The 72,089-nt window shown below is 41.3% G+C and overlaps 1 protein-coding gene across 1 annotated transcript; it reads right to left on the reverse strand.

The window, feature by feature from the left end:
- Nucleotides 1–24,632: 24,632 nt before the first annotated feature.
- Gem (GTP binding protein overexpressed in skeletal muscle) lies at nucleotides 24,633–38,060 on the reverse strand. Its single transcript, XM_076836121.2, has 5 exons — nucleotides 37,944–38,060; nucleotides 36,248–36,587; nucleotides 29,725–29,801; nucleotides 28,776–28,980; nucleotides 24,633–25,901 (listed from the first exon to the last, which is right to left on the reverse strand). The coding sequence occupies exons 2-5, from the start codon at nucleotides 36,576–36,578 to the stop codon at nucleotides 25,624–25,626; spliced, it is 891 nt and encodes a 296-aa protein (XP_076692236.1). The 5' UTR covers nucleotides 36,579–36,587; nucleotides 37,944–38,060; the 3' UTR covers nucleotides 24,633–25,623.
- Between the last annotated feature and the right edge of the window lie 34,029 nt (nucleotides 38,061–72,089).

Below are 72,089 nucleotides of genomic sequence, written 5' to 3' on the forward strand. Positions count from 1 at the left end.
AGATTAGGCACGCACTGGTGACTCCCCAAGCTGGGAGGTACATGAGGATCCATTTGATTTTTCTCTCCACTTTTATTTGTGTTTTAGATTTTCTATTTTTTTTAAAAAAATGATATAAAAAATACAAATTACACACACATCCCGATTGGGTGAGTGGTGATTCTTTCTCTCCTTAATTGAGGCATTGACTTCTGTAGATAGTAATGAACATGTTCTAATCGGAAAAGCCGCCCTGAAGAGAGACCATGACCTCCTGTGCTGAACTTCCTATTTCTCATTCTGGATCTGGCCTTACAGAAAAGTTGAATGGAGACTTCTGAGCTGGAAGATAAGACTTCAGAGTTAGAAGGTAAATTTGAGTGTTAAAGTACTAGAATACAATTATTGAAGCATGAGACTGTTCAATGTTAGTCTCTAATAATGTCAACCCCTCATCTGTGCTGGGATCTGCCCAGGTGGGTGCAGTGTGAAACACCCAGGGAGATGGCATGGTAGCCAGAGCTGGTGGGGGAACAGGGCAAATTGTCCATTTAAGACTGAAACTCAGGGATCTGCAGGAGGCGTGGGGATGGCAGGAGTTTTTTTTTTTTCCAGCATGATTTGAGGTTGTAGAGAATTTTGTCTGAACCTCCAACAGTCAGGGAAATCTGAGATGAGAGCAACTATATGATCATTTGTGAATTATCATCCCAGGCCATGAATTAAGCATTTTATTTTTCTTTAATATTTTTTCGTTGTTGATGGACCTTTATTTCATTTATTTTGTATGTGGTGCTGAGAATCGAACCCAGTGCCTCACGCATGATACTCAAGTGCATTACCACTGAGCCACAACCCCAGTCCCAAAGTAAGCATTTTATAATAATTATCTCATTGAATCTTTACACCCCACCCCCATGTGATGTGTGAATTAGCACCAATTTGACAAATAATAAGGGCATTCAGAGAAGTTGAGTAACTTGCTCAGGATAACACAGATGGTAGGTAACCTTGTTAATCCTCTAAATAGGAGAGTCTGCCTGGAAAACTCTCTCCACTCTCGGAGTTTGGTAAGCAACAGGACAGCACCTTAAAGACACTCCTGGTTGGTGTCACTACAGGGGTCATACACAGAGAATTTCCTGGGTAAAGATTCCATACCTTGAAATAAAGGCAACAGCATCATCTGGGAAAGCCAGTGGGTTCAGTTATCTATTTAGGCTGCAAATCCAGACAAGAGCCCTCAGAGCCTGGCAGATGCTAGTGGACAGTGAGAAAGAAGAAGGTGTATTTCAGTTCCCTTGTCCTGTCTCCTTATATCACTTTTAAATAGATCATAACAATATCTTAAACAAATGCAGCCCTTTCTCCCCTGTGGCAAGTCATACAATAAAAGCTAATTCCATTTAGCACCCTATTGATTAGAAAGTAGCTATGCAGTCCAATGGGAATTGATGACCAGGAACACAACCCGGAGGCAGCAAGCTTTCCTAAGGAGGTTTATGATGCATCATCAAAACACAATCATATTGCCCAGAGACAGGGTACTACATGTAACTTATTGAGTTAAATTTATCTGATGACTGTTCAGCCACATGTGGTTATGTGAAGGCTGGAGAACCAGAATACCTGATCACCCCGAGCCTCACATTCCTAGCCACACTGTCTTTTTCTGCCATGGATCTAGATAAATACGACCCCCAGTGTCATACCTACTTACTCCATCACTTGAAGATTGTGGTGAGGTTAGACTCAGAACTGAACTGGGAAGAGTATCCTAGAAAATGACCTGGGGATAGCCCTTTCATAATACTGAGTCATTTCTAGGGAGAAATTTAGCACTATAACTTGGCAGCCTGTGGGAATGCCCCAGTGCATTTGGGTGAGTCTCCCAGCATCTATTACTTTATTTAAGAAATAATATATGGGGACTGGGGTTGAGGATTAGTGGTAGAGCACTTGCCTAGCATGTGTGAGACAGTGAGTTCCATCCTCAGCACCATATAAAAATAAATAAATAAAGGTACTGTGTCCATCTGCAACTAAAATATATATATTTAAAAAACAAAGAGGGCTGGGGCTGTGGCTCAGTGGTAGCGCTCTCACTTAGCACAGGTAAGGCTCTGGGTTCAGTCCTCAGAGCACATAAATAAATAAATAAATAAATAAATAAAAAATAAAGGCATTGTCTCCATCTGCAACTCAAAATATTTTTTTAAAAGAAGAAATAATGTATATTTAGGCTCTGTATGCCCAGGAACTGGCAAGGGCTTTAAGTGGCAGCCATTGTTACTATGATCATATTATAATTATTGAATCATGATGCTGCCCTGTAGAAACTGTATTTAGAACTACGTTTGGTGGCTTGTGTTGTCTTTGTCATCAAAAGAGGAGTGGGTCTGTGTCTTTGGTCTTCATTTGAGTCAAGATTCACTTCAACATAGTGCAATCTAATTATTAGCATACTATTCCCCCATTTCGTTCTTCCAATTTATCCCAAATAAGCAAATGAATGAAAAGCAGGCCTGAGACTAAAAAGCTATTTCTGGAAAAAGGGGTGGGAGCCTGAGTGTCCAGTCAAATCCCTCAGCCTCAAGAAGGCCGCTGAGGATGCTGATGCTCACGCAAATCGGTTCATCTCTGTGTGACTTGAGATTCTCCAGGGAAACAGAACTAATAGGATATGGATCTATATAGAAAAAGATTTAGTTTAAGGAATCGGTAGATGTGATTATGGAGGCCAACAAGTTCAAAATCTGCAGGGTGGAGATATGTCACCTGTCAAGTCTGAAGGCCATCTGCTAAGAACTCCCTCCTGCCTGGGTGAGGTCCACCTTGTGCTGATTCAGGCTTTTGGCTAATGGGATGAGGCCTGGGAAGGACAGTCTGCTCTACCACTGATTTAAATGTTAATTTCTTCCCAAAACATCCTCCAGGAAATATCCAGAATGACATGTGACCATCTATCTGGATATCATGGCCCAGCCACGTCAAAGCAAAATTAACTATCACAATCTCTGTCTCCCTGACATGCACTTGAGTGAAGTTTGTCACCATGAGGGGAAGAAAGCATCAAGGCATCACACCAAGACCATCACAGGACCCTCCACAGACACTGCCTATGACCAAGGCCAGCAACCTCAAACACCACTGCATCAATTCCCTGGGAAGATTTTCTCTCTTCTTCTTCTTTAATGATAAAAATAATCCATTGGTTCTGAACACAGACATTATTCATATGTGATACTTCCTAAACCTCTCAAATAAAAGTGTGGAATCCCCATCTCATAGATGAAGAAACTCTTTTTGGTTAAGTGACACCCCAACATCCATTCAGAAGAATCTACATTTGAACATAGATCCTCAAACAGCCCTGCTCTCTTTCTTCATAGGCCCCACAGAGAAGGGAAGCAAGAAGATCAGAAAATGTGTGTAAGAAAAGGAGCCATTAGCAGGACACAGTGGCGCACACCTGTAATTCCACCAACTCAGGAGGCTGAGGCAGGAGGATCCCAAGTTCAAGACCAGCTCAGCAACTTAGTGAGACCCTGTCTCAAAAAATAAATAAATAAAAATAAAAAGGAAAACAAACTTATGTTAGCTTGGTAGAAAAACACCCCTATACAAAAAAGAAAGAGATAGGAGGAGGAGGAGGAGGAGGAAGAGAAGCCCTGGGGAGCATCTGATCTTCCACAGTGTTGGTGGTTTCTCCTCTGGTGAAAACTGTGGGAAGAAGCATTCTCAGATGCTCATCCAAGCCTGGGGACTGCAATCTGGAACCTCCCCCTCCAAAGAGATTTGGGGATGCTTTTCATAGCAAGACACACCACAGGTGCCAACCTGCCACACTCTCTTAACCATCATCATTTGTCAGGGAAGCTCACTGAGGCCCTGGCAAGGCAATCACACAGGCCATCTGTGGGCTCTTGGCTTTGCCAACACCAAGCTTGGGCTAGTGATTGCTGGTACTTGGTAGTACAGGTTTTCCAAAGAGCAGCGGACACACGCTAGCTTATGGCGCAGCTGCTCTTGGGTCTCTGGCTGACTCCTGACAGCATCCTAGGTGACCCACTCCAGGGCTCCCCTAGGGAGACCTGGGCTCAGGTTCAGAACTGTCCTTGCTCATGGCTGGCTCTTCAGAGGGTAGAAACATCAAGGAGATGATTCCTATGAAGCCCTTGTGCTGTTTGTCTTTAAAGTTCGTGTGGGATTGGGGGAGGAAAAGAGGTCTGTGTCCTTTCTTCTCCCTGTGTGCCCACCTCCCATCAGCTTTATACCTGGGAAGGTGAAGAGAGTCCTCTTCCTGCTTTTGTTCCCTTTCTGACCTGCAGGAGGACCAGGGGCCCTGGGAGGAGGGGTGGATCTGAGCACGTAGTAGAGCTCTGAGATGCAGACATGAGGAAAATCTCACCCCCGGGACCAGCCAGTCTTGCAATGACCATCTTCTGTGACAGCAGCACAAGAGGCCCTTCCTTCCCTCCCTAGAGTCTCTTGCTGCAAAGAATTAGCCAGTGCACATTTACCAAAGCTCTGAAAATCATAGCGAAGCTATAAAGCAAAGCCAGATCAGTCCCTCTCTGCCAAGACGTTCAAGTCCCCAAATTACAGTTGCCAAGAAGTAATCCCAGGCACTTCAATGATCAGAAACCAGGAAAGTAGCTGCTTTATTTCCCAAACCCTATTACCAGCAATAAAACAATAACCATGCAAGGATTCATGTCAAAAGTATCCTGCACCAGGAAAAAAAATAACAATGTATTATTAATACAATGTATTCACTCATTCCAGTCAAGGTGTGGACTATGAGTCTACTATCTTCTAGATAAGAAGACGCAGACCCATGGAGCTTAAGTAAACTGTACAAAAGAACTCAACTAGTTAAGTGGTACCACCAGGAAGTCTGACTCTCAAGTCTAAAAACATATATATATATATATATATATATATATATACACACACACACACACACATATATATATATAAAATATATTACTCTATTACACAAATATATATAATCAAATGTGTATTTGTGCTTATGAAACATTATTATTACAATTTGTCAGTTTTATTCTATCTTATTTGCATAATAGTATCACATACATTTGTTTATAATAATGTCCATACTAAAATTTTATGTTTTCTTAATATCTTAGAATTTAGATTGTTTTCCCACCAAATAAGATATTATCCCTGCCTTTTCTCCATAATGTTCCAATTATGTGACCTTTACTAGACTAGTCAATTTTTTTTATTTTAAAGATAGAAAGATAATTTTTTAATATTTATTTTTCAGTTTTCGGTGGACACAACATGTTTATTTTATTTGTATGTGGTGCTGAGGATCGAACCCAGTGCCCTGCGAATGCCAGGCGAGCGCACTACCGCTTGAGCCACATCCCCAGCCCTAGACTAGTCAATTTTAACCCAAGGAGGTTATTTCAAGTGTGAGGTCACACACTAGACTCTCAAACCAATGCTTTTAGTTCACATTCAGTTTTAGCTTCTTTGAAGAATGTTTCCATTTTATCAGAAATTAAAACCTTAAATTAAGCACTAGTTTTCTTGTACCAGTGCATGAAATGAAAGAAAACTGGAGTAAGGATTGAGTTTTCTGGTTTTCACTTTTGGGGAAAGGTTTGTTTTTCTTTTTTTCTTTTCTTTCTTTCTTTCTTTTTTTTTTTTTTAAACTCAGGACCTTCCTACAATCATACCACAGAGATAATCTCAATCCACATTTGTGGTAGGTGAGCAGCCTGTTCCAAGGAGAATGGAAATTTTGTAGGATTTTTTAAAGTGTCCATCCAGTGCCTGAGACAGTCCTTATAGTATTGCAGGTAGCACGGGGACCTGACACTTCATGTACTTGTTGTGACAGCATAACACTGCTAAGTCTCATTCTCTCAGCTACGAGGTGGAGCCCATCTGGCTTGCCTTTTGGCATCTCAAGACATCATTCAAATGGCAGAGATAAAACCCACAAGCTGGGCATGGTGGTGTAATCAAGCAGTTCTGGAGGCTGAGGCAGGAGGATTGCAACTTTGGCTCCAGCCTCAGCAACTTAGTGAGGTCCTAAGCAACTTAGTAAGACCTGTCTCAAAATTAAAAATGAAAATAAAAAGGACTGGCTCTGTGGTTAAGTGAATCTGGGTTCAATTCCTGGTACCTAAAAAAAAAAAAAAAAAAAAAAAAAAAGAAGCCCTCACACAAAGCCTGACCCAAAGGACACAAATGACAGTTATAATTCCCATGATTCCCTAATTGGAGCTCTACCAGTTCCACAGCTTGGGGTGTGTTTATTCTTCTAGATTCTCATTCCTTGTGTGTGCGTCAGATGTCAAAGGGAACTGCTGACTCTGACTCTGGGTGACTCCAGGTTGTCCTCTGTTGCCCTCTCAGTGCCCCCTGGGCTGCTCCTCAAACTGGCACAGGGTGCAGCCAGCAGACTGGGGCATCTTCACAAACAGCTCTCTCCAGGACATCTGACCCGAGCTGGATGTGCCAGCTACTCAAGTAATTGCACAAACTTGAGGCTGCCTTCGTTAAAATAAACGCTGGACTGAAGAAAACTCAACTTGGAAGAAACAGAGGAGATCCAAGTTTGCCAGAGAGTTTTCTTAATGCTCTGAATAATCTAGAGTTGGCAGAGCTAAGCAAGCAATGGAAGTGTCTTGCCTATACATTCTCCCAACACTAGCATGCTCCAGCCCAGATGATGGCAACCGCCTCACTCCTCGCCTTTGTTTTGAGAACTGGACCACAGCAGAAGCAAGGTGAAGGTGAGCTTAGTAAGCAATGGGATGTGGAATTCACTACACTCCAGCCACAACTGATGGACCACTTACTGTGACTCTAAGGACAGCCATGTATACATTTAATCTCACAACCATCCTATGGTGTAGAGAGTGATTTACAAAGTAGGAATTTTAATCATTCTCCTTTTACAGAGTGGGAAACTGAGACACAGAGAGGTGATGTGGCCTGTCTGCAGCACCCTTCTTCCCCACTGCATTATATTGCCCATGATGGCAAAAGTAGCAACGATGGCAACTCTTGTACCTGAAATGCACAAACATTGTATCAACGTAAGAGGAAGGAGGAAGCTGATCATTTCAAGAAAAAGAGTACAGCTTCCAGAGGTTCATGTTTTAGAGAAGTAACATTCATCTCAGAGATACAGGGTGCTTTTATTTATTCCAGTTGTTTTCAACCCCAGCTACATACAAGAACCACCTGTGGTCTTTTTAAAAATACCACTACCCAGGGACTGTGACTCAGTGGTTAAGCACTGCTGGGTTCAATCCCTGGTTTTTTTTTAAAAAAAAAAAAAAAAAAAAAAAAGCCACTATCCAAAACCTACCCCGACCTGGGCATCAGTAATTTTTTAAAATTTTGCAAGCAACTCTGAGACCCAGGCAGGTTCAGAAACCGTAGTTTACTTTGATCAAACACATTTAGAAGATTAAAAAATAGAATTAGCACATGATCCAGCAATCCTGCTACTGTGCATACATCCAAAGGAAATCGGTATGTTGAAAGAACATCTGCACACCATGTTTATTACAGCGCTCTTCACAATAGCCAAGAAATGGAACAACCTAAGTGTCCCTCAATTGATTAGTTGACAAAGTATGATGGAGTCCTATTCAGTCTTAAAAAAATGAAATTCTGTCATTTGTGACAACATGGATAGAACTAGAGATCATTACATTAACTAAAATAAGCCAGGCATAGAAAGACAAGTGTGGAATGATCTCACTCATGTGAAAATTTTAAAAAGTTGATCTCCCAGAAGTTGAGAGTAATTACCACAGGTTGGGGCAAGGAGGGAAGAGGTTCTTCAGTAGCTACAAAGTTCAGTTAGAAAGCGGAACAAGTTCCAGTGTGCTATTGCACAGTTAGGTGACCATAGATAGCAAATGTGTGCGGTACCTCTCAGAAAGCTGGAAGAAGAGTTTGAATGTTTCACTACAAAGAAGTGGTCAATGTTTAAGGAGGAAGATACTTATAAACTGCTTACACAAGATACACAAGTATCAAAAATTACATGGTACCCCATTAATATGAATGATTTTTGTGGTTTTAGGTATCAGCCAAAAAATAAACTAAGTTTTAAAAAATAAAAAAATAATGACCAAAAAAGGACCATTTTTAGTGGTAAACATATCTGGAAGCAGAAACAGATATCATTGAATAAAATTATTCAGTATAATAAAGTTACAAGAATTTAAAGGCTTCTGGCCTGGGGTTGTAGCTCAGTGGTTGAGCACTTGCCTTGCATGTGTGAGGAACTGGGTACAATCCTCAGCACCACATAAAAAACAAATAAGTAAATAAAACAAAAATATTGTGTCCATCTACAATTTTAAAAATATTTTAAAAAAAATAATTTAGAGGCTTCTTCAAATAGGCAGAAAAGTTTGGGTTCATCGAACAGGGAGAAGAGAATTTTGGAAGATTTCTAGACCCAGAAGGAGATACTGAAGCTCCAACAATAGCTAGACCCTGAGGGGAAGGTGTCGGGGAGACTGCAAACATAGATACAATACTTCACTGCCTGTATCCATACCTTTGCTTCAGACTGAGGCTTTGCAACTTCTCACACTCATCCTGGAGTCTGTCTCCTCTACCCTTGAACGTGCACTGATCAGGTGACTCACTTTGACCAAGCGCAGGTGGTGGAGTGCCAATTCCAACCCAGGCCTCAGGGACCTTGCACACCCCACTCCCTCACTTGTCAGACATCCTGCGTGTCTCTGCAGCAAGTTAGCAGACCACACAGACCAGATCCCAAGTGTTCCAGTCAGGACCCCAGACCTGTGAGAGTCCCAGCAAGATCAGCACATTGGCCCACAATTCACACGAATGCCCACGTGAGCAGGCAGCTGAAACCAGAGGAGCCACCCACCCGTTGGCTCTAAGTTGCTAACAGAATTCTAACCATGAAGGTGGAGGATGATTCATGGTGTGGAGTGAGCTGGCATAAGAAGCCTAATGCTGTTTTAGATTGTCTTGGGTCTGTGCTCTGAACCTCCTCCAACCACACCCAACTAGAGCCCAACCTTCAGGGAACACACAACCTCCGGTTACTGGTGAAGAAAGCAGAGAAGAGTGGGAGTAAAGAAATAGGAAGGCACAAGGCCCTGGGTCCAATGCCCATGCACCACAAAAAAAGAAAGAAATAGAGGCCATTCAACAGGTACAGAGGAGGATTGAGGACTGCAGAATCAGTCCTCAATCAGGAATCAGTGAAGCCATCTGGAAGAACACAGAATCCCCCAGAGAATTTGGGGAGCTGGTATGTGTGGAATAGGCACTGGAGAGGTCTGTGGGATCTGAGGCTCAGAAATGTACCTGGAGTAGCCCCTCGAGTATGCTGGTGTTATTCCACCCACCCCCACAGGCAGATAGTTATTAGCCTCGTCTTATAAATGAGAAACAAAAGGATCAACCTGCCTCCTCAAGATGACTCAACAGGTGGAACCAGGTGTGTCTGACTGAGGCTCTCTGCATTTAATTAGGTGGTCAGAGTTCTGAACATTTATTCCCCAAACACCCAGGCCTCCCCTGCACCCTGGCCCTATCGGAGACCTGAGTCAAGCGACTCCAAACCTCTGATCCCAACCAGCCCTCTGAAACTTTTCATTCCAACCAACAATCCCAGCGGCCTCCCAGGTCCCTCTCTGTGCTGTTTTCACAAGAGCCAGGCCTTCCGGGTTCCTGTGACCACCCTGTCTAGCCCCCACCTGGCACTTCTGGTCCTCAGATCAGGAGTTGAGAACCAGCGGGAACTCGGGAACACTCTAGATCACCCCAGCAATCAAATTCCTTCTCCCCAGGGCTTGTGCTTGGCCCCAGAGCCAGAGGAGCCTCACACAGAGCTGCTGACCTTCCGTGTCGGTCAGGAGGGAGACCAAGGCCAACACCAGAAACCGAGAAAAGCCCACCCACAGCTCCGCCTCCTGCCCCTCTCTTCTGCCAACCAGGGTCAGAATTGTCTGTGTGTGCTGAGAATCTCCCTCATCGAATATTATGTCTCTTGAGGAGAAATTAAAAAAAAAAAAAAAAACTGCCACCTGGTTTCTCTTTCAAATTCCAAGAGAACAGACTTGATTTTTGCTCCCCAGATCTCCAGGGGGTGGGAAAGAGGACAATTAAGTTCATTAGCCCTCCATCTGCTCGGTTTTTGTCAGCCGTGTTTTGCACAGCTTGGAAATCCCTCTCCAGTGTTTGGGAGCCTGAGAGAAGAGGAGCTGTGGGCTAAATAAACTCCCTGCAGCCCTGAGAGTCTCATCCTACGGCAAGAACAGGGCCCTTCCCCAGAGACACCAGGCAGGTCAGGTGAAAATTAATTGAATGTGAAGCCTTCTCCCCAGGCTGGCTGCAAGCCCCGTGTGGAGCCTCTCGTGTGTGAGGAGCTTTATGATAATTCATCTTGTATTTTGTGAGAGGGCAGCTATAGGGACACCTTGATCCTGGTCCCTGGGTTTCAGGGCCTGAGTGTGTCCCTCCCGTGGTGACTCACAGAGGCAGGCCCTGTGCCCATCTCTGTGGAAGCCGTGACCTCGTCAGTTAGCAGCTGTCACCGGGGGTGCCTCCACCGCCATCAAAGCCACCTCCAGGACTTGGATCATTCCCCCCACAGCTTACAGATTCATCTCCAGGCAGCTCTGTATACTCCACCCATAACTGTTCCCGAGCTGCTGGGCTACCTTAAAAGGTCCCCTCTGAGTCTCCACACATCCCACACACTTCCTGATGCTAACAAATGAGTGTAGGCTTATCAGGTCTGTGTGCAAGGTCATTAAAAACCAGGGCCTGCAGGGTCAGCTTTCAGCAGGCAATTAGGACCCCAATTACCAGCCACTGACTACTATGAGGGACCTCTGAGCTTCCTGCAGCCAGGGAACTGTCAACCTTCCTTTGAAACCTACAAGTCTGGAAAATTTCAGGGGTGTGGGTGCAGGGGAAGGGGACAGTGTGACATAGCAGAGAGAGACCTGGTTGGGGACTCAGACACCCTTTAGCTGACAGTAGGGAGCACAGGACCCCAGGGAAGCAGGCACAGAGGCAGTGGTAGGTCTCACCCTTAGCAGTGGCTTTCCCAACCAGCTCATATATCGTTCTCAACAACAGGGCTGCTCCTGCCTCTAAGGTAGCTTTTATTGGGTTTGTGGGATCCGGAATATCCTTTGGGCTTTGAAGTCCATAATAGTTACCCATGAGGGCTTTACCCCCCAGGGTCTTCAACCCAGGACAGGCCAGCTCCCTGGACTCCTCTGGACTGCTCCCCTTCCTTGTCCTCCCCATCACCTCTCTCAGTGATTCTGGAAAGCATTGTAACATAGCAGCCCCACTCAGACCTGGGATCAAATGCTGTTGACAAGCTGGGTGACTCTGGGCAAAGTCCTCAACCTCTCTGAGCCTGTCTTTCCTCTGTAAAATACCAATATTGTAGTACCTAATGAGGTTGCTGGGAGATCTCCTAGAGATAGTGCATATGGTGGGACCCAAAGTAAGTGCTTGGCAAATGATAGCTATTATTTCACAGGGTGGAAAAATCTGGGAGGAGGGGCAAAGTCATAGACAGCAAGCGACAGAGCAGAGAACAGAGGACTGAGAGGCAAAGGGTCTGGATAGACTCCAGTGCAGCCACTTAATGGCCGTGTGTCCTTAGACGGGTCACTTGACCTCCAGCCAGTGGGAAGAACAGCACATCTCTCTCGCGATGGTTGTGCCAGGGCATGTGGGAGCACACCCATCACGGGCTGCCACCAGTCGGGCATGATGTCATAGACTCACAGCACATAAGAGCAGCAAGAGCCCTGGAAACCATCTTTACAAGGGCATACAGCAGTCTGATTTAATGTCATGTCCCTCTAGCGCAGAGCCCGGAGCATAACCAAAGTCCATAAATGTTTGGGTTTGAATTAATTGATTTGGCCTCACTCTCTTGGCTTTAGAGAGGAAAACCACCGTGAAGCACAGAGACCACCAGGCATCTGTGGAGGAGCCCAGGCTGATGCCCAGACCCCCGGTTCCCACCTTCTGGTTCACATTCTAGAAAATACCACCCTCGGGGCCAGAACCCTCCCACTGTCCATTTCCATTGACCCAGCTCCTCCCACCCAGGACTTCAGCCCCCAGACCCCACTGTCTGGGAAGCAAGGGGTCAGAGGATTTAGGAAGCTGCTTCCAAACCCTGAGAGGCTCCCAGCAAGGTCTCCTCATGGCTGCTAGAAACCCATCTCCAGAGGGTAAAGGGCACTAACTATTAGTTAAGCCCAGAGTCTTCCCTTACAGCTGATAGGGAAGGCACCGTCCTGGTGGTTGGCCATTTGTTCCTCGCACACACACACCAGAACTTATGAAATGGTAGAACTACCAATGTCTGCCTGCAATTGGAAGAAGCTGAAAGGGGAGGTGCTGGCAACAGCCAATAAAAAGTCACCAACTCTGATAGAGCACTAATCTCTAGGGTATGTAAAGAACTCAAAAAGCTAAACACCAAAAAAAAAAAAAAAAAAAAAACAAAAAACCAACCCAATCAATAAATGGGCCAAGAACCTGAAGAGAAACTTCTCATAAGAAGAATCAATCAACATATATGATTGCTCATATATGAGAAACATATGTGATTCTCTGATTGCTCATGATCTCTAGCAATCAGAGAAATGCAAATCAAAACTACTCTAAGATACCATCTCACTCCAGTCAGAATGGCAGCTATGAAGACAATAATAAATGTTGGTGAGGATGTGGGGAAAAAGATATACTCATACATTGCTGGTGGGACTGCAAATTGATTCAGCCAACATGGAAAGCAGTATGGAGATTCCTTGGAAAACTGGGAATGGAACCACCATTTGACCCAGCTATCCCTCTCCTCAGTCTATACTCAAAGGACTTAAAAACAGCATACTACAGGGACACAGCCACATCAATGTTTATAGCAGCACAATGTGATAGCAGCACAATTCACAATAGCTAAACTGTGGAACCAACCTAGATGCCCTTCAATAGATGAATGGATTAAAAAATGTTGCATATATATACAATATTACTCAGCAACAAAAGAGAATAAAATCATGGCACTTGCGCATAAATGGATGGAGTTAGAGAAGATAATGTTAAGTGAAGTTAGCCAATCCCAAAAAACCAAATGCCGAATGTTTTCTCTGATATAAGGAGATTGACTCATAGTGGGGTAGGGAAGGGAAGCATGGGAGAAATAGATGAACTCTAGATAGGGCAGAGGGGTGGGAGGGGTGGGAGGGGAAGGGAGAGGGCATGGGGTAATTAATGATGGTGGAATGTGATGGACATTATTATCCAAAGTTACATGTATGAAGACACGAATTGGTGTGAATATACTTTGTATACAACCAGAGATATGAAAAACTGTTCTTTATGTGTAATATGAATTGTAATGCCTTCCACTGTCACATATAAATAAAAAAATTAATTAAAAACAAAAAAAGAATGATGAGGGGAGACATATGAGGACAATCAGAGGCCACACCTGAGACCACCCCTCCCACCTGACAGGATACTCAGGACTAATTAAGAGAAATGGGAAGGCAGCTGGAAATCACAGGTGGCAGCAGGGATATTGTGAACCTATTCATACCATCTACCCAGGATGGAATAGGAAACATGTTTTACATGTATTTTAATAACACACATATAACTCCAACTTCCTGAAGATCACTTATAACTAGTCTAAGAACTTTATAATTAGTCTCCAAAATTGTCACAATCTCTAGAATCCTAATACTAACATATTCTTACATGCTATGTTATTGGAATAACGAGTCAAATGTGCTGAGACACAAAAGCACATAAATAAAAGATATCATTAACTGAAAAAAAAAAAGTCACCAACTCTGAAAGTTGGGGACAATCCACAAGTCAGGAACATAGAAACACACAGTTGTGACCAGCAGCACAGGTCCCAGCTCTTTATCCCAGTCACTCAGAGCCTTCAGCCTGTCAAACACTCAAGACCTTAGAAACCAGGAACCTGGCCACAACCACCAGGCCCTCTCTTCTGAGTTTACCAGCACCTCCAAAACACATCTGTACGGGGTCAAATTTAGTGTCTCGGGATATGGATACTAAGCCATGTTGGCTGGATGCTATTGCTGTTTTAGAAGAAGTCTGTCGTCCATTTTCAGAAGGGAGACTAGCTTTTGCATTTTGAAAGGGAGGGCTCTTCCATCTCACGAACCTTATCAGGCGTTTATCCCAAAGGGTTAGGCCAGTGCTCATGGAAGTGTGGTTAGGAGACCTGCTCTACCAGAATCTCCCAGGGAGTTTGTGCAAGTACCTAATTCCTGTTATTAGCATGTGATAGTGTTTCCTAAAACATGTTATGTGGAACAGTCAACCTGTGAGACCCTCCTAAAGTTTTCTTGTATAAATAGGTATGGAAAGAGGTACATACTCTACTTCTCCCAACCTGAGACTTACGAAGCCACATCAACCACTCTTGAGAAAGTTTGATGTGGTAAAATATAGTGGGCATTTATGGTTCTGCCCGCCTGCGCTTCTTTTGCAAAGGCACATAGGTTTCCTTCTGGGAAACAACATCCTCCCATTCACCCTGACCCTACATTTTATGTGGTCCTGTTTCTTGAGACCATTTAGTATTGCTTCACATGCACGCACATACACACACACACATACACACACACACACACTCCCACTTACAGGCCCCTAGCTATATATGGTATCCAGCACAGAACTACACATATGCAAAAGATTATTAGAGCTGAGCCTCTCAAATCACAACACCCCTAGAAATTGCCCTTGAGTTTCTGTTTCTAAGATTTCTAAATTTTCCCAAGATCTTGTATATCCAGAAATCTGACCATTCTGCCTTTCTCTTAATTCCTATGAACTATTTAAAAATTTTCCAATATTCTCCCTTTTTCCTTAAGTTAACTTATCTTGGTTTCTGTTGCCTGTAACCAATGAACTCTAATTGATGCGAGAAACCTATTTCCATGTGATATATATATATATATACACAATGAAGTTTTATTCAGCAATAAGGAAAAATGAAATTATGGCATTTGCAGGAAAATGGATGGAACTAGATACCATCATGTTAAGTGAATTAAGTCAAACTCAAAAGGTTAAGGGATGTTTTCTCTCACATGTAGAAGCTAGAGAGGAAAAAGGAAAAGGAAAGTTCAAGCTGGATCTCCTAAAAATCAAAGGAAGGGGAAGAAAAAAAATCAAAGGAAGATCAGGAGAGGAAAGGGACCAAGTAATAGGAGGGAGGAAGTGGTGGGAAGTGGTATTAGCCAAATTATATTGTTCTGTGATGTGCATGTATGAATATGTAACAACAAATCCCATCAACGTACAATTGTAATGCGCCAATTAAAAAAAAAAAAGAAATATATTTCCCATATGAGAAAAAATAAAGATGGACTGTTACCAAATACCATTTATAAAAATTAACTCAAAATGGGTCAAGGACATAAATGTAAGACCTAAGACCATAAAACTCTAAGAAGACAGAGAGCAAAAGCTTCATGTCATTGGATTTGGCAATGATTCCTTGGATATGACACGAGAGAGACAGACAACAAAAGAAAAAGATAAGTTGGACTCCATCAAAATTAAACACTTTTGTGCCTCAAAGGACACTATCAGCAGAGTAAAAAGGCAACCCACAGAATGAGAGAAAATATTTGAAATTTATATGTCTAAGAAGGGATTAATATTTAGAACATATAAAGAACCACAACAACTAAACAAACCAAAAAAAATTTTAATGGGCAAAGGACTTGAATAGATATTTCTCCAGAGACAATACACAAAAGACCAACAGGAACACAAAACAATGTCCAACATCACTAATCACTAGGGAAAGGCAAATCAAGGTCACAATGAAGTACCTCAAATATTGTTGAAGCACTTGAAATGAAAACAAGCCCTTATACCAAGTGTGAATTGTTATTATACAAAAAAGAAAGGAAGGAAGGAAGAAAGAAAGAAAATAGGAAGTATCGGTGAGGATAGGGAGAAAATGGAACTCTTGTAATATAAAATGAAGCAGCCATTGTGAAAAACAGTATGGCAGTTTCTCAAAAAAATTAAAAGGAATTAAATCATATGATCCATCATTTCCACTTTGGGGTATATGCCCCAAAGACTTGAAATTAGGGACTTGAACATGGGGTATTTCTACACCCATGTTCATAGCAGCATTATACACAAGAGCCAAAAGTTGGAAGCAACCCAAGTATCCATTGCCAGTGAATGGATAAACAGAATATGGAAAAGACGGACAATGGAATATTATTCAGGAAAGAAATTCTGACATGTTTTCTAATTTGAAGAAACATTATGCTCTGTGAAAGAGCTAATTACAAAAGGACAAATACCATATGATTCCACATGTATGAAGAACCTGCAGTAGTCAATTCACAGAGATAGGAAGTAGAATGGTGATAGCCAGGAGCTAAAGAGAGAGGGGAGTAGGGTGTTACCCTTTAAGGGGTACAGAATTCAGTTTCAGTTGATGAAAATTTTCTGGATACAGATGGTGGTTATGGTTGCACAACAGTGTGAATACACTTCATGCCAAAGAACTGTACACTTAAAAACGATTAAAATAGTAAAATATATGTTAGGTATATTTTGCCACAATATAAATAAAAAGCCAATTTCGCTTCCTTTAACCTGAACATATTTGACCAGGGAAGATTATACTGTTGACATTCAGGTTGCTTAGCCTCCTCAGACCTGCTTAAAGGCTTTTTGAAATTCTCAGCCTGTTCTCAGCTGCTAAGAGGGAACTCCTTTAGCTAGGGAAACTGTTCCCCTGTAAAACCCCTAAGAGGCGGATGGCTTTTTAAATTCATTTACTCAATTTCTTCATTCAGATGAAAAAAAAAAATGGAGCCTTAGAAAGAGGAGTTACTTGCCCTAATTACTCAGCTGGGAACCTGCAGACCCAGGATTCAAAGCCTGAAAACTGGATTCCTGGGCCACCCCCTTCTCAGTCACTTCATGTCGTCTCTTCAGCCACCTTCTCACATAGCTGCACACTGGCATCTTTCTTCTCAGGCACAAATCAGGTGGATTCTTTGGGTCTACTTTTCTCTTTGTTGCCATATTTACAATCATAACCAGAAGCACTTTGAGACCCTAGATGCCCATTTATCTTTTGGATGCAGCATCGTTCTGCTTAATAGCAGGAGAACGAACCACTTTGCCCTTGAACTGAGTTTTAATCAGTCAAATGTCCTCATCATCAGCTTCCAAGATATCCGTTCTCATTGCCCAGTCTGTACGGAGACATAATAAAGGAAGTTAAATTAAGAGTTCCTTTGCTTCACTCCCAGAAGAGGTGATGTTGGCTTCTGCCCAGTTGCTAATGTTTTTGAACTGGCTTTATATATTCCAAGGGAAAATGCTTAAGTCCAACCTGAGAGCAAAGTAGATGAATATCAATCTCTGTCTACACCACGGAGTGAGTGGAGGTTGGACATTGAGAGACCCACCTACAGCCCAAAGTCTTTTCCCCATGCCAGTCAGACACACGCCTCTAATTCTCCCTCAAATATTGTTGAAGCACTTGAAATGAAAACAAGCCCTTATACCAACTCATATGTGCGCAGCATTGTAATGACCCTGTAGCGATTTAAATACCCTTTAGATTACAGATCACTTTTACTTAGCCCAGTATTTCATCTTTAAAACCCTGAGGTTGGGATCATTATTCTTATTTTATATATGAGGGTTTTAAAAATTCACTCATAATTAGCAAAAGCCAAGACTAGTATCTAAAGCTTTCCACTCCAAGACTGGTGTTCTGTTCTCTGCATGTAAGCTCTTAGCTTTTATCAACATCTCAGACACCCTTCTTTCACCTGGCAGGAGCCTAAAGCCTGGGACAAGTGAGTTTGGACAGGTGTGCCAAGAATAAAGAAGTTTGGAGAAGAGCCTACAGCTCAATAAGGAAGGTCCAAGCAAAAACGAGCAAAGAGCTCCTCTGTGCCTGCCATGGTACGGACCCAGGTGACATGCAGCATGCTCTGGTGGGAAGAGCAATGAGCTGGGACCTAGAGCCCTAGGTTCCAGGCCAACTGGGCTACCAAGTCTCCTGCAGCAAATCACATTCCATTTTGGGTTTCAATATTTCTGTATGTAAAAAAGGAGTAGGAGGACTTGGTATCTGAGGTCCTCTTCAGCTCTCAACTTGAGTCATCTTTGAGTTGGTCTACATGTGCTTCCAGGAGACAAAGAAAGTGAAGTAAACATTAGTCATCTCCATCCTCTATCCACGTTGTCATCTTGGCAGTGACTCAGATAATGCACACATGGCAATTAAAATGTGCCCTTCCCACAGAGCTGGGCGGAGGTGTCTGAGGTACCCACCTGCCTCCTTGGGCTGCATATTCATAGCTGTAGTAATTCTTGTCCAAAAGACATCTGGAGGCCTTGACTTCTTTTATTTTTATTTTTCCACTCCAACTCAGAACTACTTTTGCCCAATCATTCCTCAAATAATCCAAGCTCCTCGCAAGCTGTTTCCAAATATTGAAACACATTATGGCCGGCCACCAGCTCCATCTTATAATCAAATAGATGAATCACAAGGCAATTTCCTTCGTATTTTTTTTTTAATAGGATTTCCACTCCTACCTCATTGCCTTGTCTGGCCTGATGTTTACAGAACAAGAAATGACTACTTTCAAATATATCTCATCATGGTTTTTTGTCAAATAAAAGCTGGCTGACTGCTTGAGGCGCACCCCTCAGAACTCCTCATGTGGTGGGCCTGTTTTAGGATATACATTCAGGTGCCCTTCCTTTGCATCTGTGGGTCTCCCCTCCCCAGAAGGGAACTTTTGCCAGCATTCACAGGAGAGCTAGATTTCCCCGACAGGTGTTTATTTTAAAACATCTGCCTGCTACATCTGCAGCTTTTAAATCAGACTGGTTTAAATGTGTAAGTATATATTTGTGTATATTCACATACATATATATGGGGATGTGTCTATACGTGTGTGTGTAAAATTCAAAATACGTTTTAAGAAAGTGCCCCCCAAAACTGTTTCAGTTACCCACAGGGCAGCCACATTTCTCCAAATCAAAGGACTGCCTTCAGGCCTCTGGGTGAGACTAGCAAGAGTATTTCTCAACTCGCCTGCATTTTGATTTTTCTTAAAGTCTGACATTAAAAAGGAATCTTCTCCACTTTAAATCAAGAGCTCGAACACTTCAGTGCAATAGAAGATGCAGGGACACTCTTGTCCTTGTTTTTTTGACTACAGTCCCAGCGAACCTAAATAACAATGACTCGTCTTAAGCTTCAGAAAGGGCACACACCTCTTGAATGCTCACTGTCCTTGGCAGATACTGAAATAATTAAGATGTTGACAGCATCCCCAGTTTGGGAACATAAAAATTGAGATGTGGAAGGAGATGAGAGTCTAGTTGATATGCGAAGTTATTCTAACTGCTATATTCAGATTTAACTGGGAGCTCTCTTTCCTACTATAACTCTGTTCTCCAGCACATATGGGTGCGGTGGGGGGATCACCTGTGTGGTGAGAACTTACGTCCTTGATTTGCATATATTTGTTTGTAGCCACATGACAAGAAAAGCAGGTATCTGGTTTTTACTTCCTCATTCTGCTGTGGATTAGACTGGACCAATAATTGCTGGCTTAGGGGGTCTTGCAGCTCGGTGGCTGTTTTCTAGGCAGTTTCAACCCTGGAATCCTCTTCCTTACTCCAAGGAAAGCTATACCTGGCGCGCATGCGCTCTGGTCCCACTTGGACTTTTTTCCACGCTGCCAAGTTCTGACCTACTCTGGCCACTGCAGTCCTCAGGCTTCGGTGCTTTGTGGGCCCTTCTCCTGCAAAACCTTCAGTCCCAACAGATAGGTGCACTCTCCAGGCCCAAGAAACACACCTCAGGCATGTTCTGAAGTGAGGCCTCTCCCACGACAGACCTCCCTTCCTCTGCCTGAAACACCTCCCTCCACCCTCTAGCGCAGGGGCAAAGGGGGTATTCTGATCAGTCTTCCCCGGTGGGGCTCCTGCCTTCTGGCTTCAGCCAGCCTCAGCACTCCTGGGTGATGTCCTAAGCAGCACCATCTTCATGGGTCACACCCTTTTTTGAAATATGAAGCACCTGTATTGCCTGGCGAGCCAAGTCCAAACTTCTCTGCTGGAACTCAGCCTCATCCTATGATGGCTCTCCAACTTATCATTCCAGCTAACTCACTCTCCGCCTCTAAAGTAGGCGGCAAGTTAATAAGTTAACAAGTTAAGTGCCTCACAGTTAGTCCTCATGATATTCTTGTGAGACAGCTACTATTTTTTCTTGGTTTTCAGATGAAGAAATTGAGACTAATCCAGGCTATTAACTTATCCTACATAACCCAGTGTGTTCAGGTTCCTCGGGCTGCTGACATTCCCATAAACCTGGTGGCTTGAATGGACAGAAATTGACTCTTGAAGTTCTGGAGGCTGGAAACCCCCACATCCTGGTGTCTGCAGGGCCGTGCTCCCTACGGAAGTCTCTAGAGGAGAACCCTTCCTTGGCTCTTCCAGCTCTGGTGGTTCCATGTGTTCGCTGCCGGTAACTGCACCACCCTCATCTTGACGTGGTCCGTTCATCTCCTGGGCACTCCACACATTGGATTTGGGACCCACCCTAAAACCAAGCTGGCTTCCTTTTGAGATCCTTAACTATTTACATCTGTTCACAGACCCTGCTTCCCAATTAGGTCACATGTTGAGGTTCAGGTGGAACTTGGACTTGGGGGCGACTCTATTCCACCCACTCTACTCTTGTAAGAAATCGACACTGGGTTTATCTGACTCCCGGCCTCAACATTTAACTCTGTGCTTCATGCCTGCCAGAAGGCTCTTGGCCAAATTGAATTTCTCTCACTTTTCTAAACAGATATCTCCCTTCCCTGCCGCTCTGTCTTTGCTCCTGCTATTTTCTTTATAGAGACCAATCTTTCCTTTTTTCTTTCCTTCCACCAACCTTACTCCTAGAAACCTTCAAAATGAAACTCAAAGCCATTTCCCCCAAGAAAATGCCCAGGACTGCATGGTCCAGCCAGGAAACTCTTCCTCCCACCTGCACGCCCACTGCCTTACCTCACATCTCTGATGGCCATTATTGTCTTTGACCTCACATTCTAGATTTTTGGGCAGTTGTTTTCACTGGCCACCAGCCCTGCTTCCTGCCAATGTTAACCATAGTTAAGTTTCTTAAAGGCAAAGATGCCTTTTCTTCTGTGTATTCTGCATAGCACCTTGCATAAGCAGCTTCTTAAATCTGGCCAAGTGAATTCTTAATCACCTCTTTCCCTGCATTAATACCTTGTGTATTAGTAAGCAAAAATGTGGAATGTATAAAATCCAGCTATTGCAGTCAGAGAAATGCAAATCAAAACCACCCTAAGATACCATCTCACTCCAGTAAGATTGGCAGCCATTAGGAAGTCAAACAGCAACAAGTGCTGGCGAGGATGTGGGGAAAAGGGTACTCTTGTACATTGCTGGTGGGACTGCAAATTGGTGCGGCCAATTTGGAAAGCAGTATGGAGATTTCTTGGAAAGCTCGGAATGGAACCACCATTTGATCCAGCTATTCCACTACTCGGTCTATTCCCTAAAGACCTAAAAAGAGCACACTATAGGGACACTGCTACATCCATGTTTATAGCAGCACAATTCACAATAGCAAGACTGTGGAACCAACCTAGATGCCCTTCAATAGATGAATGGATAAAAAAAATGTGGCATTTATACACAATGGAGTATTACTCTGCATTAAGAAATGACAAAATCATAGAATTTGGAGGGAAATGGATGGCATTAGAGCAGATTATGCTAAGTGAAGCTAGCCAATCCCTTAAAAACAAATGCCAAATGTCTTCTTTGATATAAGGAGAGTAACTAAGAACAGAGTAGGGAAGAAGAGCATGAGAAGAAGATTAACATTAAACAGGGATGAGAGGTGGGAGGGAAAGGGAGAGAGAAGGGAAATTGCATGTAAATGGAAGGAGACCCTCAGGGGTATACAAAATTACATACAAGAGGAAGTGAGGGGAAAGGAGGGAAAATATAAGGGGGAGAAATGAATTACAGTAGAGGGGGTAGAGAGAGAAGAGGGGAGGGGAGGGGGGAGGGGGGATAGTAGAGGATAGGAAAGGCAGCAGAATACAACAGACTCCAGAATGGCAATATCTAAATCAATGGTTGTGTAACTGAAGTGATTCTGCAATCTGTATATGGGGTAAAAATGGGAGCTCATATCCCACTTGAATCAAAGTGTGAAATATGATATATCAAGAACTATGTAATGTTTTGAACAACCTACAATAAAAATTAATTAAAAAAAAAATCCAGCTATTTCCAGTGCTCCTACCTTGCCCAAATGGAATTTTTTTTAAAGGCCAATTTACTTTTCCATATCTAATTCAATCATTTTAATAACTTTTTTCTTCATTCAAATTTTATCTAATAGGAACAAATCCAGGCCCTTCCAAGTATAATAATCCCACAAGTCTTTTCATTTTCTTCCTATTTCCAATGCCACCTTCATTGGCTTTTGGGGACAGTCAGATTTACTGCCCTCAAGGTTTCTGAGGACAAGAACAACATCTTAGTCATCATGACATTTCTAGCACCCATCAGCGTCTGAATATCCAATAAAGTCTGAAGAAAGCATGAGTGAGCGAAGGTGTGGACGCTGCATTAGAATAGAAGTCTCGGTTCTCCCTGGAAGAGAACATTTGCTTTTGTAGGTCAGAGGTCATCCTTGCCCCACGCCCATGAGGCAGGCAATGCTGCCATCCTGACACATTACAGATAGGAAACAGAGGCTAGAGTAGGGAACTTCACTTGGCCACACTTCCAATAAACATTGAAACCCAGGTCCATCTGGCTGCGGAGTTGTAGCTCTTAACTAAAAAGCTCCTCAGATTGCTGTGCTGCCTGCATTGTCCCACCCTGGCTCAAGCTGGGGAGCCCTAGTGGGTCAATCCTGCCTAGGAGGCCTGGGATCTGTTGGCCATTTGGCTGGGGAGGTCTGAAAAAGATCTGAGGAAGGTTGATATGCAGGGTGTGTATATGTGTATGCATGTGTGCTGTATATTTGCTGTGTACATCTGTGGTATGTGTATGCTGCATGTGTGCTATGTGTGTTTGCTACATATATGTGGTGCATATGTGCTGTAGTGTGATACATGGAGACAAGAGGACTGAGTTATAGGAAACAGTTTTGGAGACTAGAATAGGCAAATAACCAAGAGTCACATTTGACTCCAATCCTGGCCCAGACTCAACATCTCCATAAATTTAGACCAGTCACTATCCCCCTGAACTAGTTCGCTAAGAAATGAGGTTCTGTCACCCTCAAGGAACCACTAGAAGGATCTGTAAAATTCAAAAGAAAGTTATGAAAGTCTCAATACATGCAGGGGGATCAAAAGGAAAAGAACTTGTGGTCACTGATTTGAAGGAGTTCCCACTTGAATTGAAAGAATCAGACACATGAAACTAGCTCTCATTTATGCAGGGTGAAAGATATGCACGATGAACCATGAGTTTAGCATTTCTTGAGCTTTTTACCGCACAACAGATTAAAAGATGCTAATTCACAACAAGCTTACAAGTAGGTGTCATTAGCAAGCCCATTTTGCAGATGAGAAAACTGATAGCTAAATACTATTCAAAGTTACACTCATGTTAAATGACACAGTCCAGATTCACACTTGGCCCATGTAACCCAAATTTTCTCTTTTATTACCTCTCTGTAGTGTTTCCTTTAGCAACTCAACAAGCAAAGTGCAGAGAGATGGAACCTCTGCCCTTAGCTTGAGAAAGAAGCAGTCAACCAAAGAGCAAACCTTTTTAGAACTGTGTCCCTTCAGACAATGTGAAAGTTCCCATGATTGTCACCATCTGTGCATCTGACTACAAACTCATAAAGATAGGGAGGTAGGAGAGTAAAAGAGAATGTACAGGGGACAAAGAAGATGTGGTAGGGGGACACCAGGAAGTTCCCTTCCAACATAAGGGTTGCACACACCCTCAGAAAAATGCCACACGATTAACGTCAACCATATTAACGTCAGAGGGAAGACTCTGGTTCCAGCTTTGCCTGACTGATCAACAGCTGAAAATCACTAGTTTCCCCTCCCCTAATATTTTTTAACTTTTCTTAATGCTTCAGTAAAGCTGAAAACTATGATCCCACAGGGAACTGAGTAAAGGCCATCTGTTCAGTCAGGAATTTGCCAGACCAAAATAAAAGATCAATCGGCTTTGACAATATCTTAGCATTTAGAGGACCCCATATACTTACCCACTGAATCATCCAAAACTAAATTGAAATAATTGTGAATCACAATTCCAAAGGAGAGATGTCTTTTTAAAACAGATATTTACTGGGCTACTGCTAATGAGAAAATGAAACAACAGAATGGTTTATTTTTTTTTCCTCTCTGGAATATGCTTTTTTTAAAAACCATATAAAAATAATCATGATCATCTTGTTAGGGAAGAAAACAGAATGTCTTTGTTTTCAAAGATTTTATTTCTTTTATTATAAGACATATAAGGTAAAAACTTGTATATTTTGAAAAAGATAGAAAATGGTAATAAAATGGACATTTTTCTTATTAAGAAATATGTTCATAAATATGCTTTATCAAATGTTAAAATGATTATTTTGCAAAATAATAATAAATAGAGCAGAGCTGTAGCATACAAGGGCTAACTCAAAATACTGGAAGTTTTTATATATTTTATAAAAATTTAGCCTTTGATTCTGTTTAAAAATTTGGCATTTTATACTCCAGGTTATCAATAATTCAGATTTTAAAAATAGTTTTATGTTAGCTCCATGATTTCAAAAACAATGAAACACAAAAGGTGATTTCACTAAGTATAATTTGTTGAAAATAACCTTCCCCTAAATAAAAAATTGTAAGACACATAAGATACATGTTTTGAACCTATAAATGGTACACACATTAGTTCCCAATACCACAAATCTCTGTAAGCATTACACAAAAATTTTTAGCTTAAGCTTTAGTTTCCAGCAAGATCCATCATTTCTTTTCACAGTTTGATGGAGCATTGATAGTCATGACCATGATGAGCCCAGTTCTTACAATTCTAGCTCCATGGAGATAAGGTACATGGACAGTTCTCCTCCTTTGAATACATCCTTTCAGTGTTCTCATGTTTGTTTATCACCCAATGGCCTCGAATTCACAAGAACACTGGGCAAAATTTTAGTGATGAAAAGCTCTTGTTCTAGGCATTCTTTTGTAAGCTTTGATTCTCTACTATCCAAAGGAGCAAAAAAAAAAAAAAAAACTCACGTGAACACCAAACATGTCCCATAATGAGCATTAAGTGTCCACTTAGCAAAGTCAGCCTTTTTCCATAAATAAATACTAATTGTTTACAAAGATCTTTCATTTCCCATGCATTTTGTTGCCCATGAGGCTAACATATTCATTCCCAGCTGCACTGAGGGAAGCCCCATCTAACAATACTTAAGTATTCAATCTAATATAGATTATTGGTCCCAGTGGCCTTTGACGATGTCCATCAGGAGGACATCTGGGTGATGCTTGGTGTCTAGAGCACAGAGAGGTCGTGGCAGGATTTGGACTTGAGCTTGAAGGCCATGTTCTTGTTGTTTTTGGCCACGATCTTGCCCCAGAAGCGCCGAGCTTTCCTGGGGATGCTCTCTCTCCGTTTCTGGTAAGCCAGCCGCCGCTCATTTTTCTCCTTGCTGTCCCGACGTAGGCGGACCTGCCGCACGATGCCCTCAAACAGCTCCTTCACGTTGTGCTGGACAGCCGCTGAGGTCTCAATGAACTTGCAGTCGAACACCACAGCACATGCTCTCCCTTCTGGTAAGGAAAGGCAGAGGACAGTGTCAGGGGGCTGTAGAGTGTGATCGCACCCAGCATGCAGCCAAGCTGGATGATTCCCCCAAAACTGTCCTCAGGGTAACTCTAGGTCAGTGCTATAAGCAATGAATACAGGAGGCCACTATGACACTTGCCCTCCCAGGGCACAAATAGAAGGACAGAGTCCCACAAGAGGATCCCCGAAAGCAGGGGAGATTATCTTCAGATCTGTTCACCAGGAATTGACTGTGTGAAGGTCCAACTGCATCAAATATAGCATACTAATTAGAACATAAAGCCATAGCCTGAATTTATTATGGACTCGCTACATGTCAAGAAGTAGGCTAAGTTCTTTATAAACACTTTTTCAATGATCATAACAATCTTGGAAAATACATTATTATCCCCCATCAGGCTGGTGAAGAAATTGGGGGCAGGGCTCTTTTTAAAACTTGTCAGAGTTCACACTGCCTGCAAGTTGTCAGAGTTCACACTGCCTGCAAGTGGCTGTGAATCCAGGTCAACTTAAATCTCTAATCCACACGCTTTCTCTTGACTCAGTTTCCTGAACTGAGAATTAGAATGCTACCATTTGACTTTCCCCTCTTTTTTAATTTTTATTTATTGTAATTTGTTATAGATGACAGCAGAATGCATTGCAATTCATATTACACAAATAGAGCACAATTTTTCCATATCTCTGGTTGTACACCAAGTAGAGTCACACCATTCATGTCTTCATACATGTACTTAGGGTAATGATATCCATCTCACTGCACTGTCTTTCCTACCCCCATGCCTCCTCCCTTCCTCTATCTTCCCTTTGCCCTATCTAGAATTCATCTAATCCTCCCATACTCCACCCCTCCAACCACATTATGAATCAGCATCCTTAAATCAGAGAAAACATTCAGCATTTGGTTTTTTGGGATTGGCTAACTTCACTTAGCATTATATTCTCCAACTCCATCCATTTTCCTGCAAATGCCATGATTTTATTCTCTTTTAATGCTGAATAATATTCTATTGTGTATATATACCTAAATTGAGAATTAGGATTTTACCACTTGACTTTCTTCTCTTAAAAAAAAAAAAAGCTGCAGGGGTTTTTTTAAAATATATTTTTTTTAGTTGTCAATGGACCTTTATTTTATCTATTTATATGCGGTGCTGAGAATCAAACCCAGTGCCTCACACATGCTAGGTAAGCACTCTACCACTGAGCCACAATCCCAGCCCTATGATATTTTTTTTTTAAATGAGGTTTTTCATTTACATCAAACTATTCAAGCTTCTTTGGAACAAACTCAGTTTCAAATATTTCATTATTTTCAATGATCACATGTCCCAATTCCAGTTTGAAAAGTAATGATTTTTGTGGACAATCATGTCATAGAACTAAGACATTCCCAACAAGTTGAGTACACGGTCTTGACTGGGTTGGGTTTCTCTTCTCCAGAGCAGGGTCTAGCAATGCTGCATTTTACTTTTACATGGTACAAGGGACAATCTGTATTAGGTCAATATCTCAAGAGTCCTATAAGCACTTGGGTGTCCACTCAACAAAGAGGAAGTATCCTCAAACATATGTGTGAAAAACTATGCAAAACCATCAGATTAATGCCTTAGCTGAAATTTAGAAGCAGGGGATAGGGTGAGGAAGTTATTTCTAGGGCTTGGAGGGACCAGTAACAGCCAGAATAGACAGAATAGAATTCTTTTTCTCAATGAAACTCTTTCCCACAATTGCCCTAAATCAGAGTTCCCCATCCTTCTTGCATAAAGATGTTCTTTCCCCCCGGTGGGCACAGTGGCATATGCCTGTAATCCCAGTGGCTCGGGAAACTGAGGCAGGAGATTCCCAAATTCAAAGCCAGCCTCAGCAATGGTGAGGTGCTAAGCAACTCAGTGAGACTCTGTCTCTAATAAATACAAAATTGGGCTGGGGATGTGGCTCAGTGGTTGACTGCTCCTAACAGTACCATCACCCCCCCCCCAAAAAAAGATGTTTTTTTTCCCTTCCTTGAACCCTGGGAGGACAAAGAGAAAAGTTTGGAGACTGCCAATAAATCCCTGAGGATGGCATTTCAAATTACCAGAAGGTGTACATTATTCAGCAATTCCTTTTATAATTTTAGAGCTACAGATGTGATAAGAGGAGGTTAATTTTATAACCTAGGGCATTTCCATTTTGTATATGTGTGTGTCATGTGTTTCATTAAATCCTAGCTTGAAAGCCTCAGTTCATGTCTCTGTTGAGGTGAAGTATTCAGTCCATTGCAAGGAGGGTTCTCCCCCATGTAAAATAAGAGAATTTTCTTGTTGATGTTTCTAAGTTCTATAATGCTCCCATTTTCAGCTAGTTTAAAAATAAAAGACATCCTAATAGGGCCAACCAGGTATTTTATCAGAGTAAGAAAAAGAAGTTTCTAGAGTGGCTTAGGAGGATTATCATAATGCATTCATGGAAAACCACCAACATAACCCAGGTGACATTCAAGTTTACTGTTAAAAGTAATATGTAGTTGTCTTGTACAGAGGTCAAACTCATCTGAATAAGAAGAAAAATGCTCTAAAAAATATAGAAGGAATGAAAAGAAAGAAAAAATAAAAAGTCCCTGAGCATGATCTCTTCCCTAAAGGAATTCCAGGAAACCTCTTGGGGTGAGGAGATTGGACTCCTGCAGGAAAACCAGATGGACAAGGTAGAGCAACCAGCAGGAGATAACTGTTGGGGACTGGAGCAGTCTTGGGAAGTACAGGAGTATTTTTATGGAGCATTTTAATGAGTCCCTGGTGCCAGCCTCATGAAAGAGGAAGGGAAGAGCATGTGGGCAGGGGCTGTTTCCAAGGCACTGGTACCACGCCTCTTACCTGATACAGACACCTCCCGGCACCGGACTAGGTCACTTTTGTTGCCAACTAAAATGATAGGAATGTCCTCTGTCTGCCGGGCCCTGCGGAGCTGTATTCGCAACTCAGATGCCTTCTCAAAACTCGCTCGATCGGTGATGGAGTAGACTATCAGGTAGGCATCCCCGACTTGCATGCAGTGGTCTTGGAGCCATTCATTCTCCCCCTAAAGAAATGAAAAGATCTTCTATGAGCTCAGGGTGGCCTGGGAAAGAAAGTGTCATTTTGCAAAGAAATGATATGTGTATCCTAAAGTAACTTTGCTGATAACAGAGGGAAGAAAACTGCTTCAAACTCCTCAAAATCCTTTGAACTTCCATGCCTGTAAGATGTTGGGGCTGTGAAGATTGCTAGCCTATATGATATTTGTGCCCAAAAGTGTTTACTCTCCTATATCTTTTACAGCTTGAGTTGATAAATTACATAACTGCTCTGCCATACGGTATTTCTAACTTCCCCCCAAATTCCTTTTCCTTTTCTAAGGAATAAAATTAAGAAACCTTTGGTAAGGAGGGTTCTCAGTAAACAGAAGGTCTCGCATATATGCTTCGAAGCACAAAACCTTTGAAAAATAAATGTTGAAGACTAGTGTTGAGAATGTCAACTTCATACAAGATGGTTTTATGTGGTTGGAAAGTAACTCTATGCTTGTTTGAACTTTCCCTAAAACAAATACACTTTTTGTGTTTTTTAAATAGAACTAAGGGTGGAACACTGCCACTTGCTTGTTATTCAGAGCTCATCTGTGAATGACCTGTTCCTTAGATCAGTTCTGTTCTTCAGAAGTAAATGCTTTTAATCAAGGAAATGAGCCCACCTCATCTGTGTAGAACAAGGTCACCCTCACACCAAATAGCCTGTTCAAGGGCAAGCCCAAGAATTCTCTGAGAGCTTGAACAGGTTGGCATACCTTATTTTCCCACATGTCCAGCAGTATAATTGTGGCACTTTCCCCATCAACAATCAGGGTGCGCTCATATGTATCTTCTAGAAAAAAAAGAAGATTGATATTAAATTGATGTTAAAGTCAGATAAATATGCAACACTTTGACACAAGGGGGCCATGCATAAAGTTATGCTAAAAAACACACTAAATATGCCACTAACTAGGTAGATACACAAATATTTGCAAAGACAAATTGCTTTTTGTCATCTTCAACAATATACGGTGGCTATTCCTCTAGTATTTAGTAAGCAGATCGCCTGTATCTTTTATTAAAACACCTTCATTTTCATTGTTCCTCAAACTCTGTATAGGAAAACCACTTATGAAAATAAACTCACATAAGAGCCTTTGATTCAGGTTTAATGGATGAGGCTGTGAAAAAGTATTAACTGTAAGCCCCATTTTCATAAGCCTTACATGGAAATCCACTGTACCTACCAGTGGATGGTTCCAGAACATTCACTGGCAATTTCATGAGTTTGAGCTCAGAGATATTTCTCCTCCTTGGAGAAGTGGGAGAAAAAAATCTTGAGACTATCCTGTTTGGCCTATAGTTTTTTTTGTTTGGTTGGTTGGGGGTTTTTTTTAATATTTTTTTTTACTTTTTCGGTAGACACAACATCTTTGTTTGTATGTGGTGCTGAGGATCCAACCCGGGCCGCACGCATGCCAGGCGAGCGCGCTACCACTTGAGCCACATCCTCAGCCCCTTTAGTTTTTTTATTCCTTAAAATAATAACAAGGGCTGGGGCTGGGGCTCAGCGGTAGCACACTTGCCTGGCATGTGTGAGGCACTGGGTTTGAGTCTCAGCACCACATATAAATAAATAAAATAATGGTCCATCAACAATTAAAAAAAATTAAGAAAAAAAATTAATTAAAAATAATAACAACAACAACAACAAGAGTAACTCAGTTCTCTAGGACTAGATGAGCTTATTTTCCATCTTGAGTACAGCAGAAGTGTAGCCTCCAGTTCTACTTGGTAATGGAAACTTTCCTCCCTGCACTTGAGCCCAGATTGAGTATAGGTGAAAGGTGAACACAGTACAACGGGCCAAAGTAGCTCCAGTCTGGAAAAATCCATTGGGGTGGCACCATGGGGTGTACTTAGATTTTTGCAAGAAGGATTCCCCATCAACCCAGTTGATCCCATCCTACTCTGTTTTCACAATGCAGTTTTCTGTTTTAAATTTCATCATTTGAAAACTATGACTTTTCTAATTATTTACCATTACTCTCATTCATCCTTTTCCTAGAATCTCTTCCCTCAGATACCAACAAGGCTTGTCCCTTACCTTAACCTTCTGGGGAGGTATCCCTAACCATCCATTTGAAATCTCTCTTTACCTCTCACTAAAATTCCCTACTCTATCTCCTGCTTTGTTTCTTATTTGCATTATTACATGCAACACCCCGTATCTTTCTTAAATTTTAGCATTTGTTGCCTCCAACTCCCCAGAATGTTAGGGCAGAGATTTGCATCTGTGACGTTTACTCTGCCCCAAGAACCCAGGACAGTGCCTGGCACATTGCAGGTGCTCAGTAAAAATGTGTCCAATGAATGAATGAATGATATACACAGCATTGTGGTTATGAGCACAAGCCAACCTGAATCAGAATCCGGTTCATCCCCAATTAAGTATGTGGCTCTGGGCCACTTACATAAATCCTCTGAGGCTGGGTTTTCTTCATTTACAAAATGAGATTGATAACCATATCTACCCCTTACGACTGTATGACAGTCACATATATTAAGCCTGAACACAAAGTAGAAACTTAATAAGTGTTAGCTCTTATCATCACTTTCTCACATGCAAGAAGCTGGTTTCTGCCACAACCAGAATTTTCTACTAACAGATAAATCCTAGCCTAAGAGTGCTGTGGTCGGGGATCCAGGGAGGCTCTTGTTTTATAACAGAGGTTTGTTGGTTTAGTGTTTCTTTACCTAAGAACTGGAACCAGGAAAGGGAAAGGAAAGAAAACTCAAGGGAAGTTAACCAGGGATGGCTCTGTCCATTTCCCACGAGTGTCATTAGCAGGAGTAACTGTTTCCCACCGGGGGTTTACAAATCTGTTGTGCCCTCCTGTTTGCTGCATCCATCCTGTGCAGCAATGCGGTCTGGCTTACTAGAGGGCAGGGCCTCATGACCCCAGGGCGCAGATGCCTACAAGCCAAAGGAAACTATAGCACCTGCCCAGCTCAGATGAATGGGAGGGGAGATCTGACTGTCCCCTACTACCACAGGTTTTTTTTCTTTTCTCTAAATACCCTCCCTGCACTCAGAAAACTCCCAGGAAGGCACTTTCTCTGCCTTCAGTCACCACCAAAAGCAGGTACAGGGAGATTTGCCTGACTGTCCAAGTCGTTATAGAAACATACCATGTTCCAATAGCTGAAGGCCAAAGCAAACTCCACATTTCTCTTGGACTGAGAGATGTCAGAACATGTCTACAGAAATAGTGGGCTAAGAATTACAGCTGTGAAAGTGGAAACGAGATATTTTCCTGTTCTGGAAGTTTCCTGACAGGATCATTATATCTGGCCTGACCTCTGCCTAAAAATCACAGTGTTGGAGACCCAAGAGCCTAAAACAGTACATCCCCTCCTTCCAGTTTGGGTTTATATCCCTCTGGCCGGGTGCACTGGGGACTCTCCTGACGCTCAAAGAGTCCTGCTCAATAGCTTTCCACTAACTAAGTGCCTATAACCAAAGCTCTAGGTTTCTCTTTCTCCCTTAGTCCTCAACCAATCTTTTAACCTCTCTAAGTGCTGATTGAACAAACTGAATAAAAGAACAGGAAATTCTAGAAGAGCTCTTGGAAATGTGCAAGGGGTTATAGAAAGGGTCGGGCCTTTCAGCCTGTGGGGCTTGTCCGGGATGTCCTCATTTCTTTCATGCTCTGTGTGAATGCTGGGGGTGTCCTGGCACAGTGCATAGCAGGAGAAGTCATCCTAGTGGAGCCCAGGAGATTCTAGAGGGGGCCACTGTGCTCAGTGGCCATTTTCCCTGGACCAGTACACCTCAGCTTATCTCTTCCAATCTGCTCCCACTGACAAAACTCTCTCCCTGACCAAATTTGCATCATGAACCCTCTTCTTGGCTGGAGTTTCCATATCTGTCCTTGTAGAGTCCAGTTTTAATCAGAATCCTGCTGAGTCAGATTAGTGATACTTCCCCAGCCTCAATATCTGATCAAATTCCTCATTTCCCCCACCTCTGATGTCTAAGTCATTGGCCTGGCTCCAGTAAGAATTCCCCTCATTTCGATATTTCTTCTTAGTGATTTTCCATCCACAGACCCTCCCAACCTGCTCCTTTGTTATAAATCCCCACTTGTTCTTATTATATTTAAATTTGAGTCCAATCTCTCTCCCTTACTGCTATTGTCCTGAATAGTCTCCCCATTGTGTACATTTTTATTTTACATCCTTTTTTTTTCCCCCGAGGTCTCTCCTGCCCAAGACTGGCTGGAGGCCTGCAAGTAGAACCTGCAGAGCTGTTGTCTCACACTCCAGAAGAGGCTCCTATAGCCTCCCAAAGTTTCTGAGGCTCCAGCATCTCTCCCACCCAAAAACTTTCAACTACATTCAGCTTTCAGAGACCAAGAGGTACCAAGGAAGATACACTTGCTCTAATGCATGGTCCTCTCCTCTATTGGCTCATGTCTCCTCTGCACACCTGAAAGGGCCCCAGGCAAGAATGACAAGAGGATAGGTAGATAGGGAATAAGAACTTAGAAATGATGAAACCAAAGTTCAGGAGAATAAGCACACAGAAAGGAAACAGCAGATCCAGAACCTATGGTAAGTACATTTATTCCACATTTCCTATATGCCAGCACTACACTACCTGTTTACACTACCTGCTTAATGTCTGCTCTTTTAATTCGTATAATGCCCTTTGAAGTACTATCCCAATGATACTTATAAGGAGGTTTCGGGAGGTTAAGGCGTTTGTCCAAGAGCACCCAGCTAAGTCTGTGTCACGTGGGGTCTAAGCCCACTCATCAGACTCCACGCCCAGTGCTCTTTCCTGCACTCCCCTGCGGGTACAGTGCCTTCACACCTAGCACAGCGCTTCCAAATCCTAGGGGTCTTTAAGGTGCAGCTCAGACAGCACCTCTTCCCTGAAGCCTCTTCTGATTTTCATAGTCTTTTCTCTGAATTCCACTTTCTCACAACCTGTTCTCCTTGCAATTTTTCCACAACACTTATCACATCCTAGTTTCATTTACGGTTGATGTATGTCTGACCTCCATGGCACACTGTGTGACCCTCTATGGAGGGAGCCCCCAGGACATTTGCATGTCCCCAGAGTGATTCAAGTTCTATAGTATATGTTCAGTAACTGTTTATAAATGAATGAATGGCATTAAATTTACACAGAGAGTCATAACATTATCACAATATAACTGTAACAGCATCCATCTTTATTGGGAAAAATAAGGATGAGAAAATTGTATATACTTTTTCTTATGGTTAATGCTGTGGGGGAAAAGACAAAAACAATGTAGGAGTGTGCCTTGAAAAACCTCCCTCATGGGAAACACAAAGCCAACTAGTGATTCCAACCAGGCTTATATATAAGGAATATAATCCTAGATGGTATAAATTAAGTTACTCGAATAGGATATGTAAGATAGGAAGCACTTGTCAAAGATTCTCAGTTTAAGGATGTAAGAAAAAGATTCTCTCTCTCCTTATCTCCCTCTTATCTAATAAAGAGGTTTCCCAAATGCAGAAGGCTGCCTCCCAAATTCCAGGTATGAATCATTCTTCTCAATACTTTATGCTTACTCTCCTCTGGATATACACCACCCCATTCTAATGAACAAACATTTTTGAAAGTATATCATTCACTCCTTCAATCCCTCCCTATTAAAAACAAACAAACCCTGTCAGTCGATGAGAGAGTTGTCAATCCTTAATTCTTTCAATCCTCAAAACACACTATTGCTACTTCTTAAATAACCTAATAATTTTACATTAATTTCACCCCATTCTAAATTATGGCCACTGACACAGAGCTCCTGAGTGAGAAGGTACAGTGTGGTTTGCCCATCTTGGGGTACCCCAGGGCTGTCTTCTAGACACAGATACCCACCAGCCTTCGCAAGGAAAAGAGAATCAGCAATATAGCACCAGTCCTGCGACTCTGGGATAGGCAAAGCCCAAAGTAAGAGAGAAATTGATATTACATCAGTGAGTCATCATTTATAGCCCAGTTCCTGAGCTGCCTCTTGAAGCAGTGAACTCCCTGACACTGACACAGTCCAGAAGAATAAAACCTTTAGACAGAATGGGCTGATGTCTTGAGGAGTAGGACTCATATGCATCAGATGGGGAGGAAATGTGAGTCACCACTAAGCCATCTTCCTACCCCAGAAGTCTGTGATTCAGTTGTGTGTTACAGCTGGAAATATGGACAAACCATGTGACTTGGGTACACTGGACAGTTCTTCCTTCATTTCTAATAGTAGTAAATAGGGACACACAGCTACCCCAGTTACATGTGCTAAGATCAGCGCTGGAGTTGGAGGACACTGTATGGATACCACTGGCTGTTAGGATCCTCATATTCCATCGCAGAATATAAGGCTCTCCTTTTCCTGTTATTAAGGAATACATGCATTTATGAGATAATATTGTCACAAAACAATTTTAGAAATAGGGCTTCAACAAGTAAATATTTGAAATTATATTGTACAGGGAAAATTATCTTGGAAAAACTATAAGACTCCATACAAAGTATTCATCATCATTGTCATTATTTCAAATTTTTTTTAAAAAATATTGTATTATTTCAAATACAGATTTTGAACTATTTTACACCAGTAAGTCTTTAATATTGGTGGAAACAGGCTGGTAAATATACTCAGTTTTTTTTTTTTGTTGTTGTTGTTGTTGTTGTTATTGTTTTAATCAGTTTTGTTGTAGGTATAACCATGGGAAAAGGCTATACCTGTACTGAGCTCTTGGAATCTGATCCAGGACAGAGTCAGCAAGAGCAAGAAGTGGGATCCTGAACTCTGGCTCTGTCCTCTTTAATCAGCCTCCCTCAGACCCTTCCGATTAGGAATCTCAGAAACTCCCTTATGGCTCAGGTTCAACAGACTTTGGTCTTATCTATAAGCATTGTCATTTTCTTGTCATGAGGGCCTGTGCCAGGGCCCTTCTGGGGACTCAGCTTCCCATCCAGTGCCAAGAAGGCATAACTTCAGCTCCCAAGTCTGCAGATAAATGACCCTCTGGCTCTCTCTCTCTTTTTTTTTTTTTTTTAGAATTTTTTTAATATTTATTTTTTTCAGTATTTGGCAGACACAACATCTTTGTTTGTATGTGGTGCTGAGGATCGAACCCGGGCCGCACACATGCCAGGCGAGCACGCTACCGCTTGAGCCACATCCCCAGCCCACCCTCTGGCTCTCTTTCTGCCTGGACCACAGCTAAGAGACAGAAGCCCACCAAGCCTGTGACACCTACCTCCCAGCACCTCGCAGTCACTGTCCAGGCTGTCGTGCACGCCTGCAAAGATGTTGGCCAGGGTGGACTTGCCTACCCCCTGCTCCCCTATGAGCACCACGCGGTAGTAGGTATTCCCTGACTCAGAGGAGATGACAGAGTCTGTAGAGTCAGAGGACCAGCTCCGCCGGCAGTGGTCCTCAGGGTTGGCAGAGTGGTAGTTGCGATGGTTGTATGAGTGGGGCTCTTTCTGGACCATCAGATGCCTGCCATCGGCTGGGATGCTCCAGCGCTGCTGCTGTGGCTGCATGCCCACAGTGCCCTGGCGCATGGTGACATTATTCAGAGTCATCGTGGGGTCCTAGGGAGCAAAACAGCCAAGATGCCAAGATGAGTGAAAGTTCAGGGGACCTAAACACATGGTCAGTCATTAGTGATATTCTATGAAATGGGTACGAAATCAAGTATCATTAAGGAACATCAAAGAAACAGCCTCCAAACCCCAACAAGCCAGGCTTTCAAATAAGGAGATACACACACACACACACACACACACACACACACACACAATTAGTAACCATGTCCTCAGGCAGACTGTCAATTGCACAGGAAAAAAAAAAAAGTACCATTAACATCGCCCACTGCCCATAAGCTTCTTCCATCCTCAAAGAAGACTTGGGGTCTCCTCTCTAAGCTGGCCCAGAGGCAGTTGGAAGGAAACCACAGCCTCCAGAGATGGCTTGAAGAGCAACAAGTCAGGGCTGCTGGGGACCAGCTGGCCAGGTTAGTCGCTCTTTTCTAAACATGGCTCTTAATTGCACCAGCGTCCTGCAGGCTTGTGTGCCTCAGTGGGAAACACGTGGTAATGACATCACTCCCCCTGGCTGGACTGGACAGGCACTTATGGGAACTTCCATGTTTAGTAAAGTTGCCCTGATGCTCTCCAGCTGCCTGAAGAGACCGTTATTTGAGGAGTGGGGGCAATTTCTGTTTGGGGTTTATGCCTCAGTTCTGCCTTCTTGCCCACAGACACCACTTTTAAAGCATTCCAGCCCCAAGTCTAGTCATTCCAGCAGGTCACATTCAGATTTGCAAAGTGCTTCACCCCCATCAAACCACATCCACTCCAAGATTTATTTAATTCCATTTCAGATTTCCACCTTCTTGAAACAAATCAGAAGGCCAAAGACTTTTCTAAACCACATTCACCAACTTCCTACAACTTTCCCTTTGCAAGACCAGGCACGGAGGGCTGTTCTCCCAGACTGCTTGAGATCACGTAGAAGCATTCACATTTGAATCAGCAAGATCCACGGGAGAGTGACGGATGCACAAACCTCACACCCCACACGCCGCACCTCGATCCTTATCCACGCATCAGGACCACCGATCGAGGGGGGGAGTTTTTGACACCTTAAGGGCAGCCCCTTAGTGGGTCGACTTGCATTCAAACAAGGAAAGTGTCATTGAGGGTTACCCGATGATCACACAATCTGCAGGAAGAGGTGACCCTCCTCCTGAACTGAACTAAGGAACCCGCTAATGAGAAATGCATCCTTTGCATCCGAAGTTCTTTCCCCTATCAGAAAACCACAGCGCAGACAGCAAGTTCCAGGGGTTCCCTTAAACTTAGAAAGTTCTACGGGCTGGGAACGCCCACTCCCTGTCCTCCCGCTCCCCGCGCCGCTGGAAGAAGCGCCTCGGGACTCCCCCTTACTTGGCTCCGCGGGGCCGGCAGGGTGGGCGTCCGTGAGTGGGTCCGCGCTGGGATGCCGGGGCCGCTGAGCACGGGGAGACTCCGCTGTGCCCGCCGTCCGAGCCTGCAGCCCGCAGCCGCCGCGGCCCCGCGATTTATACGAGCCCCGCCGACCCGCGACGGGGCTTTTCCGTGACGTCAGCGCTCCCGCCGGGAGGGGGCGGCTCTGCAGCAAACTCGGAGTTGCAGCCACTTGGCTAAATCAGTTACTCGCAGTCATGTGACCCCCACCTCCCCTTTAGAAAAAAAAAAAATTATAATGACAGTTCAATCCTGGGTTTGCTTTATTTTGTTTTATTTTATTTTTACTAGGTGGAAAAATACACTTAGCGCTACTTAATCGCCCTTCCCAGCAGAGCACTTGCCAGCTGTCGGGATAAAGGGATGGAGGAAGAGACACATTTGAGTAGCGAGCCCAGCTTTGCCAAGAAAACAAGAATCAGCCGGTGTGCGCGGGGGACTTCAGCCTCCGGGATGGGGCTGCAGCCACCTCGAATGGTCTTTTGCACCACGGCCAACAGCCTCTTCCTCCCTCCTGTAACCTTCTCCCTGGATTGTGGGGAGCCCCACACTGCTTTGTTTTTCCTTTTCTGGCTGGGACCCAGAGAGAGGTGAGGAAAGGGGAGGAGACCTTGTAAAGGGAACGTTTGGAAAATAACTGAATTAGGGACCCAAGCAGATAGCGCTATATATTGCTGGCCCTCCTGCTCTGGGCCAGAATGCTGAGGTTCCTCAACAGGGGAATTTAATCACATCCCAATCAGCACCCTCTCCGAACCAGGCTCTCTGGTATTGCTGGGTCTGAGGCTTGGAGCCAATACTTCCCAGCCATGGGGAGGAGCTCAAGCCCAGGAGGGACTCCTGTGAATAAAGGGCAAAGGATAATAACAACTACTACTGCCATTTACTAAGTACTTCCAAGGACCTATATTTGGTACTGTTTGGCCTCCAGGGACCTTTACTCCTTACTACAATTCTGCAATGTGACTAGATTGCTGTATCCACCGTATGAAGGAGGAAAGCGAGGCTCTGCAAGAGAAATTTTCCAAGATCAGAGAGCTCCTCTAAATGGCAGGGTCAGCACTCAAAACTTGGTATGCCTGACTTGCACTGCACCACCAAGGAAGGGTTTCTGTGACCTCTTCCCCAGGACATAGGAATTTCCCAGATCCTTTCCAACATATCCATCCCTTTTTCAGCCAGCTTCATCTCTGCGTTGGCAGGTGGCTCCAGGAGCAGCCAAAGGCACCAGTGCCTATTAAAGAGGCTAGACTCTGCTGTGTTAGTCAATTCCTATCCTGCGGACATTTATCGGCTTTGGGGATTATCTAAGTGACCAGCTGCTAAGACCTGCCAGTCCCCAAACTGGCAAAGTTGGAATTTGCACAGTAATGAAGACTTAGAGCTCCATAGTCTCAGGGGTCTAGCCCCAATCTCCTGCTTATTCTCTACATAAGGAAGCTCTGGTTTGGAAGACTGATAATCATTCAGTTAGAATATGGTAGAGTCAGAACTAGAATCTGGGTATCATAATTTTCTGAACTTGACCCTTCACTTCTGTCAAATTTTTCTCTGGGCTTAGCCAAAAGAGAATAGCTACAGCTGGGCGGAGGGTGGGGGGAAGAGGGGAAGGAGACAAAAGAGAGACAGACAGAAACAGAGAGATCATTCCCAAGGGTATATCATTAAAATACATACAATTTGTGCACTATCTGCATTTCAGAATTATCCATGCTTTTTCCTTGCTAAACCTCTTGCTCTGTAAGCTGGTCTCAACAGAAATATTGGGGGGGGGGGTAAAAACTAAGAATTAATCAGAGTTTATATCATATAGTCTCTCAATTCTTAGCACACTGATAAGAGCCTCACAGTAATAAGAATCTATGAAGCAGGGCACAGTGGAGCATGCCTGTAATTCCAGCAGCTCAGGAGGCTGAGGCAGGAGGATCATAAGTTCAAAGCCAGACTCAGCAAAAGTGAGAGGATACAAATCTCCATCATGTTGGATAAGGTCCCAATTTCCTCAATAAGACTCCTATAGTGCAAGAATTAAAATCAAAATCAATAAATGGGATGGACTTGAACTAAAAAGCTTCTTCTCAGCAAAAGAAAGAATCAGTGAGGTGAATAGAGAGCCTACATCTTGGGAGCAAATAAAAAAAAAACATGCACATCAGACAGAGCATTAATCTCTAGGATATATAAAGAACTCAAAAATCTTAACACCAAAAAACAAATAACCCAATAAATAAATGGGCCAAGGACCTGAACAGACACTTCTCCAAAGATGATATACATCAACCAACAAATATATGAAAAAAATGTTCAACATCCCTAGCAACTGGAGAAATGAAAATCAAAATTACTCTAAGATTTCATCTCACTCCAGCCAGAATGGCAGCTATTAAGAATACAAACAACGGGGCTGAGGTTGTGCTCAGTGGGAGAGTGTTTGCCTGGCATGTGTGAGGCCCTGGGTTCAATTCTCAGCACCACATACAAATAAATAAATTAAATAAAGGTCCATCAATGACTAAAAACATTTTAAAAAAGAATTAAAAGAATACAAACAACAATAAGTGTTGGCGAGGATATGGGGGAAAAGGTACACTCATACACGGCTAGTAGGACTGCAAATTGGTGCAGGCAATCTGGAAAGAAGTATGGAGAATCCTTGGAAAACTGGGAATAGAACCACCATTTAACCCAGCTATCCCACTCCTCCTCAGTCTATACCCAAAGGACTTAAAAACAGCATACTACAGAACACAGCCACAACAATGTTTATAGCAGCACAATTCACAATAGATAAACTGTGGAAGCAACCTAGATGCCCATCAGTAGATGAATGTATAAAGAAAATGTGGTATATATACACAATGGAATATTACTCAGCAATAAAAGAGAATAAAATCATGGCATTTGCAGGTAAATGGATGGAGCTGGAGAATGCTAAGTGAAGTTAGCCAGTCCCAAAAAACTAAATGCAGAATGTTTTCTCTGATTTAAGGATACTGATTCATAATATGATTGGGGGGTGGGGTATGGGAGGATTAGATGAACTCTAGATAGGGCAAAGAAGAGGGAGGAAAGGAAGGGGGCATGGGGTGGGAAAGATGGTAGAATGAAATGGACATCATTACCTAAGTACATGTATGAAGACATGAATGGTGTGACTCTACTTTGTGTACAACCAGAGATATGAAAAACTGTGCTTTATATGTATAATATAAATTATAATGCATTCTACTGTCATATATAACAAATTAAAATTTAAAAAACAGTGAGGGGCTAAGCAATTTAGTGAGACTCTGTCTCTAAATAAAATACAAAATAGGGTTGGGTATGTGGCTCAGTGGTTGAGAGCCCCTGTGTCCAATCCCAGGTACCACCCCCCCACACACAAACAAAAGTATCTATGGAGCTTGGGCAGTGTGGAACCCGCCATGTAGGTGTGGTGGGCCTGAGGCAATGTGAACCAAGGCACGATGACTTGTCACCCTTTAGCAGGCACCCTTCAGCGGCCAGACCACAATAGGAACACCTGCTATAGAAGACCACTGCATGCAGTGCTACAACCCAAAACCTGCAAGCATAGGCCATCCCATGACCTCACCTCATGCTTCCTGACCTATAGTGACAAAATGGAAGTGGGGCAGATCTGAATGGAAGTTGGGACTCAAGAGGTGACCCACAGCATTAATACTTTTTCAAACTCTAATTAGTATAAATTTGGAACAATTGCAGTGATCCACATGCTATATAAACCCTTAGACTAGCACTCCCATGGAGAAAACATGCTATTGGGCCCTTCTTGCACCGTAAAAGTTCTGTTCCTATTTCTATTCTTTAGTAAATCCTACTCTTACACTCACTCATCCTGGTCTGTGGATTTCATTCTTCAAATTCATGAAAAAAAGAACCCAGAAAAAGAAGAAATTGATAGTGAGCTTCTGGTGTCTCCTGCAACACTAGAGAGCATGGCCCACCATTAAAAGCTGCAACACTTGTCAGTTACAGAGCTCTGCAACCTTCTGCAGACCCCACCTGCCAGCAGAAGCACAGAAACTCCAGTCTCACCCACCAGCAGAAGTGGGGAACCAAGTTTCAACTCAAAACTCTGGTTTCACTATGGACTATTTTTCAATGGTATATGTAAAACACACCAAAGAAAATCAACTACAAAGATTGGGATTGGAAGGTGCCACAGGAATTGTGTGTTTGAATAAAAGGATCTGCACTTTTAATTTTCTGTCTCACAAGAAGCACAAATGAGAAAACAACTACTTAGGAAAAATTTCAACTGAACTGCAACTGTTGAATATTTAGAGAAAAGTCACAGTTGCACCTTACCAAAAGCACATTTGAGAGCCAAGCTACCTTGTCCAGGATTTCAACTCACTAGAACCATCTGAGGGTATGGAGCTAGCTGGACAAAAAAAAAAAAAAAAGTGAAATTTGGGCAAGTGGTGAAGAGGAGAAATTGGCAAAACATTGTCAATTCTTGTCTATGAATTATTCTTTTTGTATTTTCTCTGCCAGAATTTGAAGGCTTCCTCAAGTTCTAGCTAAAATGAGCCCTCAAGAGTAAAGCAAGGAGGCAGAACTTACAGCAACAAAAATAACTCACATTTACTGAGCAATATACAGGCTTTATCTCAGTTAATCCTCATCACCACTGCCGTTACTCATATTTTACGATGGAAACCCTGAGGAATCACATTGAATAACAGCTGATGGGTGGTAGAGCTGTGCTCTCTGGGACTACAGTCTCAACCACTGTTCTGTTTTAAGTAGGACATGCTTCAGCCCCTATACACATCTTTGCCCCACTAGTAAAAGGGGGCCTAGTCCCTTCCCAATTCCCTCAAAAAAGAATTTTTATATGTTGGTGAAAGTCCATCACATTTACTGGGCCACATTTTCCTGAGGGGGGGGGGTTAGTGTACTCAAAGATATGAGCCACACTTTTTTTTTCTCTCTCTCCTCCGGGCCCCAGGCCCTGGGTAAGAAGGTGAATTTGTGGTCCCTTAAGAACCTGCCCATCTTACTGTCACCATCGCTATTCTTTCAATGTATAGCCTTAGCAACCAGATTCCATGATCTCCAGTAGGGTGGAGAGATGGAGAAAAGACTGCACAAGGAGTAGGGTTGTGAATAAGGGCATCAGGAGCTTGCACAACCACTAATTATTATACTTATTAATATACTAGTGGCATGGTTAAGTCTTTTGTAAACAAACTATAATACCAACTCTTGAAAACTCTAGGGGAGGAGAGATGATGGATAGGCCCAGGATCTCTACATGCCAAGATCTATAATAGTGTGCTAAAAGTTGTAATCCTATTCTAAAAACAACAGGAGCATTCACTTATCTTTAACATGCTATGCTGCCCCACACCATAAGACTTACAACAACTAAGGTGGTGCTTACCTGTGCCACCAAGTAAAGGCTCCTCAATGGTAGAGGTGACACCAAGCAAATGCTCTCTCCATTGTCTACTAACAAAGGTAGATTATAGAAACAGCACAGAGTAGGTGATAAAATAAATGGGTTCCCTTTTTCCCATCACTTTTTAAATATTGTATTGGTTAACCTTCCATTACTATAATGAAATACCTGAGGCCATTAACTTTTATTTTATTTTTTTAATATTTTATTTTTTTATAGTTGGACACAATACCTTTATTTTATTTATTTATTTTTATGTGGTGCTGAGGATCAAATCCAGGGCCTCACACGTGCTAGGCAAGTGCTCTACCGCTGAGCCAGAACCCCAGCCTCCCCCACCACCATTAACTTTTAAACATCAACAGCTCATGGTTTCTGAAGGATTTTAGTTCAGGAATGGATGGCCCCATTAGCTTTGGCACTCTATCAAGGAAGCACATAATGGCGGGAGCATGGGACAGAGCAAAAACTGCTAAAATCATAAGCCATGATGCAGAAAGAAATACTAAGAGACCAGGGTCCACAATCCTCTTCAAGGCACAGCCCCAATGATCTAAGGACCTCCCACTAAGTTCTACCTCCCAAAAGTCTACACCACCTCCCAAAGGCATCATCCAGAGGACCAAGCCTTTAACACAAGAACTTATGGGAGCCATTCCACAAGGAATCTGCATAGCAAATATTTTGCATTTAATGCCTTTAAGCAAGCGTGCTCTCCAGTTCCCCACGGTCCTTACTAATCCCTAACATTCTACTCCAACCAGCCTCTGTGGTTTATATAATCTACCTGGCCCTTAAAGGCATTTGACTTTGTAATCCCTGCATGGGCTCAATGAAAATGTAGGGGATTTGACAGAAAAGCAAATTCAAACCTAGGCCCTGCCTCTTTTCAGCCTCATGATGCTGGGGATGTCACTGAACCCCAGAGACTCTGTTGTTCTGAGGACTAAAGACCCACTGAATGTGGAAGTGCTTGTTAACCATGGAGCACAGACAGCATCAATGCAAGTGATTACAACCATGACGCAGGAGCCAAGGATTGGAGCTCTGCCACCTGCCCTTGGTTTTGCTGCCTCTTCAAGCTCAAGTTAAATGAATCCAGCAGAATTCAGGACACATGAGGTGGAGAGGGGAAGGTCAAGAGACGAACTCATAGTCAATGCTACTAGGAAAAAATAATTAGCAAGGAGAGTGGCATGGTTAAGTCCTTTGTAAACAAACTAGGCCTCCACCAGCCACAAAAACACTCAGGGGAGGAGCTGGGTGGGAGGTAGTGTGCAAAGTGTCTGAGCACAAAAGGAACCACCCACCCACTGGGGGAATTCTAAAGAAGGAAAGAATTACTATATGGAAAATCATTGCTTTACAGAAGGAAGGGGTGGGGGGTTCCAACTGCAAAATCAAGAGAGCCCTGATTAAGAGAAAATAAAGATGGAAGAAAAGATGGCTAAGAATAACCTCTCAACATCCAGAGGCCTGCAAGTTCCAGATGGACAGTCCCTCCAGCTGCACCCTCCTTCAGACCAGTCCCCCAACTTCTCATCAGACTCCTGCTGAGCAGATTTGATTTCCCATTGAAAAAAAAAATCTTAGAGAGCACCCCTCCACTACTCCATTAGCTCAGCCTGCTGCAGATCTAGACAGCTAAAAAGGCAGAGATAGCCAGAGCCCTGCTTCAGAGTGCAGGGTGAGTACAGAGAGGGTGAGGGTGAGAAGCGCCCTGGGAGAAAGCAGGCATTCTCTTCCCAAATTCCTGCATTCATTCATTTAACATTCAAAAAACCATAGAGCATCTACTCTTTGTAAGGATCTCTTTTAAGGGCTGGGAATAAAGTCCTTACACTCCTGAAACTTCTGTTCTGATAGGAGAAGTAGTTGATTCATTAGTTAACTAATAAAGTATCACCCCTTTAATTCATTCAGTCAGTCATTCTTTGAGCATGGCACTCTGAGCCTCAGTTTTATAATCTGCAAAGACGGGGTGAAAATACCGGAGAGGAAGTATAAAGTAGCACTGGGAGCATGCCCAGTAAGAAGTCCAAAGATGCTTGGACAAGTGAAAATGTGAACAAGGGAAGTTCCCATGCTCAGCTGGTGGGAGTACAAGTTCATATGGCCACTTAGAAGGTCAAACATCAACAGCTAAGATGCTTATATCCTTTGCCACCCAGCAATTCCATTTCTAATATAAATTACACAAAGAAATAAATGCACAGATGCTGGTGAAAGCACTGTTGGCAATAGCAACCATCTGAAATTGCCCAGTGAAAATAATTAAACAATGTTACATCAATGAGTTAGGAGGGGGCACATGCACACACAGGTCAGCCTCCTGCACAAGACAGGGAGTTACAGGAAGGCAAAGACTATATCATGTCCATCTCTAGATCTCAACTCTTAAAAGTGAACCTGGCCCACTGTAGGTTCTTAATATGTGTCTTTTGAAAACCAAATAAATGAACAGCATGCTCCATCCACCTTATCCAGTCAGCTGTTTAAAACTCCCTCATTCCAACATCACACAATGACCCTTCAGCAGGACAGATCTCTTTCAAGAGGTCTGAATGCAATGGGCTTCCACACAGAGGAGCTGAGTGGCTCCACAACTACGTGCTGGGCCCCTGCTGTGAGCAAGGACACATGTGAGATGCTATGCAAGGTCCACAACCCAGGGTATAACAAGGCCTGATTACTGAAGGAGCTCAGGACCAGAGGACATAGAGATGTGTACACATGGAATGTATTCCCAAGCAGAATGTGAGATGCTGTGTTAGACATGACACAAGTAATGGGAGGGAGTGGTGACCACATGGTGTCTCCTGCAGGAGGGCCTTCTCTTCCCTCCAGCATGCCTGCCTGGGCCCCTACAGCACACTGTTGTCATCTCTCTTGGGTGAACAGCATTAAGAACCTCCTGGCCTGCTCCTCTCCTGGTACATGTCCCTTCCAATGAAGAGGGTGACCTCCCTGATTGGAGAGATCAGAGAAGAAACTGAGCATGTGAAATAGGCCTTCTTACTTCTTGCTCATCGGCAGAGTGCCTCTTGGAGGGATGATTTATTTTCCTCTTGCTGTCCTTCCAGCAGCACACAGCTGGGAGGGGAGAGGTATATAGATGTGTTCTGTGTGAACAGTGTGGCAATCTCTGTGGGTGGCCTTTCAGCAGCACTTTCTGCCCCTCTTCCCTTTAAGAGGTCTGTTCAGGTACTAGATGGAGAGCCTCCGGCATCAGAAGATGGGTCATGATTGGTCTAAACCAGCCAAGGTACGACATCTCCTTTGCCAGTTGTAAATATGGGCATGTGATCCTGCTTTGGCCAATAACATGCAAAGGGTATCTCTTTGAAAGTTCCTGGGAAGGGACCTCCTAACTAATAAGAGAAAACCTCCTTTGCCATCTCACCTCTTTCTGACTCCCAATCTATGACTTAAGAACCTTGGGGTTTGTCACTCACTCAACTCCAACTTACATGAAAGTGGGGATCATACCTGACTCACTTATCACTGCACAGTCAGTGTCTAACATAGTGCCTGGCTCATAGCTGATACTTAATAATTATTTTTGAATAATAAAGAATGTGAGGTGGCACACATGAACAATCCCAGCTGCTTAGAAGGTCAAGGCAGGAGGGTCACAACTTCAAGGCCAGCTTGGGCTATTTAGCAAGACCCTGTCTCAAAATAAAATTTGAAAAAAGTGGCTGAGGATGTAGATTATGGCAGAGTTCTTGCTTAGCAAGTATGATGCCCTGGGTTCAATCCCTAGAGCCAAAAAAAGAGAGAGAGAAAAAAAGGGCATTGAGATCTTCTTTCCATATTCTAGGCACTGTGAAAATGAATTATCTCTTTTAATCCTCACGAATACCCTATGAGCAAGGTACTTTCACTCACGAATAAACTAAAACAGAAAATGTATTTAACTTGCCCAAGGTTAGACAGCTAGAAAATTTCTGACTCCAGAGACCATGGACTTAACCCAATAGGTCATTAGAAGCCACCCATTCAACAATTAACTCAGTGTGAGTTCCATCCCCAGTACCACATGAAATACCTTTTACATGCTGGCCTCTAGGAATACATGGATACACAAGAGAGAGTCTCTGTAAAGACAGTTGGGAAGAAAACCTGCTCAATTAGTAACATTTATAGCTGTCCTTCAAATATATAACAACAAATTCTATCAATATGTACAACTGTAATGCACCAATAAAATAAAAAAATAGCTGTTTTTTATAGATCCTGGTGTTTTACTAAGTGATGTGCTTTTATTATCTCATTTAATTTTCTCAACAGCCCTATGTTGTCATCATTAATACTATCCCTGTTTTACAAATAAGGAAACCAAGGCATAGAGACATTAAAATATCTTAACCAGGATCACATTGCTCAGTTATAGAGCTGTGGTTTATACTCAAGCAATTTGACTTCTGAATGGGAGCCATTATATCCAAAATGACCATTAACCCACATTACAAAGTGACATGTCAGATACTATCACAGAGGTACATGTTCAGAATTGTGAAGGCAACGAGAAAGACATGATAAACTATGTTTGAATAGGTCAGAGAAAAGTCCACAGAGAAAAATTCAGTTCTTCATGTGTTTTATGTATGGAGAGAAGATGACAGGGGAATGTATTTGTGTGTTTGCACATTGGGGTTGTATTCATATTTATGTGTATGTTCTAGGCATCTGCATATCCCACTATGAGGACAGGATATGTATATACAGAAAAGCAGCACACACAAAGACCATTTGGAATGACTGTGAAACAGGGAAATTAGAGAGAGAGGGTGGGGGGAGGCAGGCAGAAAGGTGGGTCAGGGTCCTTAATAAATATTGAGTTATAAAAGAGCCCAATGCCCTGTTCAGTCTCACAGGGATAGTATTAATGATGACTCAAAGTTCTAGCATGAGCTAAGGTGACGAGAGGTGGAGAGCAATCTCCCAAGGCCCAGAAGTAAAAAAGGGGAAGCCAGCTCCATCAGCCTTGAGGTTCATTATGTGTAGGTACACATCCACCCTTTCCCATCTACAGACCAGAAAGTGCCCACAATTTTTATGAGAAAGCAGCTCCATAAAATGAAGCTAAAAGGCTCATGAGACCCAGTGGCTGCACTGCTGGAAAGGAGAATTGCAAGGGAGGCTGGAATCCACCAGGATCAGCCACGGATGTGCCCACATTCATGTTAGAGGGAAGTTTCCTGCACAAACACCCACTTTCTATTCACTCCTTCCACTTTCTCTTCTCCAGCCCTATCTCTCCTCTCACTCTCTTCTCCACTCCTTTGTGTTTAATCCAGATTATTTTTCTGACCATCTAAGACACAGCAAATATGGTCTGTGCTCAGCCAAGAGATCACCATCTAGACCCAATTTGAAATATCATGGTCAGATGGGAAACAGATGTTTCCAGCCATTAAAATTTATATGAAAACTATAAACATTCTTATGACAAATGAGATAAGGAGAAGCCTCTGAGAAATCATGATGTCATTCCCCCACTGGGGAATGCAGCAAGAGTGATGCATGACCCAGTGGCAACAGGCCTTGCAATTTTTTTTTTTCAAAATTAAAACACAATCTGGGGTAAAGGAAAAATAAGCTTTTGCAAGTTATACAGAGACCCAATATCCTTATCTATGTTACCCACACTGGAAAATTCATGCCTTGGGTTAAGAAATTGCATAGAAAAGATACCATCATCGTAGTTATTACCCTGAAGAATCTTATAAGGCATCCATCATTTGTATGCTCAGATTATATAATCTAATATGTGGATTGGTGTCAGGTTTTATGTTCTGTTTTCTGTATCTTTTAAATTGCCATTGAGAAAAACTATTCAGTCTTTCACTTGATAAAATTTTGATGGAGGGTCTATTAGGTATTGGGCCATGTGCTAGGCTCTGGAGTACACAAATGATAAGCAACATCATCCTTGCCTTTAATAAAGTCATAATCAGTAAGCCCATATTTAGTCATGAAGTGTCTGTTCACCTCAAAGGCCAATCCTTGTCAGTCCGGATGGGTAGGATTATAGAGATTTCAATTGGGGGATTGGGACCTCAGAGCTAAAGAACTCTTCTCAGCATTAGGTTCCCTCAATCCTGCTGAACCAAGATAGACTAGGTCCTCCAAGGACACCAACACATATATACAGAAAATGATAACCAGAGAGAAAATACCAGAAGTAGTCTAAAGTAGCCATTGGTTTTTGGTGTTTGAAAATCTAATTCTATTCGTTCTATACTTCATTATTCCATTGTTATGGCATAATGGAACATTAGTATGTCAGATACTCCAGGGATATTTATCAGTTCTGTCTAGGTTGCAAAACACTGAGACATACTCAGTTACCAGCTTAAATGTAACAGAGACAAGAAACCATTGACAGCTGCCCTGCTGGGCTTCCAGGGGACACAAAGTTCATACAGGTTACCATACAATCTCATGTGAGATTGTCTTTGCAAAAATTGGAAACTGTCTTGAGCCACCTTAACTTAAAAAAAAAAAAAAAAATGGTAGTAGTTACTATAAAAATGCAAGTATCCTGAGTCCCCAACAGACTTCTCTGAGGAATCAGAACCTGGAAAGGGAACACTATGAGAAGGAAAGATGCAAGACTTTCCCTCTCCCACCTGCCACAAGGCCTCTCCATGTCTGATTCTTGCTACAGTAACGCTTTGTTTCTTTTCTCTGCACATACTAGCTTTGTCTTTTCACCCTACAGTTCCAAGTCCCTTTGCTCCAGCCTCAGGCAAAAACAGACTCAGTCCCACTTCCAAAGTCCCAGGAAAGAGCATCTGATTGGCTCAAGTTGGATGAAACTCTTCTGTCCAATCAAGGGAAGCCTGGAAGGCGGAGCCATGGAGCACAAACATGGCTGCCAGAGAGGAGCATCAAGAGTGTGAAAGAAGGATGTTTAAAATAAAGGGACTGCTATGAACAAAGCAAGTGCCACAAAAGGCGAGTGGTCATCCTTGGCTAGTGAGGTCTCCCCACAGGCTTCACTTGCTCCCTGTCCTGACTGTGCTTTATGGTGAGCTGATATTAACAGTCTCTCCTACACTTACTACACTGTAGCTTCTCTTGTTTCATGCCTTCTCTTTACTGCCTTCTCCATGCCTCTTGGCTTCTCTGCCACTTTACTTCTTATATCTGGCTCAATAGAATCCACTCTCCCCAGAAGCAGATTGGATTGGATAGATCTGTCAACCAAAACTGACACATAGCTCCCTTTGGGTCATTTATAAATCTTTAAATCCTTGATCCCATCAGCTATGGCCAGGGTAGTGAGCTACCAGGCTGCAGAATAGAAATTAAATGTAAAGAGCTGTCTGCTTTGGCTTTTCCCAGAAGAGAGCTACAGGTCTGACAGTTTTTCTCAAAAGGGACCATGAGCTTCTAGCACTCAGGTTATAAAAGACCTGTCTTCACATACTCTCTGGACATAAAATGAGCTTCTTAGGAATCTCCATGAGCTTTTTAAATTCTCAAGCAATAACTAGCTTAGCATTTCACATATATTTACTAAAATTCCTATTGTACTATTAAGTATACTATTATACCCTCAAGTGGTATTTTAGCAAGCCTTATTCTCCTCAAATATCTACTTCTGAGAGTCCAAAAATACAACAGGACAATAATTGATATATTAAAATAAAAAACTCACAAGCATTAAGACTGCTATATAACTTTTTAGTAACTAAGGCCTTATAATCCTAGCAATAAGATTGTGATTCTTTTCATAAAATCCTCTGTAAATTACTTTTTTTAAACAACTAGAGACAAACAATATACAAATATCTACTTTCTCTCTTGCTCCTCACTGAGAAATATGAGCTAACTATATTAAATGTTGCCATGCCTCAATTCTCGACATTAATTAAGGTGAAATGTAACACATAAATGCAAAGTAAGAGGAAAGAATATATTCCTGAGAATAAAAGATAATATCACTGAGAACCAATGGGAATTTTAGAAAAAGACACATTATGTTACCCAGAAGATACTAAATATTTTGATCTCCTAGCTACAACCCCAGCTTCCAATTAATTTATAGCCTAAAACATCCAGTCACTAGTGAGCACATCCCTATACTGAAGACGCAGATCCTCTGAGCATTAGAAAGTTCTTTGATCCATGAGCAGAGACAAACTGATCCTTGGTGCCGACCCAGATGGCACGTCTCAGCTAGGAAAAAAACAAAAACATTAGGAGTGTGGTGAGTTTTAACTGATTGATAATCATAAGAGACAATCTTTCCCACATGTCACTCACTAAAGATTTACTTTGGGCCCTCAATTGCAACCCTGAAATGTAAGAATCTATTTTAAATGGTAGGAGTGCACATAAATTTAGTTCAACTTCATATACTGTTTCCATAAGAGAAGAAAACTGATCAAAATTAGTTCTCATGGTCAGACCCAAACAAGGTACTCTTGAACATCCAGGCTCTGAAGTCAAGGGGAGAAGTATTGTGTCCATGAAGAACCCTGCTTCTTGTGATGAATCCAAATCCAATTTGGATAATCCCTCCCTGCCACAGGTCCTTCCTTCCCATCTTATGGTATGGAGCCACTATACCAAGTAGGACTCCAGTGATCATCCGGTGAACTCAGTGAAAATTTAGACACAAGGTCTAAAATTGAATACACCTTATGATCAAAGTTCAAAAGTAGTGAAGTCCCCTTGACTGCTGAGCCTGGGTGTTTGAGAATACCTTGTCTGGGCCTGACCATGAGAGAGATTCTGACAGTGTTCTTCCCTTATGGAAAAAGCCTATAAAGTTGGCACTGGTGTGCACACATATCATTTGCATATATAAATAAGCAAAATAGAATATGTCAATATGAGAAACTCAATGATTTGAACTACCACGAATCTAAATAAAGAATTCCTTGGTAAATCTTCTAGAATGAGGAAGCCATAGATACATACTCATTAAACTGTGGGCCATTCAATAGCAGTTGTATATTATGATATGATAACAACCACCTCAAAACTTAGTGGCTGAAAACAATCATAATGTATTAGCTTTTTATGCCACTGGGCATCATCGTGGACTAGATACAGATGGGTGGATCTCTTCCTGGCTAGCAGTTCGGTAGGGACTTGGTATTGCAAAATAGCCTTGTTCCGGTGGCTGGCTGCGCTGGGCTTCTGTCTTTCTTTATGGCTTATCAGCAATGAGGCTAAGTTGGTTTTTCCAATGGCAACAGTAGTGTTCCAAGAGAGCAAGACTATAGGCTACAAAGCCTGGAATTCCCACAGCTGTGAGTCTCATAAAGCATCTCCTGCTACATTCTATTGGTGAGTTGTAGGTCAGCCCACATTCAAGGTGTAAAATACACCTCACCTTCTGAAGGAAGGAGAGGCAAAGTCAGAGGACTAAGGGAATTGGATCCAGGAAAGGGAGGAATTTGTGGCCACTTATTACAAACTACACAAGCAGCAAAACACATCTTAATGAGCACTATTCTCCCTAGAACCTAATATAGGGCTTGGCACACATTGAAGATATTTCTAGTCTGTTTTTAAATGAATACACAAGTCTTTGAAAATATAGTCAATTAGTTGCCAACTAGATGAAAGAGGAATTTCAAAATTAAAGCTGCCAGTGCTTTTTTAAACCTCGGGTACTGACATATTGGTCAATTCCACTCTTATGCCACTATCCTCTTTTCTCTGCTTACATTGGCATGAAAACTTGTTTTCTCCAACGAGTTTGGCTTGGATGAGACAAATTTTGACATCTTGTTGAAAATGTGTGCTGGTTCTCTATATTAGCTTCTATCGCTTTCAAAATAACACTGATCACACTAGATATAATTGGGGTTATAAATATATAAATACAACATCAGAATTATAAACATAACCCTGCCTCACAACATCTGATAGCACATACAATCACTGTCCATTATGATGGGAACAGAGGGTTACTTGTAGCTCATCCAAATAAAACTGTGGGTCCATTTTTAAATTTTTTTATTTGTTCTATTTAGTTATGCATGATAGCAGAATGCATTTCGATTCATTGTACACAAATGGAGCACAACTTTTCATTTCTCTGGTTGTACACCATGTAGAGTCGCATCACATGTGCAGTCATACATGCACCTAGGGTAATGATGTTCATCTCATTCCACCATCTTTCCTACCCCTATGCCCCCTCTGCCCAACCAAATTGACCACCCCATGACCACCCCCATTATGGGTCAGCATCCACTTAATAGAGAAAACATTCGGCCTTTGGTTTTGGTGGATTGGCTTATTTCACTTAGCCTGATACATTTTCTATAACATCTGACTAGAAGAGCACCTAGAAGTGCCCACCTTTTAAGTTCTCCCTCCTTCCTTTTCCTCCACACAGTCTTTTCTTGAAAGGTCTGCAGCACTGTCTGCAGCTAAGTAGTTTTGTCAGCCCATTTCCCGACTCTAGACTTTGTGGGATGGTGTATTAGTCAGGTTTTGCATCACTATGACCAAAATACCTGATAAGAACAACTTAGAGGAGTAAATGTTTATTTTGGCTCATGGTATCAGAGGTCTGAGTCCATTGACGGCTGACTGCATTGCTCCGGGTCTTAGGTTAGACAGATTATGGGGAAAGGGTATGACAAAAGGAAGCTGCTCAGCTCATGGCAGAGTCAGGAAGCAGAGAGAGAGAGGGAAAGATGCACCCTTCCAGGATACACCCTCAGCAATCCACCTCCTCCACCCATGCCCCACCTGCCTACAATTACTAGCTAGTCTATTCAAACTAGGATGGACTGATCAGGTTATAGCTCTAACAATCTAATCACTTTACCCCTGAGCATTACAACATTAACATAGGAGCTTTGGAGGGACACCTCATATCCAACTATAATAGATGGGAAGAGGGATAGTCTTCCTTCATGACATATACTGTCCCTTTCAATCTATACTAGCAGTGTTTATACTGCTACAAAATTCTTACTCAGATCTTTGCTAGATAAACGAATCTCCACTGTGTGTGTGTGTGTGTGTGTGTGTGTGTGTGTGTTTTGCTGAGATGGCTGAGAGATAATGCCCTTAAACTTCTTAGATGCTCTCTAGTTTGATTAAACTATCTGTGGGTCATATCCTTCAGAGAGACTTTTGTGTGGCAAAATATTCTGACCTTTTGATGTTTCTGAGGTATTAGCAAAAGACCATACAACCACACCCTTAGCTTTATCTATTTTTTGAGAGCCTTCTATCCTTACCATAAATCTCTCCATTTTGGCATCTTTTTTTTTTTTGTTTTTTGGTTTGGTTTTTTTTTTTTTTTTTTTAGTTGTAGATAGACACAATACCTTTATTTTATTTTTATGTGGTGCTGAGGATCAAACCCAGTGCTTTCCACATGTGAAGCAAGCACTCTACCACTGAGCTACAACCCCATTTTAGCATCTTTTACAATGTTGATAGGCTGAACATTTCCCAAATCATCAACCCCTGCTTCTTTTTTTTGTTTAACATTTATTTTGCTCCTCTCCTATTTTATTATAAACAGAAAGTAGAAATCAGGTCTCAACTTGAACACTTTGTTTGCATTCCTCATCTAAATATCTAAGTTTGTTATTTACAAGCTCTGTTTCCATATAAGTGCAAAACACAATTCTGCTAAACCTCCTGCTGCTATATAACAAGGATCCACTTTCCTCCAGTTTCCAATAATGTTCTCCTCACTCTTTTTGAGTCCTCACCAGAAGTGTCCTTAAAAATCTAACATTTATATTCATAGTCTTTCACAACCATTTGGGTATGCTCAAAGATGATTCTCCTGAGCCTTCACCAGCAAAGACTCTAGAGTTCATATCCTTACTGTCAGTCTGTTGATAGCAAATGAGGCTCCTCAGCATTCTTCCAGGCCCTGCCTGTGGATCAAGTCCAAAGCCACTTGAACATTTTTAGTTAAATGTATTGGTTACAGCAGCATCCCACTTCCAGGTACCAAAATCTATACTAGTTATCTATTGCTGCTATAACAAATTATCACAAATTTAGTGGCTAAAGACAACACATGTTTATTATTTTATGATTCTGCGGGTCAGAAGTCTTAACCTGGGTCCTACGAGGCTAAAACACGGAGGAGACTAGGTTCCTTTCTGGAGGCTTTTGGGAGACTCTGTTTACTTGCCTTTTTGAGCTTCTGGAAGCCCAACCACTCCTTGGGCTGTGGTTCCCTTTCCCCACCTTCTAAAGCCAGTGACAGCAGGTGGAGTCTGCACCATCTCTCTGACTCTTCTTCCATTGTCCCCTCTCCCCGGGGCCACACCCCAGGGGAAATTCTCCACTTTAAGGAGCCCAACCACATAATTCAGAACAAGCTCCTCATTTCAAGGCTCACAACCTTAGTCACATCTGCATAACCCCTTTTGCTGTATCAGGTAAGAGTCACAGATTCTGGAGTTTAGGGCATGTCTTTGGAAGGCCATTATTCTGCTACCACAGAAAGATGTCTCTATCTTGTCCAAGCTACTATTATTTTGTTTTAGACACTAGAACCAAACTGGTGTTCTAATTAATATCCTCCTGTCCACTTTCATGTTCCTTGAGTGGTATTAGACCCTGTCTTTTAAAAGTATGTCTATAAGTCAAGACAAGGTAACAGCACTGAGGAGGAAAGATAATAAACAATGCCCTACGTGATCTGAGTGTACCTCACTTTATATAAGAGTGACCCAAGGGGCTGGAGTTGTGGATCGGTGGTAAGAGCACTTGCCTAGCATGTGTGAGGCTCTGGGTTTGATTCTTAGCACCACATATAAATAAATGAATAAAATAAAGGTCCATCAACATCTAAAAAAGAAAATATTTAAAAAAAAGAGTGACCCGAGATCATATGCAAAATTACCATAGCTTAAATTATAGGGAGAATTGACTATGAAAAAATCATTTGTGATGTGAAACACCTCCACATAAAGTGAATAATCATAGACTAATATATTATTTTAATCAAGATTTTTATAATTTTGGTTAAAATCAAATATGCCTGCATATAAAACATAAATATGTCACACAGCTACTCCTTGGATGCCTAACACTAGACTTTGTGCTAGGTGTTTTACAAAACTCAAAAGATTTTTCTGAAGAGAGCAGGTAATGCATGTTTGCTTTATTTTTGAGAATATTCAACTCTCCCATAAAAGGCAAGAGAAATGGGTGGGCTAGAAACCCACAAATATAAGTGAATAGCATGAGATGTCAGTTAAACTCCTTGGAAGTGTTAAACATGGATGATGAGTCAGTGAGTAGCCTGTGAGAATAAGACAGAATTCTTAGATATTTTTAAACATCAAGAGTAAGGAAATAGTAATCTGTCAGAGATGTTAAAATTAGAATCGAATATATGCTAGACCAAGCAAGAGTGTTACTTATAGATTCTAGAAGGGTGGAAAGACCAAGTCACAGGTCTAGTTACACAGCCGTTGAGCTGACAGCAATGACCTCCTGAGCTGACCACCAGGTTAGTGGAATCCATAATGCTCTTCCCCTGGCTCCATGTATATTATACAAGAAATAAAGATAAAAGCTAGTGGATTGATTAGCTAACTGGTAACAGCTGTGGCAAGATGTACTTTCCCGTGTTGTCCCCAGGTCCACTCCATTTTATTGTTATTCAAAGTTCAACTTAGTCCTTGTAACCACACCATCGGCAGAGAATGCTACTGTAGCCAAAAGAGGCAGGACATCTGAAGATTGCATAGCCCAAGATTCAGCAGGGTGGACCGTGTACCCTATCCCAAGTATGCAACTATACCCAACTATACTTTGCCTTTTGCTTTTATTAATTTTTTAATAAACATGTGATTTGGGTCTTAATTTGTTCTCTGAGCCTTTCTGGAATCTGGGATAGCTTATGTTGTAGGGTTCTTGGAGACAACCCTTGCATGAAAGAATAAAATTAGGAGATAAATGATTAACAGGACCAGAGGACCCATGAGGGATAACCCTCAGACACAGAGATTCCTAACAGCATCCAAGGACTCACACATGGTCAGAAGATGCCTTTTAGGCTTAGGTCAATACCTTTCTGAGTTCCCTTAACAGATGCATCTTTACCCATATAGCTACAATCAGAAATCTGGGAGTCAGACTTGTTTCTCCCATCTCTCTTCCTCACATCCCATCCAGCACAAATCCTGTACACAATACCGCAAAAAAAATTTTTTTTTTATTTTATATACGTCTCTCCATTTCCTCCATGACCACTCCAGATCAAATCGCTGACCTCTCTGTGTTAATTTTAGCAACTGCTTCCCAATGTGTTTCTCTCTGAATTCCCAGACCACAGAGTTTTTTAAAACATAGATCTCACCGGGCTTGGTGGCACACACCTATAATCCCAGCAACACGGGATTATAGAGGCTCAGGCAAAAGGATCACAAGTTGAAGGTTAGCCTCAGCTACTTAGACCCTAAGCAACTTAGTAAGTACCTGTCTCAAAATAAAAAAGGACTGGGGTTGTGGCATAGTGGTAAAGCACCTCTGGATTCAATCCTCAGTATCAAAAAAAAAAAAAAAAAAAAACCCACAGATCTCTTCTTGGTCTTCCTCTTCTCGGTGACCATCACTGGTCCCTTTGCTCTCAGGACAAAGTCCACCTCATTTTTAAAGTTCCATAATTTCCCATAACTCCTCCCAAGTCCTATTCCTGTTCCTATTGCTTCTCTTTCTGGCTATTTCAAATCCTCTGACCTCCATTCAGTTGCTAGAACATACCAGATTCTTTCTCCATCAGTCTCTGAGCTTGAAACACTCCTTTCTCACCTCCTCCAAGTTAATTTGAGGTGGGGGAGTGGAGAATATGGGCATTGATTGCAATGACACCAAGTTAATTCTTATTTATCCTTCAAATCTTGGCTCAAGCATCTCTTCCTCAGAGAGGCCTTCAACCCCCAAAGCTAAGTTATCCCCCCTAAGGTTTGTCCTCAAGGCTTCCTGTACTTTTCCTTCCTAGGGGTTGACCACAGGGACAACAAATATTTGCTGAGGATTTATTGGGCATTCTAAGCACCAAAGACACAGCAGTCATGGAGTCATTCGCCGTCACACGTTTCCATTCTATTGTTTTATCTTAGACAGTCAATTGGGATAATGTCCATATCCCCATCAAGTCAACAGGCCCCAGTGGACAGGCACCATACTGATATATTCACCATTAAATCCCCAGCACCTTGTACTCTGCCAGACACTGAGAAGGTATTTAGTGAATAGTCACTGAACAAACAAACATGCCCTGATAGCCCCACTCCTATAGCACAGGTCAGACCCAAACTAAAATCTAGTTTCCGCCCCAGATTCACACTTTTTCTAATGCTCATGGGCTGAAGACAATTATACAGATTACTTCAATGATGCTGACCCTTCTGAACAACGGTTTTTGTTTGTACAATAGTTTTCGATGTGCTTTTCAAAATGTCATCTTTTTGATATCCAGGTAAAGGAAGCAGAGGCACTCTTCCTAGCCACATCTCTCAGAAGTTGAGGCTCAGAGACCTCTTGAAGGTCACTCACAAGTGACATGGCAAGGGATAAGACCTTAGGTCTCCTGATTTCTACTTTTAAAAACTAGTCCAAGTCCCTTCCTTTCCCTAAAGATAAAATCTTATTCAGCTGGTTTCGCTATCAGAATAGAGACCCTAAGCCTTTGAAAATAATTTATTTTGATTTCTTTTGGAAGATGAGCGAAGGGAATGTTCCTCAAAATTTCACATCAGACAAGCTCAAAATTCAAGGAAGAATATAAACAAGGAGAAGTCTGTCAGCAATGAGCTCAGTTCAGTTGGCAGAGGATATCAGAGATAATCTGGTGCCTTGGGCCTGAATCCATGAGTGCCCACTGATGAAACCTGAATATAGTTTTACATAAACAGAAAGTCTGACATCCATCCTAGGTGAGGAAAAGCTAGACATGACAGGGCTTCCCATCTCACTTTCACCAAATCTGGATTATTTGCCCCGAACAAGGAAGCTCTTAAAATCAACGTTCCTTGGAAATATTCAAAGAAATCAAGAGATGAATCTAATGAGACTTTTGATTCAAGAAGGCAGACTAAACAGGCTCTTACCTCTCCTCCTTCATTAAATCAAATGGGCATGATGGTAAGGAAGAGAAAAAATAAAATATTGTATATCATAAATGGTAACCTTCAGTAGGTCAGAAACCTGATAGATTTCTGGGCATGAGGGGAGCAGGTGAACTTATATTGAACTTACATTTCTCAGAATGTACACCAGAGAAAGTGGTGCCCAAGGCTGGAGCCATTTTGGGGAAGTTCTGAGCCCAAGGTCACAAGAACGGGGCTGGGGTGGGAGGGGGGGTGAGCGGGAAGTGGAATTGAAATCAGGATGACAAATTGAAGGCCTGTGTCTGGAAGAGATGGCGAGTCAGGCCACGTCCTTGCCCTCGTATTTGGAGAATAAGTCTCAGCTGGAGGATTACTCCTGGGGGAAAATAACTTGAGCTACCTCCCAGAGAGAGTGAAGAAATTTCCTTAGGGAGAACCAAGCCTGCAGTTCACAGCTACAGCCTCCAACAAGCACCCAACCCTTGGTCTTCTTTGCATTTATTCCTGTTTCTCTTAGAACTCCAGTTTTGCTTTTGGAAGGCACCCATCTTGCATTGACTACAGACTAGTCAATGAAAAACCTGGAAGCCAAAGTACCTTCCTCTCTTCGGCCGAGAGGAGGACACCTCACCCAAGTGGGGCCAACCAGATCATTTCTCTAACAGAAACAAAGACTGAAAATGGAGCAAGTTCTCTCACCCTCGAACAATGCTCTGAATAAACCGTTGCTTTCCTTAACTGTGGTTGTTGCCTGGAGGTAAATCCCTGGAGATGTTCTGGTTTCTGTGGGTCCTAGCCCCTGGCCTGTTCCAACCTGGTCCCTCTGCTTTATCTGAGAATTTATATGCTGCCCTCATATCTTTTCAGTAAATTTTCCTTGCATGTAAAAACCAATAACTGACATATAAAAGTCCAGTGAAGCCCTCATTATTTAGCACTTCACCTCTCACCATCTACCCTACTATGGTTTGGATGTTTGTTCCCCAAGGGTTCATGTGCTGGAAACTGGGTCCCCATGGTGCTGATGCTGACAGTGGTAGAAACTTTAAGAAGTGGGCAAAGAAACTTTAAGAAGTGAGTGCAAAGTAACCAGATCATCAGGACTTTGCCCTCAGAAGGGATGGATGCTGGTCTCTTGCAGTGAGAGACATCCTCATAAGGGATGGATGCTAGTCTCTTGCAGTAAGAGCAGGTTGGTATAAAGCAAGGACACCTCACATGCTCAGTCTCTTCTGCACATGACAATTTCTGTTTCTTCACCAAGTTGTGTTGAGGCAACAATTTGTGTTCCCTCACCAAAGATCAGACTCACAAGGCCACCTAATCTTCTACTTTCAGCTTCCCAAATTGTGAGCTAAATAAACCTCTTTATAAAATATTCTGCCTCTGGAATTTTGTTTTAGAAACAGAAAATAGACTAATATATACCGTATAGTAAAAGCTTCCAGTGCACACCCACTGGTTTTAGGCAGATAATGAAAGCCTCTTTTCAAAGGGCTGTAGATATATACAATAGTGGAAAAATCACACAAAATAAGACATAGATGCTCAAACAAAATATCTGACCTCAAAGAAAACAGATAATAAAGTGACAAGAAGACAATCTAAAAATAATTTTAATTAGAATATCTAGAGAGATTTGAGACAACAATGCTCAGGCTGAGGCAGGAGGGTCACAAGTTCAAGGCCACCTCAACAATTTAGCAAGACCTTGTCTCAGTGCAACTAAAAAAAGGGATAGGGATGTAGCTCATGGGTAAAGCAGCCCTAGGTTCAATCCTCAGTACCACAAAAAGAAAAAAGGAACAATAAAAGATATTACAAATATATTTAAATTTTAGAAAGGCTACAAGAAGATCTTCTGGAAAGTCGAGCAAAAGCCAAAGAAATGGAAAATTAAGCAAAATTTTAACTCAATCTGAAAGCATTCGCCCATATGGATTTCAGAAAGTGAAAATACAGGAGGAAAATAATGAAATAAATAATAAATTTTTCCAAAGAGGAAGCAAGATATATGGCTTCATAGATTATAAGGGCTCAGCAAATTCAGAGCAGTTAAATCAAAAAGACCCACACAAGGGTACATCGTTGTAAAATTTCTAAACACCAAGGACAAAAGGAAGATCTATTTTTCTGAGTCAAAAAAAAAAAAATCAAGGTTAATGCCAAAAGAAAACAAAATAAATTGGTGTCACACACATCAGCAACAATGGATGTTAATAAATAATTCTCCATGTTCTAAGGGGAAAATTATTTTGAACCTAATATTCTGTAGATAGCCAAGCTCTCAAGGAAGTGAGAAGTAAAAAGATTTACATTTTCTCACATACTAGAACTCAGAAAAACTACCTCCCATAATAACCTTTCTGCAAAATAAATTATTTTACATGTGGCCAGTGCATGCCTGTCATTTCAGCTCCTTGGGAGGCTGACATAGGAGGGTCGCAAGTTTGTGGCCAGCAGGGGTAACTTAGTGAGACCCTGTTCAAATTTTTAAAAATTTATAAGGGTTGGGAAGGTAGTTCAGTGATATAGTACCTGTCTAGCATACCCAGTACCCTAGGTTTGAACTCTAGTAACACACACACACATGTGCACACATATACACATAATCCACAAATTAAAAGAAAACAAGGAATCTAAGGGGGAGAAAAAGGAAAACAAGAGATTAAATAAAAAGGAGACAACCCAGTATCTCAACTTTTTAAAAAGCGCAGGAAAACAGTTATGCAGGAAATTAGGAAGTAACCAATCCAAATTAAAGCAATAAATAATAGAGCTATGATGAGAGTAAGACTTCAAAAAGGAAATTCACATGAATAGTTAGTTTAAGCAGTTGAGTGTTCTAGGTGGTAATATAAAATGCTTTTTTGTTCACAGAAAAAAAAAAAGGGGGGGGATAAATAAAAACCCACACAGGGGAAAGAGTATAAAATTAAGAAAACCACAACCCAAATATGAAACTCAAATTCAGGATGATTTTTGAGCCATTGTGAGAATAAAAATAAAAGGAAATTTGTCTGACCTTGGTGCTTAGAACAATCTACTCCATGTCATTCAGTTTGTAACGTATGACCACGTTGCCTTCCTTCCTTCTATAGAACATAGATGTTCTATACAAAATAAAATTTATATGAATCATATTATTGCAAACACTTCATATTAATGCCCCATTCTTACTGTTAAATAAAATAAAGATACAGGAAATAAGAAGAGGCGGAACAAGATGGTGGCTGAGTAAGAACCTCCAGTGGTCATCTCCCCAGAGACACACCAATTTAAACAGCTCTTTACACACTGAAGTTCCTTCACCAGGGTCAAGAAAGCCAGGATGTTTATATATATATATGGTTTTTTAAATACTTTGAAGAAGACAGGAAGGAAAGAGTTGCCTTCCCCAACTCCCAACTTAAAGAAATCCAGTGTAGAGACACCTCTTGCTTAGAGGATGGAGAGAGGATTAAATCCAGGCCTTAGTTTGAAACCCAGTACCAGGCCTGACACAGAGAAACTGAGTGCTGGGAAGAGCCACAGCCCTAACACCAGGTCAGTACCAGCAGAGGGAACTACTGCATTAGGTAGGGCACCAACTGCCTCCACCAATCTCAGGTAGCAAGACCCACCTCTGGGAAGCATGATGGAAAAATGGAAAAGAATAAAGAAAGTTGATGAGAACATTGGGACAGCATTAAAATAAAAATTTGAAAAATCAAATATTTGGATTGTTGCAGTTCAAGAGGGACTTAAGAATGCCAAAGGGGCAGGAAGTTTAATGAAAGAGACAATAACAGAAAACTTCTCAAACCTAGAGAATGAAATATCCATGTACAGGAAGGTCAAAAGTCACCAGATGTAATTCAACACAGTCTACCCCAAGACACAAAATCAAGTTCTCAAAGGTGAAAGATTAATAGAATATTTCTTTATTTATTTATTTTGTGGTGCTGAGGATTGAAGTCAGGGCAGTGTGAGTGTGAGGCAAGCACTCTACCAACTGAGCTGTATCTCCAACCCCGATTAAGGGAATATTCTTAAGGCAAAAAGAGAGAAAAAAAAAACATAATGGTTTCCCAATTCTGACAGCAGATTTTGCAGCAGAAATCTTACAAGCCAGAAGAAAGTGGCATGAGATTTTCACAGCACTGAAGGGGAAAACTGTCAACCAAGAATATTACACCCAGGAAAACTATCCTTTAGAAATAAAGAAGACAAACAAAAGCCAAAATGTATCTCCACCAGACCTATCTCTCCATCTTTCTCCCTCTTTTGCACACACTCACGCATACACACACACACAGACACAGACACACATACAAAGCTAAAGTTCTTCAAACTGAAAGATACAAGTAAGAAAAAAACACCAGACAATGTAAAACTCACTATAAAAATAACTAGACAGAAAAGTGTGGAATGTTCCAATATTATAAACATGATACATAAACCATTTATCTTTAATATTAAGACTAAAAAATAAAGTAATTAAAAATAATCTTAAGTCTATTAATATGTTAAGAAATAGGCAATATAGAAAGATACAAAATGGACTACCAAAAATCAAGATGGGAAATGCAAGTATAGAACTTTTTTTAAAAAAAATTATTATTTAGTTGTAGATAGACACAATATCTTTGTTATATTTATTTATTTTTATGTGGTGTTGAGGATCAAACCCAAGGCCTTGCACATGTAAGGCGAGTGCTCTACCACTGAGCCATAACCCCAGCCCACAAGTATAGAGCTTTTAATAGTATATTTTCTGTTTCTTTTTTGTTTCTTATCTTTATCATCATCTAAGTTGCTATCATCTCAAAATAGCTTGCTATAATCAAAAGATGCTTTTTCCAAGACTATGGCAACCACATATCAAAAATCTACAATAGATAAATCAAAAATAATATGCAAGGAATAAAAATACTACTAGAGCAAATCAGTTAAGCACAAAGAATGATAGTAATATATTGAGAAAGAAAGGAACTACAATAAAATTAGGAAACAAATTACAAAATGACTAGAGTAAGACCTTACTTATTGGTAATTATCTTAAATATAAATGGATTAAATTCTCCAATTAAAATACATATTGTGACTGAATAAGTTTTTGAAAAATAAGAACTAACTATATGTTGCTGACAAGAAATTCACTTCATCTCCAAGGATACAAATAAACCAAAAGTGAAAGGATGGGAAAAGATAGTTAACGCAAATGGAATCCAGAAAAAAGCAGAAGTAGCCATACTTATATCAGATAAAATGTCTTTAAATAAAAAGCAGTAAAAAGAGACAAGGTAGGTGTGTTAGTCAGCTTTTCATCATGGTGACAAAATACCTAATCAACTTATAGGAAAAAAGATATATTTTGGCTCTCACTTCAGAGTTTTCATCTATGGTCACTGGGATCCATTGATTCTGAGCCTGAGTTAAGGCAGAACATTATGGCAGAAGGGTGTGGCCAAGCAGAACTGCTCACCTCATGGTGGCCAGGAGTCAAAGCCAGAAAGAGATAACGGGGGAAGAAGGGACGGGGACAAGATATAGTCCCCAGGAGCATGCCCCCAAGGACCTACTCCCTTTAATTAGTTCCCACCTCCTACAGTTTCTACCACCTCTCAACAGTCCATTCAAATTATGAATCAGTTAATGGATTAATCCACTGATGAGATTAGAGCTTCAATGATCCAATCATTTTCTAAAAGTCCTACCTCAGAACATTGCTACCTTGGGAACCAAGTCTTTAATACATGAGCCTCTGGGAAACATTCCAGATCCAAATGGTAACAGTAGGCTATTATATAATGATTCTGTGATCAATTCAGCAAGAGGAAATAATTCTAAATACATATGCACCCAATATCAGAGTACTCAAATATATAAAGAAAATACTAATAAAAACTTAAAGGGACAGAAGACTCCAACATGATAATAACAAGAGACTTTAACACTTCACTGTCAACAGTTGACAGATCATCCAGACAGAAAATCAACAAAGAAATAGCAGAGTTATATTGTACCCTAGACCAAATAGACCCAACCAACATCTGCAGAAGATTCTAGCCAACCACTGCAGAATACAGTCTTCTTCTCATCAACACATAGAACATCTTCCAGAATAGATCAAATGATAGGCCACAAACAATTCTCAACAAATATTTAAAAACTGAAATTATATCAAGTATCTTTTCCAACCACAATGCAATAAAAGTAGAAATCAATAAGAAAAACTTCAGAAACTAAATACATGAAAATCAAATAACTTATTCTTGAAAAAACAATGGATCAGGGAATAAATCAAGAAGGAAATATAAAAATTTCTTGAAACAATTAAAGATGAACACACAACATTCGAAACTTGTGGGATACAGTGAAAGTTGGATAAAGATAGAAATTTATAGCAATCAACACAAATATCCGAAAAAAGAAAAATCTCAAACATCCTATTGCTGTGTCTCAAGGAACTAGAAAAATAAGAATAAATCAAACCCAAATTAGTAGAAGGAAAGAAATAATGAAAATCAGATCAGAACTAGATGAAATAGAGACCTTAAAAAATCCAAAAGATGAACAAAATGAAGATAAATGCTTATCTTCAAAGAGATAAGCCAAATTGATAAACCCTTAGCCAGACTAAGAAAAAGTGAAGACTCAAATAAATAAAATTAAAGGTAAGAAGGAGAGACACTGCAGAAATACAAAGAAACATTAGAGATTATTATGAACAACTATATGCTAACAAATTTAGTAACCTAGAAGAAACAGACAAATTCTTAAACACATGCACCTTACCAAGATTGAATCATGAAGAAAACCTGAACAAATACAGAATACTAAAATTAATTCAGTAATAAAAAGGCTCCCATCAAAACAAAAGCCCAAGGCCAGACAGCTTCATTGCTAAGTTCTACCAAACATTTGAAGAACTAATATCAATTCTTCAAAAAATTGAAGAAGAAGGAATTCTCCCAAGTTCATTTTGTAAGGCCAGTGTTACCAAAACCAGACAAGGTCATAAAAAAAAGAAAAATTATAGATCAACATTCTTGATGAACATATACACAAAAATCCTCAACAAAATGATAGCAAGCACATTACCACATTAAAAAGTTTTTTCACTATAATCAAGTGGGATGACTCCAAGGGATGCAAGGACAGTTCAACACAAACAAATCAATAAATGTGATACACCATATCAACAGAATAAAGGCAAAAAGCCATGGGATTTTCTTAACAGATGCAGAAAAGGCATTATAAAATTCAACAATCCTTCATGATAAATCACTGAACAAATTAAATATAGAAGAGAGATACCTCAACATAATAAATAACATATATAATTTGTCAACAGGCAATATTATATTGAATGAGGGAAATATGAAAATTTTTCTCTAAAAGCTGGAATAAGGGCTGGGGTTGTAGCTCACTGGTAGAGCACTTGCCTAGCACGTGTGAGGCCCTGGGTTCGGTTCTCAGCACCACATATAAATAAATAAAATAAAGATCCATTGACAACTAAAAAATATTAAAAGAAAAAAAATTTTTTAAAAACTGGAATAAGGCAAGTCTGCCCACTTGCTCCACTTTTATTCAACTTAGTACTGGAAGTCTTACTCAGAGCAATCAGGCAAGGAAAAGAAAGAAAGGCTATCCAAAATAGAAAAGAGGAAGTCAAATTGCCGATGTTTGCAAATGACATGATCTTTTACATAGAAAACCTCAAATACTCTACAAAGAGACTATTAGAACTAATAAATGAATTCAGCAAAATGTCAGAATGCAAAATTAACATACAAAAGTCAGTAATATTGCTATATGCTGATACAAATTATCAGAAATAGAAATCAAAAAAACAATTTCATTTGCAATAGCTGCCAAAAAATATCTAAGAGTAATTTAGCTAGAGGGGAAAGATTTCTACAATGAAAATTATAAAACATGGGTGAAAGAAAGTGAGGAGGACATCAGAAAAATGGAAAGATATACCACGTTCATAAATTGGAAGAATCAACATTGCCCATCCTACCCAAAGAGAACTACAGATTCAATGTAATCCCTGTGAAAATACCAATGACATTTTTCATAGAACCAGAACAAATAATCCTAAAATTTGTACAGAACACAAAAAAAATTAGTCAAAGAAATCTAGAGCAAAGAAAAAAAAAAAGTGGGAGGCATTACACTACCTGACTTTAAAATATAGTACAATGGCTGGGGTTGTAGCTCAGTGGTAGAGTTCTCCCTTCACATGTAGAAGGAACTGGGTTCGATCCTCAGCACCACATAAAAATAAAATAAAAGTAATAAAGGTATTGTGTCCATCTACAACTAAAAAATATTTTTAAAAACATATAGTACAAAACTATAGTGATCAAAACAGTGTGACATGACAAAAAACACACAGACCAGTGAGAGAATAAAGCACCCAGAAGTGGACCCACACATCTACAGTCAACAGATTTTTGACAAAGGTGCCAAGAACACACATAGGAGAAAGGACAGACTTTTCAATAAATGATGCTGGAAAAAAAATGTCAATCAACAAGCAGAAGAATGAAGCTAGACTCCTCTGTCTCAACTCTTAAAAGATTAACTCAAATCAGATTAAAGATTTGAATGAAACCACTGGAAGAAAACATGGGATTAATGCTAAAGGACACAGGATAGGTCTTTTCAACAAGACCCAAAAGCACAGGAAATGAGATTACATCAAATTAAATAGTTTCTACACAGTGAAGGAAAAAAATTCATCAAAGTGAAGAGACAACCTACAGAATAGGAGAAAACATTTGCAAACCATATATCTGACATGGATTTAATATCCAGAATACATAAAGAACTCTAAAAACTAAATAGTAGACAACCTAATTCAAAATGGGCAACATTTCTCCAAAAAAAGACATGTGAGTGGCCCACATGTACAGGACAAAATACCCAACATCACTGATCATATGGAAATGCAAATCAAAACTACAAGTTATTGTCACCCCAGTAAGTATGTCTATTATCAAAAACACAAAAGATAACAAGTGCAGGGGAGAATGTGGAGAAACAGGAACCCATGCATACTACCAGGGGCAATATAAATTAGTAGAGTCATTATGAAGGTACCTCAAAAAGTTAATACTAGAACAACTATATAATCCAACAACCCCACTCCTTGGTATATTCCCAGAGGAGATGAAATCAGTATTTTGAAGAGATATGTCCATTCTCATTGGAGCACTATTCACAATAGCCAAGAAATGGGGGGTGGGGAACCTATGTGCCCATCAACTAATGAACAGATAAAGGAAATGTTGTACAATACACAGGGAATACTATTTGTCCATAAAAAGAATGAAATCCTGTCATTGCAATAACGTGGATTGAACTGGAGATAATGATAAGTGAAATAAGCTAAGCACAGAAAGACAAGTACTACATGATTTCATGCATGTGAAATATAAAAAGTAGATGTCATAGAAGTTATGAATAGAATGGTGGTTACCAGAGGTTGGGAGAGTGGGGCAGGGAGTGGGTTAATCGACAGGTACTAAGTTGCAGTGAGATAGAGTAAGAGGTTCTGGTGCTATGGCACAGTAGGATGACTTCAGATAAAAATAATGTAATGCATGTTTCAAACATCTAGAAGGGAGGAGACTGAATGTTTGCACCATAAAGACATAATAAATGTTTGAGAAGATCCATGTGCTTAACCTGATTTAAACATGACATATACACATATCAAAATATCACATGGTACCCTATTAATGTGTATGTTTTTGTTTTTATGTATCAGAAATAATTAAATTTAAAACAAAAGTTTAAAGGCACAGGAAACCTAAAATTCAAAAACATGGTGTAATTAATTACTGTCAGGGAGAGATCCATTGACCCACACTTCAGATGAAGGAATAGTACCTTGCAACCCCAAAATCCCTCCACTCTCAATCTTCCAGGCTCAGCCCTCCTGGATTTCATTCTAATCTTGTCCTCAGCTAATTTATCAGTTCACCACCTGTGTATATCCCTAGACATTATTGTTGAGCCTGCATAACTTCTAAAATTTGATGTCTTTTGAGTTTTTTTTTTTTTTAATTAACTGTCCTACCGACCAGGATTTTATTGGCATTTTTAGGAGAAGCACATGTAGGGCCAGAAGGGTAATATAGTAGGAACCTTCAAGGGACTCCACTCCTGTTTGTCTCATTGTTTTTATTATATAACACTGTACAGGTTACTTACATTTACCAGACACATCTTATGAATTGTGCCTGTGTCTCAGACTGACTTGCTTACTTACTATGTCTACCTAACGTTTCTTCCAAGTTTTATCTTTTCATTTGTTTTGTTTTCTTTGGTAGCAGAACTGAATATTCTCAAATTATAGAGCACATACACAAATACAGGTGGAAGACTCTTTGTTTTTCATTTTATACCGTTCAAGAATACTTGGGGGAAGAATTACAATGTACTTAAATTACAATGTACTTAAAATATCGATCATTAGAAAGGAAAATGAAAACCTACTCTTATTTCTATGCATGATTGTAAAAGTCTACCCTTTCACTGTGCACCTGGGTATTAATTCATTTTAACACTTTATCATCTGTTCCTTTTTGTGCTCTGAAGATTTGGTAGCCAAGAGGTTCACTGTATGAATCACTAGCTGGATGGTGAGAAAGGGGCACAGTGGAATAGCTGAGCTTCCATCTTAGAGGCCCCACGAGTGTGGGTTTGAATCCCAGCTTTGTGACCTAGACAATTTGCTGGCACTCTGTTCTTAGATTTCCATGGGTAAAGTGGAAACAATGGAGTACTGCTTCCCAGGGTCACTGTGAGAAAGAAATTAAATAATGTTTGTAAAATGCTCAGCACATCCCCAGGAAAATTGTAAGTTACCTATTATTGTCCTCAATACATTAAGGGTGAGGCCACAACTTAGATTTCATGTCCCACCAAGGGCCTAGTTATAGCTAATGCAGAGGAAAAAAAGAGGAGAAGCAACTAGGGAGAGACCTAAAAAAAAAAAAAAAAAAAAAAAAGTCAAAATGTTTCAAGGGAAGCAATTAAGGAAAATAGCCCCAGCTAATATGATGCAGCTTGGAAACTTTGCAAAGTACCTAAGATTTCCCAACAATCAGGCCCTTATGAAAAGTTTTTTGTTCCTTAGGAAGATTTTATTTAATTACTTTGATTTTAGTCCCAGGTCTTGGCAACCTCTTTCTGGCATTCTCAATTCCATGAGGCTTTAGGGCAAGCAAGTTGAAGCACAGCCCTCTAGGATTTCTGTTCTTCCCCCAAAGGAAACCCAGCAGTAGCCACTCTGTTGTTAATTATTCAGAGGTTTTTTAAAGAAGAGATTGTTTAAGGGATAATTCTTGGCTTTGTAAACAGTCCCAAAGCAATGGAAGCAGAGTTTGGCTGCTGTCAGAAGCCAGTTAAAGAAGGAATCAGCCTTAAGACTAGGAAAATTTCTGTGTCTGACCAGTCAACCTTTGCCTTCCAGAAGAACCAAATTTTAACTCTTGGAAGAGAAGGTTATCTCTGTAAGCCCAGATGTTGATCAATCCAGAAGAGAACACATAGGACTCAAATTTGGGGCATATAAATTTTTATCCTAATTCAAACACCCAAAGTGTCTGAACATTTTCAATAAATAAATCATTCATGCATTCAATATCTGTTGCTCACAAACCATGCAAATAAAAAACAAACAATTATCTGTGGTTATATGGAGAGATGACAGTATGCTCCACATAGGAGTGATACTTTCTTAGCATGTTGGGGTTGCTATAACAAGATATCATAGACCAAGTGGCTCATACACAGAGGTTTACTCCTCACAGCCCTGAAGTCTGAGAAGTCCAAGATCAAGGAACTGGCAGATTTGGTGTCTGGTGAGGACCCATTTTCTGTGCTATGATTTAGATATGAGGTATCCCCCAAAAGCTCACGTGTGAGACAATCAAGATGGTTTAGAGGTGAAATGATTGGGTTATGAGAGCCTTAACCCAATCCATGAATTAATCCCCTGGTAGGGATTAACTGAGTGGTAACTGTAGGCAGGCAGGTGTGGCTAGAGGAGGTAGGTCCTTGAGGTATATATTTAGTCATGGTGAAGAGATTTTTCTCTCTGCTTCTTGGTGACCATGTCCTGACCTGCTTTTCTTTGCCACATCACTGCACCATGATGCTGTGCCTCACGTCTAGCCCTGAGGAACAGAGCAGGCCATCTATGGACTGAGACCTCCGAAACCATGAGTCCCCAAATAAATTTCCTCCTCTAATTATTCTTGTCACATCTTTTGTCACAGTAGCATGAAAACTGACTAAAACATCCTGGTTCATAGACAGCACCTTCTTTCTGTGTCCTCACTTGAGCAAAGGTCTGAGGGTCTCTCTCAGCCTCTTTTATAAGGACACTCATCCCTTTCATGAGCATTTGGCCTTCATGATCTAATCACTTTCCAAAGTCCCGCATCCTAGTACCATCACTGTGAGTTAAGATTCAACGCACAAAAAAACATTCAGAACATAGCAGGTGTTTCAGGTTTTATGACTAATGTTAAACAACTGCGAGCTTTTCAAATCTTCTGATTACAT

The sequence above is a fragment of the Callospermophilus lateralis genome, chromosome 16 (assembly GCF_048772815.1).
Source record: "Callospermophilus lateralis isolate mCalLat2 chromosome 16, mCalLat2.hap1, whole genome shotgun sequence".
In the NCBI taxonomy this organism is placed as follows: domain Eukaryota; kingdom Metazoa; phylum Chordata; class Mammalia; order Rodentia; family Sciuridae; genus Callospermophilus; species Callospermophilus lateralis.

Coding starts and splice junctions, on each gene's coding strand:
- Gem (XM_076836121.2), bottom strand. CDS start 36,578: ATGACTCTGAATAATGTCACCATGCGCCAGGGCACTGTGGGCATGCAG. Junction 29,802..36,247: donor TGACTGCGAGGTGCTGGGAG/GTAGGTGTCACA, acceptor TTTTTTTTCTAG/AAGATACATATGAGCGCACC. Junction 25,902..28,775: donor CCGGGAGGTGTCTGTATCAG/GTAAGAGGCGTG, acceptor TTTCCTTACCAG/AAGGGAGAGCATGTGCTGTG.